The sequence below is a fragment of the Tympanuchus pallidicinctus genome, unplaced genomic scaffold (assembly GCF_026119805.1).
Source record: "Tympanuchus pallidicinctus isolate F22 unplaced genomic scaffold, pur_lepc_1.0 scaffold3, whole genome shotgun sequence".
NCBI lineage: Eukaryota > Metazoa > Chordata > Aves > Galliformes > Phasianidae > Tympanuchus > Tympanuchus pallidicinctus.
In genome coordinates this window covers 31,727,718-31,799,806 of record NW_026294747.1, presented here as the reverse complement: position 1 = coordinate 31,799,806, position 72,089 = coordinate 31,727,718, and the positions used below count along the sequence as shown (strand labels likewise).

At 34.5% G+C, this 72,089-nt stretch overlaps 1 long non-coding RNA gene across 1 annotated transcript; it reads left to right on the top strand.

Annotated features, from left to right (window-relative positions):
• Positions 1-49,221: 49,221 nt before the first annotated feature.
• LOC128086022 (uncharacterized) lies at positions 49,222-63,925 on the top strand. The gene is made up of 3 exons (XR_008209213.1): positions 49,222-49,287; positions 61,821-61,904; positions 62,945-63,925. It is a non-coding gene; the product is annotated as an uncharacterized LOC128086022 (long non-coding RNA).
• The last annotated feature ends 8,164 nt before the right edge of the window (positions 63,926-72,089 follow it).

The following is a 72,089-nucleotide window of genomic DNA, read 5'->3' as shown; positions in this document are numbered from 1 at the left end:
TTTTTTTTAAATTGGTTTACTAATCAGAAGTACTCATTCAATTTTATAACCTGTATATTTACTCTAGTGTCACTAGAAATTCCCATTTACTCCTCAGGTTAAACAAAACCATTTTTTCTTTGTATCTTCCAGCCATGGTGACAGTCAAGCAGCCATCAACTAATCTGTATTTTTACAAAGCTGATTTTTACTTTAAACAAGCATCATATTTTGTTGACACGATTAAATGATTTCAGTGTAATGCTGTATATCTAGCATGGACTCTAGGGAGCAGGTAGAAACTGCTGCAGAAATGACACACGTGATTCTGCATCAAATTAAGTAGTTTCCCCTTAATCCTAGCACCAGCAGCTGTTGGGCACTGTGGCTTACTGCATATGGCCTACATAATGAGACAGATTCAGGCAGTTAAGAGTTCCTCCGCAGAATGCTGAATAAGGCCCTTCTCTCCAAGGACACTAAGACTTACTGCTGTTGGAACAGTGTTCCTCATGCAAATGAATACATTTTGTATTCAGGTTTTATGAAAAGGAAGAGAAGTACAGTGTCTTTTATTGTCACAGAGGGGAAAAATAATGAAGAGACATTGTACAGGAAATGCAGGAAGCCACAGAATTTGGTGCAGAAATCCTTGCTTTCTGTTAAAACTGGCTAAAAAGGAGGCAAATTAATCCTTTACAGTGATAGAGTTCTTAGTGAGCCTTAAATTGGAGATGGCTGTTCCTAGTTGTTAATACAATGACCTGGAAAATTTATTGATTAGGTGAAAGAACCAAACTATCTGCAGGAAGATGGTACAGCTAAATGGCTGTTGGAATTATGAGTGAAGTAACTTGCTCCCATTTCACTGCTTAGCAGACTGTGAGGTTAAGGGCATTCCCTTCACACAGCTTGACAATGTGAGGGCAATTTCCATATTTGAACAATGAAGTCTTTTTAAAATATAGCAGAAAACCCAATTAAAACATTTCAGTAAAAGTAATTTCAAAACACAGTTTATAACTGGGAATAGAAAAACAAACAAAAACAAAGCAGATCACTGATTGCAACAATGTGATGAATACTTCCTACTGTAATGCATGCTGTTGTTGGAATTAATTACAAGAATGCAAAATGAAGGACTCTTTTGACAGTTCTTGGGCTTTGCATATTAAAGCAGATGAGTCTAAATGGAAAACAAGAAAAATAGTACTGTTGATTTCTTAGCTGGGCTAAGATTAGCTATGAAAATGTAACTGAAATTGCCTGTGCCTGTAGGGACAAATCCTGTCCACCCCATGCAGCCAAAGTAGGCAAGTTGTTCAAAAAATTTCAAAGATTAATTGAAAATATTTCTACAGGCCATCAGTAACCTGCAAAGATAGACTAAATATAATTAGTGTTCAAGATCTGTGGAATTTCTTGCAACTACTGTGGCTTGTACTTTGCATTTAGGATCATTCCTTTCCATTGCTTTTACATACAAACAAGACTCCCACATGACTATTCTAAATCTATGAGGTCAGGTCACAGATCTTGCTCGTGAAGTGCCAATGTTTAGAGCTTCACTGTTTTCAAAGATCCACCGATCTATGTTTATTGAAGTTCATAGCATAACAGAATCTACCTATGACTGGTTACAGGAAATTTTAAAATATAGTATTTCTGATTACACGTTTCACACTGAAATGGCACTTTCTGTAGTATAAAAATTGACACACAAAGAATATCTCTTGGTCTACATAAAGTCTTAAGTATAACCAAAATTTTTCTTTAAAAAAAAATTAAACAGGCATATCTGAGCTAAATATTAGTACTATCAATTCAGTTCTGCAGTATGAATGAGCAAGCAGGAATTTACATTTATCTCTGCAGTTTATGGAACATATTGTGAGATGCATTTCTCAATATCACTATTCACACTGCTGTATGATGTAGAAAAGAATGAGAAGAGCTGCTTTGGATAAGATAAAATATGCATTTTTTGTTAACTTTTTTATTTCTAATTTGTGGTTCAAATCTCACCTGTTTTGGAGAATTGATAATGAATCCTAAACTCTACTATGATAAGCTTCTTCTCACATGTCAAGCATCTCTGATCTGATTTAAATGTCAGGATCTGCTGGTCCCAGTCTCATAAAAAGAAGTGGTTAGATGACACTGCCCTTTCTACAGGCTTCTTAATCAGTCTCAGGCATTTAAGAACTTCAGTATGGGACCAGTGTTTGACATACATGATAGTATGTCCAAATTTACAATTGCATCTTTTCTTAACACTTCCTTTGTTTATACTTAGAATGTGCTGAGACCTGTCAGTTTTGCAGGCAGCTCGGTATTTGCATAGGTATAGATAAGGAATACTTGTTGAACCGGATGCTTCAGTATGTCCATACCACACTGGTATTGCATGGTTCCTGTAGAGAATTTTCAATTTCTGGCAAAATTTCCAGGTTTGGGGATTTAGTTCTTAATTCCTTGTTTTCCTTGAAAGAGAAAGACACAGACTCAGCCTCCTTAATTACTTTCTCATCCTTGTTTTCTAATACTAGCAGATATTTTGGAGCAGTTATTTCATGTGTTTGCTTTTCTTTTTTGGATAATATTATGTACTATTCTGTATGCTGACTTTTGAGTACCAAATTTAACAGTGTCTAATTTAGTATACTGTTTGCCTTTTGTCATGGTGTGAGCTAATAAACCAGTAATCAGTAATCAATTTTTATTTTTTTCAGTATTTTCCTCTTTTACACGGAAACATTTGGCTCTAGTGAAATTATGTTTTTCTGGAGTACCGTTTTACTTAGGATACTGTGTTCTAGATAGCAAACTGGACCCTATTTCTGGGACCTGAAAGCAATATTATTACTGAGTTGGGTACCCAGAATTAGACCTTTGAGATGCATATGTTTGTGGAAGTTAAAGCGTCTCCTTCTCTCTGACTTTGGCAACAATTCTCCAAAGGCAGCATGAATGTTGCACAGTTTGGACTAATCTAATTTAAATGCTTTCAACTGTAAGCAATATTTGGAGTATTCTTAAAACTAACTGGACTTCTTATCCCATACAGTGCTCTGAGTAAAACTGAGAGATTCTGCAACCATGACATGTAATGTTGCTGTGATTAGAGCAAGAACGGGTTAATTCATCTGGTGTGTTTTCTGTACCCTCCTCTCAAGAGGAGAATATTTTATGTTCTTATTACAGTCTTTGTCATATAAGGCAGTAAAATGTTAATATCATATACTATCAATGAGAGAGACTATCATTTTCTATAGCTTTGACCTTTTCATTGTTCTGTAATTCAGTCTGATCTAGAAGGTGATAATAAGAATTCTAATTGCTGTGAGAGATTTGAAGTGTAATTACCAAATGTACTAGAAATTTTATCAGATATTTTGTTTTCTCTTTCATTTATTTGTTATTATTTTTTTGTTATTAATAGTAAATTAGTAAATAATGGCAAAAATAGACTTAATACAAAAATCTTACATATGAACATAGTATATTTGGATGTCTTCCTCCAAATTTAACATATCTTAAATTCATCATAGAAAACACTGTGTTTTCTAATTTCTCATAGAAAGCACTGTCTAGACTGCAGCCAAATAAACAAATAAAGAAAACCCACAGAAACTTGTGATATGTGAGTCATCATTTATAAGTAACCAAAAAAGGGGTAAAAAAAATTCAATAGTGTGCTCTTCTGCCAAACAGTTTTGCTTAAGAGTGAACATTCTATAAAACAAGGCTGAACTTCGGATTCAGATATGCTATGGATTCAGTTTGCTATGATTCCTGTTATATTGTAGGTGTCACAGGGAAAGAGATATATACTTGTTTTTTTTAAAGCAGCTTTGCTTTAGTGATTTTACATTTGGGAACTAAATTTCATATCAGTGAATTTTGTTTTCATTTCATAAGAAATAGTACTAGTTTTGGCTGAGATAAAGTAAATTTTCTTCATAGCAGCATATGTGATTCTATATTTTGAGTGTGACTAAAACAGTTTCAATAACACGAGTGTTTTAGCTGAGGCTGAATTGTACTTGCACAGTCTCAAGGCCTTTCACATTGCACCGTGAGTGTATGCTGAGGGTGTACAAGAATATAGGGAAGGGACACAGGATAACTGACCAAAAGTGACAAAAGGGGTATTCCTATGACATAGTGTTCAGCAACACATAAGCGCAGGGAGAGGAGAGAAGAAATAGGATGTCTGTCTTCCAAAGTAACAAACATATATAATGGAGCTCTGCTTTCCTGGAAATGGCTGAACATCTGCTTGCTGATGAGAAGCAGTGAATAAATTCCTTATTTTGGTTTGCTTTCGTGTACAGTTTTTGCTTTACCTGTAAAATTTTCTTCATCTCAGCCCACACATTTTTGCACTTATACCTTTCTGACTCTTTTTCCCATCCCCCTCAGTGGGAATGAACTATGTGGGACTTGGTTGCCTGCGGGGGTTAACAGATAGCAAGATTCCATGTACATACACACACCGGATGTAAATGTCAAATTTTACTTGATTTTATGTTTATAGATTAAATACTATTCCATTTCCTACTGCGGAGCAGATTCTTACAAGAATGGGACATAAAAGAAAACTGGAGTTCTACCAGTTTACCTATTTGAAGGAATGTCAGGTTTCAAGCATTGTTATGTAAAATATTCTTCTTGTGAAAATCTGTTATCAGACCTTTTTGAAGTAAGGCATTACCTTGCAGATGTCTCTCTTTCTTTAACTAAATATAAATAAATTGGATTGTTATTTGGCTGCTGTGTTTTAATACAGCTCCATAATGCAAAATTCATTTAATTTGGAAAATATATATTACTGTTGGAAAAGAAAATTTCACACTCATATGTCAATTTTAGGCTTTGTATTGTTTATATTTTGCATTATTTTTAATAATTCACTTCTCTATGGCTTATAGCCCAGTAATTATTTCCCTGGTTGTTATATTTGATAATAAAATCTTACCATCTGCATACTTGTGTAATGAATTGCATGTGTTGCATGTGTTTTATTCAGTGAGAACCAGTATATGCATCACTTTATTACCATGTTGAGTTTTTTCCCCTTGTAAGTCATCCAAATCATGTTTGCTCTGAGAGTAATACTTCCTTTTTTATTTCCATGGAAACTAAAACACATACAGAGAATGTGATAGCCCTATTTGATAGAGCAGATCCTAATCTTAAATCAATGCTGTTATAACATTATTAATTTCAACTCATAATGCAGATTTGAAAAATTGGATTGCTGAAAAAGTAATCCATCTATGAAACAGTTTGAATTACTGCTGCATTTTAGTTTTTTAGGTGTAAACTGTGGGCTGGTTTTGTTTTAACAATACTCAAACTATAACAAAAAATAGGAACAGCTGCAAAAATCAAATTTATAAGAACAAGGGCAACAGCAAGTGCTATGCTGATAAGAAAGAAAATGATACATTGGAGCAATAAATTCCTTTACTGTCTTCTTGTAGTGTCAAATGTCTATGTGATCTTGGATTCTCCCTTGCTACTGATTAGTAAAAATGTACTTAACACATAATTGCATCCTTGGGCTTAAGGATGTGCTCTATTTTTCTTGACAGTGCTCTGATAAAAAGTCATTGATGATGATATTGCACATGAGTATGAAGAGTGAACGCCTGTGACAATGCAGCTGTTATTGAAAAAAGTGCTGTCAAGAAATGAGATTAGCTGTATGCTGGCAAATCATAAGCTGCTCTATTCCTGTTTGTAATACAGCAAGGCTGACAAGGACCAAAATTAATTGCCAAATTAAGCTGTTTAGTAGTCAGTAGTCTGCATGTACTGAATTACTGCTTTAATTCCAATTCCTGGTGGACAGATTATCCATATCATAGTTCTTATGCCTGGTAGAGTAAGAACTGCATTTCTGCCAAAGCAGTGAAGATTCTTCCCAAACCATATTTAAAGTATGTAGCTTATACGTTAGATTAGGGAATATTGCAAAGATAATATACAAAACCATTTTGGCTTGGTATAAATGAAAATACTGTGGAGAGACCTGGTTTCTTTCTGTAGTGCTCAAGAATACATTGGATATGATTTTTTTTTTTGCACTTCAATTTCCCCCTTCCACCCATGAAATCAAAGCAGACTCTTTCCTTTCTGTAAACACTGGGTAAAAAATAAAATCTAAGGGTTCAGAATGGTATTGTTACGACCTATACATGTTGTTATTATACAGAGGAAAAAAAAAAAAAAAAAACCACTTCTTCTATTACTTTCATAGTGCTTGTTTAGCTTTCAGTTTTGCTTAAAGTTGTTACAGTAACTGGAATCATAGAATTGCTCGGGTTGGAAAAGACCTTAAAGATCATCAAGTCCAACTGCAGCATAACCATACTACCCTAACTTTATCATGTCCCTGGGCTCAACATCTGGCTGGTTTTAAAGCACATTCAGGGATGGTGACTCAAACGCCTCTCTGGGGAGCCTATTCCAGTGGTTAGCCACCCTTTCTGTAAAGATGTTTTTCCTGATATCCAACTTAAATCTCCCTGGTACAACTTGAGGCCGTTTCCCCTCATCCTGTCATCTGTCACAAGTGAGAAGAGATTGATCTTCCAGCTTTGATTTTGCTGTAAGCACCTTTCAGATACTGGAAGAGAGCAATAAGGTCTCCTCTCAGCCTCCTTTTTCCCAGACTGAACAGCCCCAGTTCCTTCTGGGACATATTCTCCTATCCTCCTCATAGGACATATTCTTCAAGCCCTTTACAAGCCTTGTTGCCTTCCTTTGGAATAAAATTGGAGAGAGAATAAAGTGAATATAAATATTAAATGGGATAGGGAAAGAGAGAGCCTCTTGCTAATGAATCACAGATAAAAAAAATTACTGCTTCTGTAACTACAAAACAAAATTATTTGGTGGAAAATCATTTTTGGTGGAAATAAAAGCTTATCCAGGCAATATTTCAATATGTGCCATTACCCTCAGGGTGGAGCCTGGCAAAAGGGTCAAATTGTTTTAAATATCACCTTTGAAACCATTTGTTTTTAATGCTTAGTTTATGCTTTACTGAGATATGTACCAAGCATACATAAAGCCATACTGTTAAGCCCTAAATGATGACTTTATTTCTATTTGGTAACATGTGGAAGCCCATATTACTAAAGAGAGAATTGCAGGAATGCTACTTAAACTTCCAAAAATGGAATAAAAATGATGTAAATTTGAAGTAATGGGTTCCATATCATTGTCTAAAAACTGTTTATCAACCTGTAAGATTCTCTACATATTAGAGTTCCTTGGAGTCTCAACCTCTCTACTGAAAGATAACATCAAATTCCATTAATCACTACAAATCAAAAGGATGTTGCTATCTCAGTGTTTTGAAATGTATGATCAGCTTTTTTTGCAATTTTTTTTTGTTTTGCGATTATTTTATGGTCTTCAGATACAAATTTAATAATGTGAAAGCATAGCATTTGTGAAATTATGGTTTTTTTTAAATATATCTGTATGCCAAACTTATGGACAGCATCAATGTGTTCAAAAAGGAAAAAAAAAAAAAAAAAAACACCTGAGTGTTTACTTAATCACATTTTGAATGAGAAGCACTGAGTCCTGTTTTGGCTAGAATTTATGGAACTGCTTGTTTCTGAAGACGGTGGTTTCTCCTGTTCAGGAATTGTTGATCTGACAAATCAAATAACGATTATATAACCCAGCACTGCAAAAGAGCTTGCGAAGCACTTCAGCACAGTCTCTATGCACATTTTAGTGTGAGTGAAAAAATCAGTCTCAGACTGCCAAAGTTTTGTGCTGAAATTCTTTGATTAAAACAAGTTGATTTTCCCACTCTACCATGATGTAATTGGTATCTCCTTTTCCAGCCACTCTGTAGGTGACATTAGATATTATCAAAAGCAAATAACTCTAAAGCCTGAGGGGAGCAGAATAGAAAATGTCTAAGGTGGCTCCTCAGTAAAGTTTCTCTTCATCAGTGATTGCAGTAAAATTTTTCTTTTTTCTAGCTCAAAAGTTCCATGTTATTGACCAAGCCTGAGCCTGAGCTTTGAAAGAAGGGGCTACTTGGTACAACAAAAATATATTCCTAATGAACCTTGTAATGAGCCCTCTTACTGATACTTTTCCTGTACCTGAAATGTGGCTCTAGCTCACTGCTTATTTTATAGGTAACATAAATCAATATAATCCCTGACTAGTATATCCCAAATGAAGTCTAGAGTAAATGGATTCTCAAAATGAGATTGCAAAGTTGATCTTAATCATATCTTGATGAAGTTATTATTGAGTTGTTGTCTTTTAAAAAAACATGCATGAATGTTGAATGCATGTGACTCTTCACCACAAGCAAAACCCTAAAGTTCTTATATTTGTCCTGATTTTATCCTTTAATCTTTTTTTAGTATTAAGTTTTAAATGAATTTATTTCATAAATTTGTATAATTTCAAATATCTAACAGTTCTGAGATTAGTAACAGGTTCTGGAATAACTTTCTAATGGTATGCTGAATTTAGGGTAATGGTAGCCGAAATTGAACTGAATGAAGAAAAGGATTAGACGATGTGTTTGCCTTTGATAAGAAGGGCCTAGACTTGATAATTCAATAGATGATTTCTAGTCCTGTCTACTGGAGAAAAGGAATGATACTGATCACTCAGATCAATAAAGCAACCTTATCTTAGCAAAAAACTAAGTTATACCATTCAAATTCATAGCAGATATGGTACATACAGAAAGACTGATAGAGAGAGGAGATTTAGGTTAGAGAGCTTTCTCATATTGAAATGATTCCATATTTCCCATATGTCTGAATGCTTTGCTGATCCATCGTTTTCCTGCCTAAAATGGGAAAGAAACAGCCACACAAGTCAAACAGATTTTTCTTAGAAAAATCTTAATTTATATCTGAACGTTAATTCTGAATTCATAAAGAAACTTATGATAGAACAGTCTTCTTATATTCAGATCTTTCAACTCAATGATACATACTCAAATTTCTTTGCCAGCAAACTGCTTGTATGTTGTAATGGACAGCTATTGCTGCAGTAGACTGGACTATACAGAGGTCTCACATAAAACCGTGGCTCAGCTTTTCTGCACAAAATCATTTCTGTTTCTATCAGGTATTTGAGATTTTTAGATTAGCGCCTTCCATGGTAAGACTAAAGACTGAAAAAATGTTAGGGTAATAAAATTATTCTACCTAGGAAAAATGTACATTGCTTTAGTGTGAGTGGCAAATTATTGATGAAAGTGACATCTTTCTTGTCTATCATCTGATGAAAAGTCAGAAGTCTTCAAAAATCAACGAAGTCTTATTTTAATAGGCCATCAGAATACTTGAAACATTTTGCTAAACACGTGCTGGCGATCAGTCTGTCAAAGTACTGTGCTGAGAGAACAAATGCAGAGTGAACAGCATATCAAGAAAACAAAGGGTATGGTATCTACAATGAGTATTTCTCAATCTGTTTTCAGCTTCTTGAGAAGTCTCAGACAGGCCTTTTAAATGTATCTGGTCTACGTGATGACTATAAATCAGAGACCCAGAAAGTCAAGCATCATAGAGCTAGTTCCTTCCAAGCTGGCAGTTTAAAGGTTTTTTGTAAGCTTTAAGAATTAGTTTTTGCAGACTTAACAGTGTATGTATTGCAATATAATTCCTTTGGAGTTGCTGTTTCTGTTTTGTACTAGGACTGTGTTATGTTTCTTTATCAGATCATCAGTGATCTTCAAGTGGGCCTTCTAGATATTTTTTTATGGAATAAGAGGGGAGAAAAAAAGCTCTACTTCATCAGATCAGTGATCCATATAGCTCAGCATTCAGGTTTTGCCTTTAGCAAAAGGAGAAAAGGAGTCTTATCAGGTTCTGTTAACCTCCGTCTTCCTGAAACCTCTGTATCCATATAGCTGTATAAGGAATATTGGAGGGTACATCTCTACCTAGATCTGTGGCTTGAATTTTAGTCCTCAATACCTAAGTTTGCCTCAATATCTTCTGAATCTGCACCTTCCACAATCCCCAGAAGCAAAAGTTTCAGAAGTCCATGTATAAATTTCCTGTTTTCCAAAGAAGTGCCTTCTTTTATCTATCTTGTCTCATACAGATTTAACTGACTGTAAATATACTTATTTATATAATAATTACATAATCATCAATATATAAATGTTTGTAAACAAAAAGCAAAAAAAGGTCTTGTTTTCATGTTATTGTGAACACATTCATTTTGCCTTTTTGTGTGTAACTCAGTAATATTTTCCAGTAAGCTTTTCCTCACCAAAGATCCAATTCTATTGATTTATTGACAAGACTCAGCAAATATCATCTGGTCCTTGTTACTTATTGACATCTAACTTGGTTATTTATTCTAAAACCTGCAATATACTTGCATCAGTTTTTTCTATCTCCGTTGATTTATCTGGTGTAGAACACCAACATTTCTCCAAATATCTTCAGCGGTGGAGTCTAACACAGAACAGTTCACTGGTCTTCTTTACTTTATCATTCCGATCGTCCTTTTCATGCTTTTGTCAGCAAATAGTCCCAATAATGGCCTAGCTGGCTTCCTACATTTTATTGGAAAGATTTCATGATCAGTTCCTTGTTAACGCTTTAAATTTTTTTCAGCCCTTCTAATTTCCTTTTTCTGTTCTCATCCACACAAGCTTTCCATTTCCTACAAGCCTCTTTTTCTCTGATGGTTTCTTTAAGATTTTTTTTTTCTCAATGTTTTGTGCTTGTTAAATTGCAGAGCATTTAGGTTTTCCCTCTTGATTTAAAGCATAAATGTTATACCTAGACTTTGGAGATTAAAAAAAATATTTTAAAAATTAATAGACTTGAATCCATTAGAAAATTTCATGGGTTTGGGACTGTTGTTTTCACTTTTCTTTCCTTCTATCTTTATATATTTCTCTCTCATGAATTTCAATAATTACTATTTGCCTTTTTAAATTATTGCAGTAGTGATTATTATAACTTTCCTGTCCCTTTTCCTCTCCTCAGAGGCATACTGAACACAAAAATGTCTATTTTGCAGTTGCATCACTTTAAACCAGGTGTTCTTCTATATAGTCTAGATTTCCCCCCCCATTTCCTCCCTTCCTATTGTTCAAAATATCAATCTATAACATACTTCATCCTCAGTGTCTGGCTACATTAAGTTTCTGGCCATGCTATCTGTGTGGACTCCTCTTTCAGAGAAATTTCTGTTTTTAGCATACTTATGTCACTCCAATCTGCACAGTTGTTTCATTTACACATTTAAGCTTCACATATCTACCTATTCCTCAGGTCTTGAACAGACAGCTCAAAGATTTTCAAAGAATATTACCACTGAACTTCTTCATCTTTATTCTCCTGCTTAGAAGTCAGAATCTATCTTCCAAAGGTAAGGGTAAAACAAGCACTTCATTTTTACATGGTTATTCATTTCTTGATCTTCCAGTTGTATCTACTAATGAGGAGAACAGTTGTCTGCATCAACAATTTACAATTTACTGCATTAGAGCAGTAAGTTTTGTGATGCTGATTATTTCACATAGGAACCTTGAAACAAAGAAAAGGTAACCACTAATGATCCATATACTAAGTTCCAGCTAACTCAAATCTCCACATTAACATAGTTTATTAGCTATAGTTTTGACTGAATTATATTTGTGCTAAGTATATGTCTTGCTGTTCAATTTTATATGACTTTTATTATATAGGATAGTAGACTGACAGATCATAAAGGTCACTTCTGACTTAAAGTGCTACAATTCTAGGAACTGTTGTAGGTGATAAGGACATATATTCATTGCTATTCACCATCACCTAGAACCAATAAATCTGAAGCTATGTGAAGTGATAATTCATTTCATAAGTAACACTTCATGGTATTTTTAGCTCACACATCATACATTGCTGCTGTTTTCTGCTAGCTATGAAAATAAAATAATGGAAATAAATAGTGACATGTCTTCCTATCCTTAAGTAAAACCTATCTGTACTATGAAACAACACTATACTGGGTTATACCAGCTCCACTCTTTCAGGGCAGTAGATAGTTGGTGCTTCCTCTTTTCTTCAGTGTAACAGATGTAATTATATATCTAATCCACGTGAATCACATGCCAACAAAGCTGCATTCTGAGGCCAAAATCAAGATTGAAGTGGCTTGTGCTATCACAAATTTTAAAGAAAATGACAGTTTAAATACTTGTTTTGATTTGAAAGGATGTTCTGATTTTTCTTTTTGCATCCTCTCTTCCTAGGTATAGATTCCCTGATGGCTTCTTAATGCCAATTCATGGTCTATCTTACGCATGAGCTGAAATTGTTTTCCATAAAGCTCCAGGCTACTATGAATTCCTTCAGCTTATATTTAAAAACAGTGGAATGAATTCTAAATATATTCACATCTGATCTAAATTGTCTGGGTTCTGTACCTTCAGTAGCAAATTTTTATCATTAAGTGGGGAAGATTTCATCTTACAAAAATTAGAGATGAATAAACTCACAAGAAAAATAATAAGCAGCAGTATTGATCTGGTAGGCTGGGAGCACATGAGCCAAAACTGCTTCAGTTTTACTTTGTATAGTATTATTCATTATTTATAAGTGTTTTCTGTGGCAGATGGAGAAATGTATCTGTGTCAAATTGGTTTTGTCAGAATTTGTTTTGGGAATGTGTTTCTATAACAGACTTCAGAGATTATGTATTCTATTACATTTGGCACTGAATATTGTATATTGATATACACCTGTGTCAGATGGCGGAGTTTGTTTGAAACGTGGTGACTACATCCCTTTTTTTGGCTGTGGATTTGATATTATCGGAAAGCAAGATAGCACACTATAATACAATATAATTAGAATTGAAGCTAATAAATCAAATATAATGAGAGAAAGAATGTCCAAAAGGTGGATAGGCCTCACCGCAATGCTGAGGTGAGATGCGCAGTGCAGTTGAGCAGCAGGGAGACGGGAGCAGCGCCCACAACAAAGAGCAGATGAAAAAGTGAGCATCAGGTGACCTTGCCAGGAGTTATATCTCCTCTCCATGACCACAAAGTCCCCTGGGGAATGTGGCTCTTCTTCTCTTCTGGGCAAGTACCCAGGACTTGAATATTAACAGTTAAACTCCAAGTGCCTCACATGATGTTATGATATGGAATACTGAAAACCAAAAATCGCTAAACCACGACAGTTAGGAAACTGTAAGACCTTCCATCTTGGAAGACTTGTATAATGCTAATATTTGTTTTCCAAACAGATTTCATGAGAATATCTTGCCAAGTCACTAAAGTATTATTCGGTGTTTTTATTGGGTGATGCCTTTATTGATAACCTGGATGAGGACACTGAGTGCACCCTCAGGAAGTTTACAGATGACACCAAGTTGGGAGGAGGTGTCAACTTGCCTGGGGGTAGGAAGACCCTACAGAGGGATGTGGACAGGCTGGATGTCTGGGCTGAGGCCAACAGGACCAAAGTTCAACAAGTCCAAGTGCCAGCTTCCATGCTTCGACCACAACAATAAGCAATGTTACGGTCCTGGGGCAGAGTGGCTGGAAGACTGTGTAAGGAAAGAGACTTGGTGATATTGGTCAAAGCAGTGTCCCCAGGTGTCCAAGAAGACCAATGGCATCTGGGCTTACATCAGAAACAGTGTTGCCAGAAGGAGCAGAGAAGTGATCATCCTGTCTATACTCAGCGCTCATGAGACCACACATTGAGTACTGTGTTCAGTTTTGAGCCCCGCTCTACAAGAAAGACATCAAGGTCATGGAGTGTGTTCAGAGAAGGGCAACAGAGCTGGTGAGGGGTCTGGTGCACAAGTCTTATGAGGAGTGGCTGAGGCAGCTGGTTTTCTTCAGTCTGGAGAAGAGGATACTCAGGGGTGAGATTATCGCTTGCTATGACTACCTGAAGGGAGGTTGTAGTGAGATGAGAGCCAGCTTCTTCTCGTGTGTTACTAGTGATAGGACTAGAGGGAATGACCTCAAGTTGCACCAGGGGAGATTTGGGTTGGATATTAGCAAATATGACTTCTCTGAGAGAGTGGCCAGGAGCTGGAACATGTTGCCCTGGGAATAGGTGAAGTCACTGTCCCTGGAGATGTTCAAGAAATGTTTAGCTGTTGTAGAGACGGACATGGTTCAGTGGGAAATATTGGTGATAGATGAACAGTTGAACTGGATGATCTTAGAGGTATTTTCCAGCCTTGATGATTCTATGACTCTATGAATATACATTTGAGAAAATAATGAAAAATAAAATAAATTTTGCAATATTAATTTATTGACGTATTATTTATTTATTTAATTAGATTGTTTAGCTATTCTGTCCTTTGAGATGCAGGGGTTATTTTTGGATAATACATTTCTTTCTCTCTTCAGCCATGTGTAACTATATGATTTTATGGTTTTTTTCTGAAAGATTTCCACTGCTGACTTATAAATATCTTCATTATAGTAGCACAACAGATAATTTCTCTTCAACATTTGTAAAACCCTCTTACTTTTGACAGGTTCACGCAGCCCTTAACACATAGAGACAATCATTATCACATATATGTAGTGAAAATACTGAACAATGCATTTAAAAATAAAATCGAGAAAAGTAAGCTCCTGAAACTAACATTCCCATGTCACGTGGACTGGCATGTTTTCTATTTCTCTTACAAGGGTATGCATAACTGTTACCTTTTGACCTATTAATTCATTACACGAGCCTCCACAAAGCTGAATCAATTTCCAGAGTGGAACTCAATTTACTCAACTCTCTAGAGAGTGACCATTCACAACATGTATCTGTAGAGACTTTTCTACTGTGGAGAGAGCTCAGTAACTCCAGAAGCCAATTCATCTCAATAAATGTAAATGTCTAGGGCAGATGGAACAATTCTTTCCCTGGCTGTGTTTTCTGTGCGCTTGAGTAATTATGATAATCAGTTTGACCTCTTTCCCAATTGTGAAATTTTGATCTGAAAGATTATTGTCCAAAGAGAGTAGACAAATGTCATAATGTCGCATTTATATTTATTTCTTTATCCACTGGTTGTACGTATTAGTATTTGATGAAATTTATTTATTTTCTGTATTACAAGACTTCAGAGACTTTCAGATATGCAAATAAGAGGTCCAGTCTATTTTATTAAGGGTATGAATGGCTTTAGTTTTTAATTTTTTATTTTATTTTTTAAGAGATCATTTTCTTGGTTAAATGTTTCTCTCGGTGCTGAACTGGCAAGCTGAAGTCTTGGGATTTGGTTTCTCTTGACAAAATCACAGATGTAGACGAAGAGTTCTGTGAAAGATACTTCTATTCACTTTAAGTAGTGTCCTAAGTATGTTTTGTGTTCAACGGAAAATTTAATGTGAGTAGTCTTATACACAAAGCAATAAGAGTCTTTCTGAATATAACCTCATTAAATTCTCATTATTTACTGATGAAGTTATTTGAATTAACCTTGTAATTTTTTCTAATTTTTCTTCCATTATTCTTATCAACAGCAACTTTGTTATCTTAAGTGCTTGTATTTATACTCAGTTTTAATTAACTAGGCAGCTTATAAAATAAATAAAAATGTGTTGATGAGGAAATGGGCTGTATTATTTGAATCATTTCCTGAAATTCAGCAGGAAAACAATTCAAATTAAATAACAATGGCAACACATCTAAATGGTACTTGAGAAATAAAATTCAAAATGTATTGCTTTTCACTCCAGTCATAACAGAATTAAGATCTGATACAAAGCCACTAAAATCATCAGGTACATATCCACTGAGCTGGGGCTGGATCAAGTAGCTGATGCAAAAGAGAAGAAATTGAGTAAAGCTCCTCTGTCTGTACTTATTACACTTGTTAAAAATACATAAATAGTAATTGTTATCCATGTTTACCATATGCAAAGAAACCGTAAGGTAATGTCCAATAAGGAAATTTCAAGCATTTATTGAAAATTTTTTTGTGAAGTAGTGAAAATGTAACTGTGAGAAATGCAATCAATTAGGAACCACCATAATGAATTTTTAAGAGATGTATTTACTTTAAATGTTAATGTTAAGTTACATTCATAAACATTTGGTGTTGGTTTGTTGACTTATTTGCAGGATGTAAACTCATTCCCTCAAAAATTCACTCTCCCAAGCTAATGGAGAAGTAATAGAAATAGCAGTAGTGTGATAGTAGGGAAAGAAATGAGAAATAAGAAGCACAGTCAAGTAAATCTGGTGTTGTTCAGACTGTGAGGAATTCTGATGTTACTATGCCTTTTTAGACCTGATTTTTGTTTTGAATTTATCAAATGGGGTGTTCAAGACTAAGGCTGAGATGACTGTGTACTAAACCAAAAATCTGATATCCAAAATTACCATATTTCAGTGGTAACTGTAGGAAAAGCACCACTTGCTTTTGAATATTTCTTAAACTCTTGGGCTTCAATAAGAGACTAATGGAGTTTCCAATACTTGTAAATAAGACTTAAATTATCATTAAAGTGTACAAGTATATGATTTTTTTAAAAATGGATTACTTTCCAATTCTTCAGAATTTAACTAAACTTTCCATAAAAAAGAAACCACTTTTTTTCAGAATGGATATTCTTTACATTCTTGTTTTTCACTCAAGTAGTGGCACTATATCAAAAAACTATTAGTTGTTACTCTTAAATAAAAATATCTTATTTTCTCTGGGCTAAGTATGAATATCATGCTTTTAGCCTTAGGTAAAGTTATTTGTCTTTAATAAGAATAATACTTCCACTAACTTAATAATAATTAATTAAATAAAATTATTATTATTAATTAAATAAATTATTAATTAATTAATGATAAATTATTAATTAAAGTGTAATAATTAAAGTGTATTCTAACAAGGCCTTATGAAATACTGAGTTGTGGAGTCAGAAATACTGTTTGGTTAAAAATTAAACATCTTACAAAATGTAGTCATTTACTGTTTTAAGATGTTACTGAAATGTGTTTTATTTAAGCAGCCATAACTGAATCCTGAAAGGTTTGACATAAATCAGTTTCTTTCCTTGTCACATGCAGTAACTTCTGTCAACACTTAAAGAATCATAGTAGCACTAGTCACCTGGAGAAGATTGCTAATTCCACTCAACCTGCTGATAGCATGATCAACTATAACAGCCATCCCAGGAGTGGCTTCATCTAAGTTTTTAATATCGCCAAGGATGGTGACCCTACAGTGCATCTGGTCATCCTGAACTTGACCCCCACACACTGGAAAGAAAGATTTTTCTTATATTTAAATACAATATCCTGGTTTCAGTTTATGCATGCTGCCTTTTCTCTTTTTCCTCGGTGACACAGCACAAGACTTAAATACACTGATAAGATTCCTGTCTAGCCCAAATAAGCAATGCCCTTCTCATATGACCAAAAAAAAAAAAAAAAAAAAAAAATTCTGAGTAACTAGATTTGGGGCAGATGGAGTAATATCAATAGCAAATCCAGCCAAACATATATTCAGGAGTGTTTCTGAGATAAATTAACTGATCTAAATCACAAAATAGATGATTAAATATATATATATCAAATACGTGCAGTTGTATTTGCAGAGCAAGGAGAAGCACTGGAACAGATTACCCAGTGTTATGGTTGATGACCTGTCCCTGAACACCTTCAAGGTGAGGCCTTCAAAGGTTCCTTTCAACTCTAAGTATTCTATTACAACTGTTTTGCTTTTACTATGTGTATATACAAATGATGTTTTATTTCTGACATCTTATTGACTGTACTAGCTGTTACTCTACAGGATCAAAAATGTTATTGTTGATGCATTTCTGTTTATTGTAACTGTTTATTTGTAACTGTGACTCCACACACTAACAGTTCTTGAGATCTCAGGAAATATGCCAAGATTAAAGATGCGCATTTTAAAATATTTGTATGCTGAAATAGCTGACATTTCAGATGAGAAACCTTTTTAAAGAGGATTCTAACAGGCAGATTTCAGTTCATCATTCATTCAGACAGACTTTATATAAAGCCAAATATTGGAGATGCATGAGGATATGGTGATATTGACTGCTGATAATACCTGCATATTCCCAGGTACATGGGAACTGCTGAATCATGGCCTGAAACTTTGATTGATCACCTGAGGTGAGCAATGAGTCAGTCACAGAAGCACGGGTGAAGCCAATTCACCTGTCCTGCCAGAAGGGGTGGAGCCTGGCTCTACCTCTCCTAGACCTCATTTAAGAGCTGACTACTAGTGGGGAAAGATCTCTTCTAGAGATCTACTCTGCTGGAGTATCATAAGCAAGACCAGGATATGGGTAAGTTTTCTATCTTTTCTGCTTTGGTGTAATGACTGTGCAGCTGAGTTCTCTGGTGCATCTCATAACTTTAACATCTGTAAATTCATTGATTGTACACCAGGACAGCCCTTACTATTTGTTCTGAATCCTACCTTGATTTGACCTTGCTGTTGAGCATCAGGATTGTCCGTAGGCTCATAAATAATCTGACTCAAGATATGAGGTGCTATCCAGTTCTGTGTTGGGAAGGTGGAACTGCTGCTGCAGAGGAAAGGTTGCTAAATGCTTAAATGTTGTGTTTAAGGAAAGCTAGTAGTGAATATGCATGTAACTACAAATTATTATCTCCCTTCTTGGCTTCAGTGGGAACTGTACGTTCCTGAATTCTTACTGGTTTTTTAGAGAAGCCCACAGACTGGAGGATTTAGAATCTACAGTGTGCCCAATGAAAACACTGCCAAAAAAGGAGCCATTTTTTTCAGAAAAGTTCGGGTTCAGACATGAGAAATGGAGAGATTTGGCAGTGTCATTTTTACATTCTTAGGGGACATTCTCCTTAATGATATCCAGGTTTAGCATTGGTTTTGATCTTTATTCGTAAAATGAAACAAAATATTTTCTTTGTTCTTTGGTATAATATGAAGAATAAATTTCAATTGCCATGTTCTTCTAAGACTAAATGCTGTGATAAGTTTCTATTCTATACTTCTAAGCATGTTACACGTTTGTCTGTGATGCTTTCAATAAAAAAAACCCACATGTGAGTCAGAGCTTATATCTGTAAATAAGGAGCCTAACTGTTGTAGGTATATAATCAAATTTCTGTGAAGCAGTGTCAAGTTGAGTGAATTTTTTATTTTTGAAGCTCTCTTTAAAGCGTATTTCTAAATAGCTGCTTTTAATGTCAGGTCAATAGAAAGTAAGAATTGTTCCTAATTAGGAACAGTAAATACTAATAGAGCTTTCAGTCTGTTGAAGAAATGACTGGGCAATGCATCTTGTGGTGTTGCAATTGCCCACACTCTGGTTTATTTATGTAAAGTTTTATTTAATGATTGATTTATTAATTTAGAAATTCATCTGAAATTTGAGTTCAGCTTGCTGAAAGTATCTTCTGAACTTGGATAAGTTGCTGTATAGTACCTCTATGAATACTGGTGATTCACTTCTCGTGGTCATTTATCTATTTCTTTAACAACTTTACTTAAGAGAGAATTTTCTTTTAAAAGCCAGATCAGAAAATCCAATTTGTATCTTCCAGCCATTTTTTGTCAATATACTGTAAAAAATTTTAATAAAATGTAGAAGCTTTACTGTGTTTTTATGTTGACTTTTGTTGTTATGCTGTATGGACAGAAATCATTCTTATTTTAAGCAAATGTTTTGTACTGCAATGTTTACCAAACAGTTCTGCTCAGAATCATGCATTTTTCTTAAGTTTTTGTGTTTGCTGACCTACAGTTTTCCTATAGAGATTTTAATGTGACACTGTGTCATTTTGAGAGCTATTTATCAATTTATTTTTTTTTTTAATATATGGTTTTGGATCCTGGTGCTATCTCCCTCTGTGTCTTTCTGAAATATTTCCTTAAAAACCTCTTTTGGAAGAAAGAGGCAATATGTTTTGTGAGTATCCGTGGAACTGTGGTAATGGTATTCAGTGGGTACTGGAATAAATATCTAATCCTGGTTTCTAGAACACAAACACAAAATTAACTGCCAATCAAACTACAAACTATATATGTTTTTAATGGTAAACAGCAATTTTATAGATTGTGGTTGAGAAAAGTTACAGTAATTAACTTAAGAAGGATTCGTTCTTTATATTGGCAGGAAAAGTAATCCAATTTTTTTTTTAAATGTTATCTTTGTAAACAAGTATGTAGATGGTAGTGTAACGTGATGAGTATAAAAATATATGTGAAAACCTTGATGAGTATCCTTTGTTTTTAGTCTTGGCAATTCACTGATTTTGTATGACTAAGTATTTGCACAGATTTTTTATTTATTTATTTATTTATTTATTTATTTATTTATTTTTGCTACTCCATAAACTTTTATGATCTGAAGCATACCACTTCCATGATCCTGAGCACGTGGTTGCAGGATGTTGCACTAGGCTCTGAAAATCGCCAGTTTAAGCAAGAAATGTTTCATTCACATATCTGTGCCAGATAACTGGGGTCCATTCCTGTGTTTTTTGTACTTACTGCTCTTTTTTGAATGATCTCAAGGTTTGATATTTCAGTCCAGGAATCAAACTGTTATTCACAAATAAGAAAGAAGATTTTGAATTTATTTTCTACTTCAAATAAGCCCATAGAGTCAATTTAACTTTATTCTGTCTTCCCACTTACACTTATAATTACTGTTAGTGGCTTTAGTATATCTTTGTTTCAGTTGTTATCTATTGTCACATAAAGCAAAATGATAAGTATCTTTACGGATTTTGACGTCTGAAATGAAAATGTAGTTGTACTGTCCAGTGACAACTAAGGTTTCTGACTTTAAATACTAAAAACCCAGATATATGACTGATCAAAAACACTTTCAATATGCACTACTTGTCCTGTATCCATATGACATTTTCTATTAAAAATTCCATTTTTATTTTAACTGGATAATGATATTTAGTCCAAATTCTCCAATAATAATGAATGTTCCTTCTTTGAATGGAAATTTGCTCATATCATACAGATGCATACTATTATTGTCTTGTGTTTAAATAATTCCTTAACATCAAGAATATTAAATGAATGTATAATTGATATAGGAAAGCTTTATTTTTTTTCCATGTTTTCAAAGTTACTTTGTAAGTTTTTTCAGAAGTGCTTCTAGCTGTGCTGGAAAAGAGTTTATAGCTTTGACCCACTATAGAAACACAATGAGAAAATGTTACAAAAGTTTCTCTCAATTGTATTTCATTTTGGAATACCACTAATTCATTAAAAAAATGAAAATTAGAGGGTCTGGACTGTTTGAGCACTCCCCAGATGCTAAAAGATGAAGGGTCTGGAGCATTTCTCCTTTGAGAAGAGGCTGAGAGGCCTGGAGAAAAGGAAGCTCAAATGTGATATTATCAATGTTTATAAATACCCAGTGCAAAGGTGTGAACAAGATAGAATTTTTTCAGTGGTGTCCAGTGCCAGGATAAGAGCCAATGGACATGTGATGGAACACAGGAAGTTCTGCCTAAACAGTAGGAAGCACTGAGGATGACTGCATTGCCCAGAGAGGTGGAGTCTCCCTTTCTGAAGATCTCGAAGCAAAATCATAGCTAACCATCAATTTGCAGGGCTTAGTAACAAAATACACAATAGAGAAACAAAAAATTTTCATTATGCATCCACTGCTAAACAAGAAGTATTTCTTGTCTCTGAATATGTCTAGATGGAAGATCATTATCTGCACTATTCCCTGACGAAATAAGAACTTGACAAAAGGGAAAATACTACAAATAAAACATTTGTCTTTGAGTCAATTTGAAGATTTCAGAATGACTGAACTGAGTTTGAGTATAAATCTAATGAGTATTTTTCATTTTTAAGGGGAAAATATTTTTCTTTTTTTTCTTTTAGGTAATCTTTGGTATGATAGTCAGCATATTAAATTAATCTTCAGCTTTTTGCGGGGTTGGGATGTGGGAGAAAATGATCACATTTAACTCTGAAAAAGGAAACTTTCCGTTGCGTTTTTTAAATCAATTCAAGGAATGAAATATAGAGAATGTTATGCTCTTTATTCTCCTAGCCTCAACTCATTTAATGTTATTAATAAAGGAAAATGTAACAATTGGTGTAGAACAGCTTTTACCAGGAGTTAGGAGAGAAATCAGATGGAGGAATCTTGAATGCTGAAAGAAATTTTGATTAATGCACCAAACAGAATCAAACACAACTTTTAAATTCAGGATCATCTTTGCTGATTACCAGCTCTTAATATCCGATTCGGTTTACTGGTCTGTATTAATCTAACTAATCTCCCATTTTCTCAGTGCCAAAGACAGTGAAGTGTTATTTTCTTCCCTCTCTTAAGAAACCAATCTAAAGTCATAGTTAGTTCTCAGTCCAACTGGAACTTTATTTGCAAAATATTCTTTCATTGCGATTTTATTTCCATAATTATTGGACCCTAATTTAATGTTATCCTTTTGGGAAAGGGTGTATGGCGAAAATAAATATATTTATTTTTCTTATACAAGATGATCTATGACCCTTAATCAGGATCTACTGGTAATTCATACATACTTGTAATGTTCATCAAACATCAGATACCTTTGAGCTTGAATACTGTGGATTTTTGTTTTCATTTGACTGCTAAGTTAACTTCTTTTGGATTGAAAAGCCATGAAGGGATGCTGAATATTTTATGAAAAATAGTAAAGAACAGTAAAAATAATGTAATTTTATGAATCTTAAAGATGATGATGATGATAAACTCTGGATGTCTGAGTGCCGCATCTGAAGTTGAGGTAAACAGGGTGCTACGGGCTAAAGTCATTAAAACTAAATTGATGTTGCTCAACTAATTGCTAAAGTAATAATTATTTTATATCCCTTTTCTGTATCATTTTTAGTTTTGACTGTACACGCAACAGTTCTGAATTTGAAATACATAGCATTGGATAATTCTTCAAAGCAAAAAGTGAAAGTTGTATTGATATTAATGCAAATGGCTTAGTCCCAAATCCAATGAAATAGCAAATTAAGCAGAGATTAACAAAAAATAGGGGTGATATACAGCACAATTGCTTTAATTTAAATTAAAGCATAGGCAAAATAAATAAAGATAGACAAAATAGATCTTCATTAATGCATTCTGCATTCTTAATCTATTAAACATAGAATATTTTTATTTTTTATTTTTTTGCACTTTTGGTAGGGAAAGAGCTTTTACGATTTTGCTAACAAAAGATGTCATCTAATTTTACCCAAAAGAAATAGACCATTTAATATTTTCATGTGGAAGACAGAGGAAATTTCTCTGCCATTAGAATCTATTTTAGTATTGTGGTCAATACAAATAAGCATCTTATTCCCTAAACTTGTTTTCTGCAGATTACAGATTATGGCATCAGAGGGTTTTTGATGCTGGTAGTGAACTGCATTAGGAAAAAAAAAAAAAAAAAAAAGGAAGAAACAACAGAGGAAAGCTCTGCAGACTTGCTCCGATAATTTTTACCATAAGGCTTGTTTTAATAAAGGGGAAATAACACAAAATATACTTCAGGGAATATGCCATATCAAATCACTGAGTAATTTGGCATATAGAACATGGAAAGTCGAACTTCCGATTTTTTTTTTTTTTTAATGACAATTGTGTTTCAGTACAATGTTGAATGTGGTCATGCTATATTTTTTCCAGAAGAACTTAACACCTAGTTGATTTTAAATTAACACAGGGTAGTTCCTAAGCTGAACACTTTGAGTAATAGAGATAGTATTAATCATTGCAACCAGGGAAACGAAGGGAACTCTCATGTAGCTTGTAGCCACTTATTTGTATTTCAAGTTACGTCTACATTCCTTACTGCAATGCAGCACAGAGCTAGATACCACTGTCACTGAAAATGTACTTTGTTGTTGTTGTAGAATCCACTGCAGTAAATTAACCCTTACGAAAGCAAAACTTATTGGAATTTTCATCCAACAGAAGCTATGCTGTTCTAGATAGTTAAGTGCAGTGTTTTAGCACCAATTCTGAAGTTTCTTCTCTGAATCTTTGTATTTAGAGAGGCACACTCTCAATCTAATTTGTCCAGATTTATACCAGTTCTACCCAAAGTTATTGAGACTTCTTAGGTCTGATCTTTGATGTTTCCCAACATACTCATTAATAATAAGGACGTGAGAAAAGGATATAATGGGAAAAGAAGGGACCTTGAAAGCAAAAAGATTTCACATTGGAGGGGGGGAAAAAAATCCTACAGTTTAATGCAAATTCTTAATTGACTTCTAAAATTTTCCTAGTCTGGATTTTTAATTGTTACATCCTACCATTAAAGACTTTCCTCCCTTCATGAAGTGCTGATACATAGTTAATCTACTATGTCTATCACATTTTAATATCAAACACATTTTTTGCCACATGGCAAGGTAAGTTATATTTTTTTCTCCTACCAAAACATTATTTGAAGTATCCTGATTACTACTTCTATCCTGCTTCCACACCAGAACATGTCAGTTTAAATCCTCAATAGATGAGATCCTGGATTCTATGCACTTCCTAAAAGGGTTTTCAATCTTAGGCAAGAAATAGTAGACTTTGTGATTAAATTTCACTAGATATACCATAATTGAATAAAAATAAATTTTAAAAATATCTGTTAACCTCATGATAAATATAGACACATCCTGTCTGCAATCCAGCTCAGCAGGCCTTGAATGTCTTAATAGAAGATGTATTTGCATTTAAACAGAATTTAGTATTTTGAGCTTTTGAATGCATTACGATTCCTTGTATCATCAAAGTCCTATTACTACTTCACTGACACTATCCTGGATATTATTTTGACCTGACAGATCTCTTATTGCATAGTAGCGATACAAACTACTGCATAAAAATTAGTGTACTTGAGTGTTCAGTCTTGTCTGTATTGCCATTTGTCTTCTCTATTCTGCTACTGCACATACACCCAAAGTCAAGACCATTTTCTCAAACTCGTATTTCACAGAGATGATCAGTTATTTAGGCAAGACCAAACAGGAGTAGAAAATGTAGGATCTTAAATTCCTTTCCCTATTCTTTCTTTTTCCCTTCATTAATTGAGAAAAGGTGAATTTTATTTTAGAAATTATTAAATCATTACAATGTTTTGTAGCATTCAAATGCTGGTTTTCTCCCTAGTTTATTTTATTGACTCATACTGCATATTAATTTCAGATCAACTCCCTAAAGATAGCCTATGCTGAATGCTGCATTATGTCCTAGCTGTTGGCACACAATTAAGTAATTCCCTTTTTCTTCACTTCAAACTCCAAGTTGAAGCAGGTAAAGTTACTAATTCATTCACAGAAATGAAAGTTATTGTTTTCAAAAAGATGTCAATCATATCTATGGTATTGTAAAATTGATGGTGGATTAAAAAAACAGCAAGTGAAAGAATAACAAAGAAATTTAGGGGCAAGAGACAGGATTTTACTTTTAGCAACAAACACATTAGTCCTTTCATTTGGTACATTTCCGGAAGATACTAAAGTACAATACTACTATATGTAAAAGAAGAATCAGAACAGAGTACATGTAGGAACTTGCATATATTGGCCTTTGAAGTTCTCTTCTGTAACCATTCTTCACGTTGGAATATGTCTTCTTTATGGAGAATTTCCTTCACTGATTGTGATTCCTGGATGGTAGATTCTGTTTACTCTGTATTTCTCAAGATTTCAAAGAGTGGTAGTGATCTAATATCAACATAAATGATTTGAAATAAGGTTAAAAGTTTCACTGTATAGATCAGCATTCTAAGCTAGATAACAAAACCTCAGAACAATTATAGAAAAGCACAGATCCCATTTTCAGTCTACTGACTCAAGTAACTGGAAAGACATCATAAAGAGTGTATCATCCCTCTTCTCCCCTCAGTTAGCTTAGACTCATTGAAGCATAAATTTATTCTGCATACACAGTGGAAATTTTAAGTGTTATCAATATTTCATTATATTCACATATTATTTAAAGTGAGAATGTGTTGGTCATCTTCAGTTACTTATTGGGCAATTTATATGTTTATTAAAAATACATTCTAAAATTTGCAGAAAGGCTTAATGAGTTTGAGACGTTATCTCAGGATAGTGGCAACCTGTTAGCATATCTAGGCAGAGAAGACAGACATTTATTGTAAGGACTGTGGTACACTGAGAAACGTTACTCCTAAGAAAGCAACCTACTGCTGAGATTTCATTTCTCTTGTATCAAATAATGCATGTAAATATAATAATTATTTTAATGGATCTTGGTTGAGTAGAAATTAATTGCTTAATGTAATAGCAATTTATTAAAATCAGTGTTGTCTTGGGTTATGGGAGCATTCTGCTTGTATCATTCAACCAATACAAGAATAACCTCACAAGTAAGAATGCATTATAGCTGATCAGAGAATCACTATTTTCAGTGCATAAAATGCAATTTCTTTTGAATAAAATATAAACATCGTTCCCATATCATTATACTTCTCACAGATTTTTGGCAGAATTACAGACACTTCTTGTGTGTAATTATCCCATGCATGTAAAATTCCAGATCACACAAGAAGTCATGTTTAACTAGTTATAAAAATTAATCTAAATTCATTGTCAGCTCTAAAGCTTTTTGAATATGTAGTGTAGTTCTTAGTTACGTTCTTTTTAATTGCAGCATATATATTATATAAATTTATATTAAAAGAATAAAAAAGAAAATATTGCATGTGTACTGGTTTTCGCAAGGAGGGAGTCAACTTTCTTCTTAGCAGCTGGCATGATGCTTGAATTGCATACTTTAGATCTCTGACAAAAACAGCATTGATAATGTAAATATATGCACAATTAATCAAAGAACCCTTGCCATATAAAAAAGACACTTGTAGATATGGTGTTTGTTTTCCCAATAAATCCTTAAATATTATAAAGCCCTACTTTTCTGGAAATGGCTGAACACTTCTGATGCAAAGAGATGATTTAATTCTTTATTTTACTTTGCTTGTGTGTACATATTTTTCTGTATTTATTAAGTTGTCCTTATCTAAACCCATGAATTTTCTTGCTTTTACTCTTCCAATTCTCTCCCCCATCTCATGGAGTGAGTGAGGAAGTGGCTGCATGGGGTTTGGCTTCCTGACAGCATTAAGCGAAAAGTACGTTTGGATTATGAAATCACACCAATCTGAGGCACTGAAATACTGCTTATTAGCTAGTTCATAGATACTTAAATTTTGCTTGACTTAAATTTTGGTAAGTGACTCTTCAGTGTCTGAGGAAATAATGTCTCCATTAAAAAATAATAAATCCTGACACATAGAGCAGGGAAATAAAGGGCATATGCTTCTCAAGGATAATAACTTCCTTGTCTATATTTTCTATGATTGAGAGTAAAGTGGAGTTTTTATATATTTGCACAAAGCATTATTCTTGTTTTTGAGAACACTTCAACTTGTGTAATTTTTTCTTTGCCAGCAAAATATTATTGATATAGGTAAAGTAAGCACAAGCCAAGATGAATCCTCTTTTTATGTTGGTTGATCTGAAAGTAATGTCTGCTATTTATTTCCATGAAAACTACAAAAGATACAAAGATATAACAGCACTATTTCATGAAGTAAATTCTCAGCTACAAAACCATTTTTTGACATGGTTGACAAACCATTAGTTAGGCATTTTAGCCAGCAATGAACAAGGTAAATCAGTGTTTCATAGCTATTGTGACAGCATCATTGCTAGAAAAATATTTCTTGTGCAGCCCATCTTTCATCATAAGTGGAAATCAGAAGGCACCAAATCTGAAATATATGGTGGGTGTGGTAGGATGTTCCAGCCAAGTTTAGCAAGGTGCTTAGCAGTCTCCAAAGTGGTACTGAGCCTGAAACTATTGTATTGCAAGAGAAAGTTTGTTGTCTTCTCTGCCTTGACTCAGGATTTTTGAGATTCAACTTAGCCTCGTGTTTAGAAGTCAAATTTTACTTCTTGTCCAGGTTACAAGAAATCCAAAAGGATTGCCCCTTTCCTATCTCAATTGACAGTGCATGTCACTTTACTCACTGAGGCCTGCATCTTGAACTTTCTCTTTGTTAGGGAATTAACTTGTTGCCACTCCATGGACTATCATTTTGATTCTGGTTTGTAGTGCTGAGACTACAGTTTTTCACCAGTAACAATGAGATCCAGGAAACTGTCACTTTCAGCCTTGTATTGGTTCCAGCTCACATAAAGTACTCTTTCTAGAAACCACGTGGGATAAACTTAATGGTATTACAATGCTACCACTATCCTTTCCAATGCATTGAGGCTGATATTTAGCTCTGCACACCCTGGTCATGATCTTCTAGTTCACATGGATGAGCCGATCAAGATGCTCTTCATTTCATGGCCCTCATACTACTGAAAATTGCTTATTAAGAAGTAGACCACAGGTTCTGATATAGATAAGAAAGATAAATGCTGAAAGGGAAAGAGACCTGAAATAATTTTAGCTGAAAATTTAACAGCGTTATGTTTATAGGTTTTTCAGTCTTGAATGTGTAAATGGTAGAGCCTAAGTAAAAACAAAAAATTATTTTTTTGATAGTGTCAGGGATGAATTGGATATAAAACTCATTATTTATATGAATATTAAATCACACACACACACACAAAATCACTAAACTTCAGCAAGAACTTTCGTTCTCAGATTGACTTTTCCATTCCAGCAAGGCTTTTGACTGTTACAAAAGCTGAATCAAACTCTGAAGGACACAACTGAACTTACAAAACAAACTTTTAATGCAATCTTTAAATCATTTTTGTGGAACTTTATGTATGTTTTTGCTTTTTTACTGTAGGCAATGGTCCTTAACAATGAATCGACCTGTTTCCTAGAGAATTTAACAATTGTTGACAAATGAAAAACCTAGTAATTCTAATATGTTTTTTTTCTAAGTCAGAAGTTGCTTTTCTGCATCAATGAAGCTGATCTCTGCCTCCTATACAATGTCAGACCTTCATTGAATGAAATGGATATAAGCAAAGGAACTCTGCTATCAGGACAAAAGACATGGCTTCATAGATGTGAAATCCAGCCAGTACTTCAACCTGAAGGATTGTGGAGAAACTAGGGAGGAGGGGTTTTTTTTGTTCTTTTGGTTTTGGTTTTCCATTTTATATTATCTTTATCTCATTATTCCATTTTTTCTTTGCAAATCTCTTCCTTCGTATTCTTCCCTAGTCTCACATCACTGCAGTTGCAAACCACGGCATTAGGCAATATCAGCACACAATCCATTCACCTTGTAACAAAAGAGTATGTGCTTCAATAATTGTACCATGTTCCCCCTATACCAGTAGATCTGCTCACCAGTTTTTGATGTACTTAAAGAGACCACGAGAGAAGTTGGGATGGAAAAAGGGCAGGATTTCTGCACAGCCTTTCTCAATTTTTAGAAAAGCCTGTGAAAAATAATTAAAAGCCACACAAAACACAGATACTCTCCATGCACAGAATTAGAAAGCATTGAAAGTAACTGTCAGTAATGGTAACATACAAATATCTTAGGTAATTAAGAGCAAGTATCATTTGAAGAGCAAGTATTTTTTAAAATGCAAAATAATTGAATGTTCTGTTAAAGAATGTGCACAGGTTCCTTATACTTTGTAAGAGATTATTGTTTTTTACATCATTTTCTTAAAGCTTGCTGGGGACACAAATGAACAAGTCCTGGGCAAGGATTGTGAAAGCCTTTGTCTGAGGGAGACAGATGGACAAGGCCAGGGGCAACGAGAGACAGATAAGCTGCAGCTTAATGGCTGTGAAGCGGTCTTTTGTGAGGGCTTATCTCAAGGAAAATGGCAATCTCAGGGAGTACTCACATGACGCTTGCTCAAGCTCCCAGGGATGTCACATAGACAGGAGAAAAAGTAGGATAAAAGAGGAATCGAAAACCATGATGCGTAGGTTTTCTGGTAACAGATTCCTCATGAAGAAGAAGAGGTTTCTGATATGAGAAGCCTCACAACCTGCTTCTCTCCCTCCTGGACTTGCTCTGCATTCTACTACAATGCTGAAGAAGAACAAAGGTATCTGCCATCAGATTCCTCACTACGGAATTCCTGTGTACTGATGGACTCTCCTGGGCCTGCTGCCTGAATCCTGCTGCTTCCTCCCGGACGGCCTCTGCGACTTCTTCCTACTACCTGCTTGCTATCCAAGGCTGGCCGCGCTGCTGCTACTCTCCCCTTGCTGCTTTTGCTTTGGAACTTTGCAACGGCGTGCAACGGGACCGCTGCTGGATCCTGGTGGTGACTATCCTCACTTCATGCAATTCTTGCTTCCTTCCTATCTTTTCTATTATCCTCCTTCCCTTCCTCATCTCCCTGATTAGGATTTATAATAAACTGGTTGGAACAACATTTGAACCGTTGTTTCTTAATCTCACGCCGGGTCAGAGAACCTCATCTCCCTCCTATTAATTGGAGCGAGACATTTTTTATTGTAGTTGCAGGATACCCACTGTGAGAGTGTTGTCCTTCCAGATGTAGTTTGAAACTTTTCTGCGTGTACCTCCTGCAGTTGCAAGGAGCGACATTTTTGAAAATTTAGACATGAGTCTTTCTCCAGGAAGACCATTCCGTATTCTGAAACTTTGCTGTTTATGTGTGTACCTCTCGGGGACGTATTTTGAATACTTGCATGTTGTTTGATATGTGTGTGCATCCTCGGGAAGACGTCTGTATTTATCTTGTAACTGAAGTGAGAAATTTGAACCGTTTTTGTGTGCACCTTTTGGAGAAGTGAGAAAGTGATATCTTTTGACTTAAACCTGTGTGCCTCTCCAAGAACTTTTATTTACTTTACTGAAACCTAAAAAGTGTTCTTTCAGTCTCTTTTCTTTGTGTGCTTCCCTCGACAAAATGGAGGCGTGATTGGAGCATTTGCATTTGTTTAGGTGTGGTGTACCTCCCTAGGAAGAGTGGTAAGGAGTAACTGAGCTTTGAATACGTGTATCTGCTCCTCCCTTAGTGTAGATCTTTCATAAACGTATTTTGCTCTGGAAACTGGGCTGGCAAAAGGGTGTTTCACGAGATCTGATGAATGGTTTACTCACAGTTTAGTTAAGTGGTGGCCAGAACAAAAGCTCAGGAATCTTGAGGAAAGCAAAACCCCAGATCCTAGGGCCACTCCGGAGAAACCTGAAAGGGTATCCATTAGATAAGCCATTAGAAAACTGGTGTCTTCGCCCCTCCCAAGTGAGCGGGGTGGGGGCGGAGAAGGGTGGATGCATCAAAAAGCTCACAACAAAGGGAAACAAGATCCTCGATTTAACACCTTCTGTCCCAAGATTTCACCACTCTAGCCAATTATCACTGAGTCACGATCCAGTGGCTGATAAGTCAGGGAAGCACTTGTCTCCTGGGCCAGCCTGTGTCGACTGAATCAGCTAACCTGCGGCCGGTTTCGCTAACCTTAGTGGAATCCCTTAACAAACATCTTTGGAAGGTCAAGGACACCCCGAAAAAAGAATATAAAATTAAAACTTGCTGGATTGTTCCCTCATTTTTTTAATCATATTAACAAAGCCCTAAGAAGGGCAAATCGGTGTCTCATTTTATTTTACAGAACACTGCTGTGGACCTTGACTGAACACAGAAAGGACTCTAATGTTTTGTGACAGAAATATTAAAAATTTGATCATGCTAGAATGCTGAATATACCTCTTGATTACATTTTGTATTTTGGTTGCAAAAGTACTATGCTTTGTGTTGTTGTGGGTGGTAATGCTGTACCTCTATTTGTTATATTTATTTGTCATTGGATATTGTCAAATGTATAATTGTCTCTTTTCTCTTTTTACCTTTTATTCATTATGTGATATTCATGTCACCACTCCTGAAGAGTCATGGGGTGGTGTCTGTGGTAAGTTGATATTATGTGCTGTTGCAACTCTTATGTTTGTTTCTTGTATGGTTCCATGTTTTATAAAATATATATACATACTTTTACAAGTAAGAAGAGAAAGTTCTGTTCTTCCTTCTCTCTCTGTTCTTTCTTTTCTGATTTCTCTTCTCTTTTCTCCTTTCCTTTCTTTCTAGGGACTTCTGAAGCAAGCGGGACTTTATGACTGCACCTGAGCTTTGCACAGTACAATAATACTGCAAATCAATTTCTGTGTTCTCTCCATCATAGATAGGCAGGGGGTTTCATTGCATTTATAACTTGCTGCAGTGTTTATTGTGGGAAAGAAAAGAAAGAAAGAAAAAGAAGGAAAATAATACATTTGTGACTAGAACGAGTGCAGCAACAGGTATCCCATCATTTATTTAATACATTTTGCAGTACCTTTCAAAATAAAATCTAATATATATATTTTTTCCCTAAGATCTCTCAGTGTTTCAGAGCTGTTGAAGAGCTAACAGTCATTCAGTTTTTGGAAAAGTTATGGAACAAAGTAAAGCCAGCAAAATAATTCCAGACAAATAATTCTGATGCCTGGGTGCGAAAAAGGTAGCAAATAGGATAGCGATGGAGTTCACTGCAGGATGTAACAGTAATAGAGATTTTGGCTTGAGCCAGTGTTGTTTTACTGTAATTGCTACTAGGTGATCTAACATATACTCTTCTACTATAATGTAGCCTTTGGTAAAGCTTGGCTATCACCTGGCTTGCTTTAACCCCCTGCATAACAAAAATGTGCAATTTTAGAAGTGACATTACTGATCTATCTACTGTGCAGAACACATCACCTGCCACTTGCTACATTGCTTGGGAGGGGGATCCATCAAAAAAGAATCTTCAGAACAGACATAAGGGGATTTTCTTCCTGCTCACTACCCTCTTTTCATCTTCTATTCTTATGTTTCAGTAAGTATTTTTCCCACTTCCAGGCTTCATGCTATAGCAGTGGTGCTGAATGCTGATGAGATTCTGCTTAATGCAGCTTCAGGCAATGCAGTACTTCTGATAGCAGTCTCAGCTTGCTATAGTCAGAGTGTTTACCGTGGCTTTTTAAAAAAAACTCCAATTAACAAGCACCTAAGCATAAAAGCTAAAGGAAGAAAATATTTAATAAGCACTTAAAATGAAAACTGATGAGGCAAAAATACTAACATGGTGTGATCACATATACGAGGCATATGAGCAGTCTGAAAACTACATCCAAAGTTTTATGTTTATTTTCTTTCATTTTAATGGCAAATTTTGCTTGGATATCTCTGTTCTTACTTTTTTTCCCCCTAAGTAATTTTGTTTAATCTATCTTGCATTTACTTGCAATCTGTACTGTAACTGTATATTTTAGATTAAAAAAATCAAAGTGCATTATTCATTAATCCAGCAATGCCATCGGGATCCACACAAAGCTGTGTGGTCCAGTGCTGCATAGCTCTAAAAACAATTAGGCAGACTTTGACAAGCACAAATGGTATTTAAATTATAAATGGTTCAAGCCTGCTTGAAAAGTCATGTTTTAAATATAGATCACGCTGTCAGGAACAAAATTTTGGAAGTTCATTCTTTCATAAACATCTATAAATACTGATTCTTGCAGATGGTACAATTTCAAAATACAGAACTGATTATTTACACTACATGGAAGCAAAATGAAAATCATTTCTGAAATCTTTCAAATTGAAGCCCTCCAAAGCATCCCGATATTTCTCATTGGAACACAAATACAGATCTGAATTTTGAAGCTCAAATTTGGGTTTCTTGAGAAGGAAATATCTCTCTTTGCAAGGAAAGGGATTTTAAGGAAGAATTATTATCAATCTAATAATGGAATGAATTTTAGCATATATAAGACATAATGAACACACATAAGAACATCACATGAGCTTTCTTATGCACATTTCTTTCTAAACTAAAAAAAAAAAAAAAAAAGACATAAAGACTAAAATTGAGGCAGTTCAAATAACATTTCCACATAGTAGTGTAGTTTGAGATATTACTATTTTCAAGCAGAATCAGAATTTTAGCTTTTGACCCATGATTGACCTGCATCTTACTGTAAACCTACATAAGGATTCCTCAGGTGATGCCATTGCAGCAGGTGAATCTTTTGATCGAATAAGTCAGTCATATACCTCTTACAGAGACAGCAATCAAATTTCAAACGCCATCTGTTTTAGTATAAAGAAATACAGACAAAGAATAACACTGTAGTCGGACAAATTTCTCTGACAATCAGAAGGGTGTTGGGATTCAAACAAATTGTTAAAACTTATCTGAATTTACAAAACTAATTTCAATTGGATAAAAAGAATACTTAGAAATTATATCTCAAGGGAAATTTATTTCTGCATCCCTGATTATATAAAGACTTTGCACATATGCTCATCTTCATTTGTGGAAAAATACCAGCTGCAGTCAAAGAATAATTCACAAATATGGCCTTTTAAACACATGTACCACAGTTGTCAGGACAGAAACATCTATAAAATTGCACTAAACACTTCACTTGTTACATGTTACTACTGCAGGGAAAATGACATCCTATCCAATTGAATAGATTATTTATGAAAATAGATTATTTATGAAAAACAAGGTGATGGATAACTGAGTGTTCTGCCTGAATCTATTCCATGAGATAAATCTCACCTGGCTTGTTAATGTAGTGAAGCTATGAATCTCATTATTTTGAGATCTGACTACCGGACACAAGTTTTACCATAACAACTGCCATGATATACATACATATATATATATATACATACATATATATATGTATGAGAGAGAGAGAGAGAGAGAGAGTACTAAAATCTGAAACTCCTACCTTGAGGCAAGCTTACAGCAGTCGTCTTTTCTTGACAGTTTTCTTCAACAGCTACTGTGGTTTTAGAGCACCTCTTTGTGGTAAGATGTTACTTACCTGAAAAAAGCACAGGAGAATGTGTTACTTACATAAATGCAAGCAGCAGCCTGAAGGATAAAATAAACTAGGAGACATAAATGGAAATTCATCACTAAGAAAATGCTAGGAAATATTAATGCAATTATTAAACAAGTAATGGGAGAGTAATAATAAGCAGAATAAAATGACAGCTTTCCTGTCATTCCTCTGCTTATTTTGCTGTAATACATAAAGGTCAATGTACCACAACGTGCCACAAAAATCTACTAGAAGCATTCTTATGTTAGAAATGATAATAATGCTGAAGGATAAGAATACGCATTACATGCATCTCAAAAGTTATAGGGAATAATATTCTCTGTGATAAGGGTGAAGCTGCCTAAATAAAATTGTGTAAGATTTCATAAATGTTACTAGTAAAACAGATAGGATATAATGAATGTTGCATTTAATGATGTTTGTTCTTATTACCCACTGAGTTCTTCACTGGTTAATTTGTCTGCAATTTTTTTTTCACTCATAGAGGAAGGCAAAAGAAAGCATGAATCAGGCTGGGAAGAAAGAGTGCACATCTTGCCTTCTCACAAGTATCAAAAATTTCCTAGATTTTGAAGCACATCAGTTTCAAGGCAGCATAATTCTGGGATTTAAAGGTGAGATGTTGAGGTAGCAATATCTGTGTGGCATTTCAAGGAATTATATTTAGTTGTGCTGTACAAAAGCAGCAGTTCTTTTTGAATCAATGATACTGTGCTCTGTTATGGAAATTAGCATGGAAGTAAGATGGAGTTCAAGTGAGCTTGTGTAACTGATTTCTAAGAGTGTTTTTCCAGAGGGGAATTTCCTATAGTGAATTGCTGTCAGATATTTCCTTTAAAACAAATTATCCATTATCTCGAGAAAGTATAAACCTATGTTAGTTCTAGTGTTTTATTGCAGAGACATAACAAATTCAGTTAATAGAAGTGAATAAGAAGTTAAAAAGAGTGTATAATAAGCTCCTGCATCTATAGCCAAATTGTACTAGTACCTAGTACTACAGTCATAGAATTGTCACAATTATTCCGCTGGCAAAAGAAAATTTGGAAAATTATGTCTGTTTACAGTTATTCACCCATCAAGTACTGATTTTGCTTTAAATATTCTAATATAAACTGTTAAAAAAAAAAAAAAAAAAAAATTGGATGTAAGAACTCTCTGTCCTTGCACTGGTAGTATCCAGGGGAGTTTTCTATTTCATGCATGCTAGTGAATAAACTAGTTAGAAGCAGGACTTTTATACATCGTGGAACTGATATTCAAGCACATTTCAATATAAATGAACATTTATCATTTCTTAATCTTAAAACCCCTTAATTGCCCTCTAACCAGCATTTATGAATAATGCCTTTGTCATTGTGTCAAGTCAGTCTTAAGACTTTCTTCCTATTATTGCAGAGGCCACTCTTGTGAGGATTATAGCATATGAAAAATATGGGAAGATAAGAGATTTTGGTATTTATTCTAAAGCTTAAGCCTTTAAGTCAGCTTTCCTGCTCTTTAAGACATCAGCTTCTATTTGAATTTTGTCCAAATTGCCAGATATTGCGTGAAAAATGTCTTACTACTTAAAGGCCTGTGAGATTTCCATGGAATTTAGAGGGTATCTTTTATCCATTGGGAATTTCTACAGAGAAAAGGAATCTTAATTCAGTTCCATGCAGTTGTCTGAAATAGATTTTCTGTAAGATGTGGAAGACATTTTATTTAGAAACAATTCTACTGTCATATTTATCTCAGTTAACAAAGTAAATCCGATGTGAAGTTCTCTGCTACAATGAGTGATAACACAGTGTGCTAGATCCTGAACCTTACATTGTATGGACCAGGTTATATCTTTAAGAAACAGAAAAGTTAAGTAATTGTATATCCTTCAGTCCACAGTTTTCTGTGCTGTATTAAGTTCTCCAGCATCATAGGAATTTAAATGCAGCTGTTAACATTTTTCAAATACTGGATGCAGATTTTAAGTGAGATGTATTTCAGTGTTATGTAACAACATTCAATATCAGATATCAATTGTGTTAGAAAGAGGAGAAAGTAATCATAACAAATCTGTTTGTTGATTTTATTTATTTATTTATTTATTTATTTATTTATTTTGGTTCTTTTCCCCTTCAGGAGTTACATATGCAATTGCAATTTTGATTTCAATTTTCTAGAATTTATCATTTGTGAAATAAGATCCATGAATTATTCTTGATCTGTATCTCATTCATGAATAGTTGGAAGAATTTTACCTTTACATTCCTTGGTTAGAGATGTGTCTGCTCTCTGTGGATGAGGACAACTGCTAAAATTCACGTGATGCAAAGAGGTTCCCAAATAGTCCCTAAACACCATTTCTAAAGTGACACGTGCATCAGACAGAAGACATACATTTGACTTTGATGTCTGTGTGTGAATGTGTGTTTTGGAAGTCTGTAAGCTTTTTGAAATTTCTATACACAAAATATTCTTTCATCATACTCTTGCTATCAAAATTATTTCTGAAAAAGGACAAAAAATGATGGAAATGCAGGCCGAAAAACTGTTGTGAAATATTTATTTATTTATTTATTTATTGTATTTTCCCAAACTGTCTTAATTTGAAATATCTGTATCTGCTGCCCACTAAGACTGAAGCTGATAACATTGAAGATTGTGCTTTCAACAGAGGTCTTTTCAGACAGGCTGAAAATGAATCAAGAAACCAAACATAGAGAACCAAGTAATATGATCTATAGTGTTATACTGGCAATCCTTACTGAAGAGTTGAGAGATATCGGAAAGGAGAAACAGTTACCTAGCATCCAAAGAGTTAGAGAAACAGTATCTTAGGCATTGACTTGGAAGTGGGAGTTATCATCTGAGCTAGACTGCTTGCACTCTTCCAGTAATCCATATAAATTCCTAAAGAGAAGTAAAACCACATAAATCTATAAAAGAGATAACTTTCAGTGATCTCTGTAACCCTGGGTCAGGAACCAGGAGACTGTATATACACCACTTGAGCTAAACAAATCTTCAAAATGTAGAGCAAAACAACCATTCTCAAAATTGCGGCTAGATTCCAAATGCCAGTGCACTTACATCAGTATTGGATATAGAGAAAAAGTGTTTCTGAGGAAGATAAGTTTTCAAGCTCTATTCAGCCTGTTTTCTACAATGCCTGAAACTTCCATAGAGCTGCAATCAATGTGAATAAATAGGCACAAAAAAATAATAATAATAAAAAAAATATATAAAAAGAAATGCTGTGAAATGCTAGGCAGATTCTGGTAGCTTCATTGCTTCATTAATACTGGGACAGCAAATAAGAAATATTGTTTGCACTGCTCCTTAATGATAAAACAAAAAATGCAGAAGGTATTTTGTATGCTTTCCATATGAATTAAATTTTCCTTATCTAGACATGACTTGGCATTCAGTGGATTCTCAAAATAATTACTCAAGATTTTCCCTGATAATTTTGGTTAGCTCTTGACTTCATGGTTATCATCTCATCATAAAGAAACAAAGTGGCTAAAGGAAAGAATAGTAACATGATAGCAAATCTCACTTGGTTTCTGAAACACTAATTGTCTCTGTATACAATGTCTCTCACGCAAAGAAGGGACATTATTATATGTTATTTTGCAGCTTGTTGCAAAAGCTTTTACATCTTGTCATTTAACTGACCAGTAGCAGCAAAATTTTAATAGAAATATGACCTCACATCTGTTCAAGAAGGAAAAGTATGACTGAATGTTTGCTTCTGAACAGCTTTCCATATGCAAAGCTGTCATTAATTTTTTCATTGTTATGAAGAACTGCTGGCTGTTTCTAGTAAGAGCCAGTTCTCCATTTGGGTTTTAAAGTTCTGATTCATAACATTGGACAACATAACAAAAATCATTATTTTGAAGTTCCATAGCTCCTATTGAGACCTTCTCAGTTGTGTGAATAACAATTGCTTTAAAGGGAAAAGTTTAAAACAATTGTTACCCATTTTTATAACAACAATGACAAAAAGTGGATTGACAATAGATTATATCAAATATGCAGCTATTTTATTTATTCATAGGATAAGGAAGAAGTTCCTCAAACAGCAATATATATACTTAAACACCTAAAAAAGAAACTGTCCTCATTTCTTCAATTTCTCTGTCAATAATGTTGAATTTAGTTTCTGTCTCAGCATGTGCATTCTTACTCATTTGAAATCAGTTTCAATGTGGTAAAACTAAATCTTCTGTTTTAGTAAAGCAATATTCAAGTATAACATTCCAATTGTTTGCAGAAATATGTTCTTCATTTATAACCTCAGAATGGTACTTCCCATCTAATAGAATGATTGACAATGACACTTTTTTTTTTTCTTTTTTTTTTTTTTTTTCATGATATAATTGCACTCAGAAAAGTGGCCATTGACTGAGAAGTTGAAGTTACGTAATTTACACTTTAGACAAATCTCTATTTATGGTGTCTGTGTTCCTGCCTGCCTGTGGAGGAAAATAACACATTCTTTAATGTCATTAAACTCCTTGGTATACCATAAGCTGCTTTGTTTACATACGATTTAAGTTTCAGTAGAAGAAGTAATGAGAAGAAAATTTTAAATATAATTATATAAAAACAAATGCTCAGTTTTAATTTTGCAACACAAGAAAAAAATCAATTAAAAATCAGTATTGTTCTTCAGTTTTGCAAGGAAGTGCAGCTTGTGAAAAGCACTGGAAATGTTTAAGAAGTAACTTTAAATAATAGTAAATTGCTAAGAGGTACTGTACAGATTTATGTATTTTAGGGAAGAAAAAATCTTTCTAAGTTAGATTTCAAATGAGTATTTATATGAAAATGCATGGTCATATTATTTGCAGTGCTCTGACAAATTTTTTTGCAGAAGAGAAAAAAAAGATTGCACCTCTACATATTATCATTAGAATTCAGAGGTTTTATCTTACATGTGTCATGATTAAATGTAATGAGTTTTGTTTACCTTAACAAGTAGTGTGCTCTGGGAGATCCTTATATATTTCTCATCTGCATGTCTTTTTCTTGCATTTGAGACCTTTGAGATTATTGGGAATACAATCATTTTCTGTATGTAAGTATAATTGATTGAGCAGTTTTTAATGATTTGGTTAATTTTAGTCTTATCAATGTGTGCATATTCATTCATTAAAATATTAATTGAAAAATGTCATTTGTATTATTGAGCTATCAACCAAATCACAGATCCTTCAGTGAGTGCCCAAACTCTTTTATCTTTTCTCTGTTTGTGACTTTGCATTTCCACTCAAAGTCATGGTACTCTCCACATCCATACTTAGCTGTATTTTTTCTGGTTCAGATGGCCACTCTACTGCATTTGTTCTGGTTCTTTGAGCAGCAAGGTAGCTGCAACTGTAATCATTGTATTTTCCCCTGGCTACAGCCTGTAGCCTTGTTTATCACTTCTTTTTCTCCCGTCATGTTTTCCCCATCTATCTCACATGCTTGTATTCATTTCTGGCATGACTTCGTCTTTACAGGTGGTAACTTTACATAAAATTGATTGCAAGGTTAAAATTGAGGCAGTACGGAAGCCCTCATACAAACAAGGAGCAAGGATTATTATTCCTTGAGCATCTGTGAAAACTGAACAGTCACACATTGCTTTCCTCTATAAGCGCTAGATGGCAGCATCTGCCAGTGCTATGTTGCATCAAGATTTTCATTATGAAATTAATCCTTTCCTTTAAAATTAAATGCAAAACTCTCAATATTTTTATAGAGAAGGTTTGATGTCTAGCACTGAATATCTCACTTTGCCTCCAAAGCAAAATGCATTCTACCTTAATATCAAACTCTGACAGCTCATGGAAGTTTGTTCCCGACCTTTGTATGTATAATGAAACTTAAATCTGCAAAATGCACTCAAATTCCTTCTGCTTGCTCAATGGATGAAAGTCTGACAGGTGATCCTGTTTGTAAGTAAAGTAATTCAAAAATTCAGTGTTGCAAAACCTACAATTTACACATGTACTATCTTGTTGTACTATCTTGTCTTCTCACAAATATTCATTTGGATGTCTCTATAATATCTGCATCAGAGATGTCCAGAGGTTAAATAAATGCAGACAAATATTTCAATAACTGAGATTTTAAGATCTTAAAAACTCTCAGATAAAGATTTTACTTTATTTTTGGTTTGGTTATTTTTTTAGATATCTCAATCTCTGAACAACAAATTTTTTTTTTTTAATTGTTAAGGAATATAATAGGTTTTGTTTTGTTTTCTTGTTTTTTTTTTTTTTTGTTGTTGTTTTTTTGTTTTTTGTTTTTGTTTTTGTTTTTCTTTACTCACTGTTTAGGGAAAAGAGAATTACAGGCAAGAGACCAGAAAGCAACAATTTTGGGTAAGCTGCAATGGCTGATAATAGCTCCTAAATACTGAATAATTGTAATGTGTAATCATATGGGTAGCTGTCAGAACACAATGAAAGCAAATATCATACAAACATACAAAGGTATACACAAATTATCCATGTGGAATATTTCTGAGTAGATCTGTAACATTGCTGTCATGTCAGATGACTTCAAACAATACTAATATGAAGGAGTGCTTGAAATAATTGCGTTACAGATGTAATGTAAAATAATACTTTCACTTATGCAACATTATGACTATTTCTTTTCTTTGTCTAGTATTCTCTGGAATTAATTTTTGATCCTTTCTTCAGAACAGTATCATGGATATTCCAATTCTTATTTTGGATTAAAAGAATAATGGTATAATGTTTTTCTTCCTTTTCTTCCTTTATTGATAATCACGTTTTGCTTTTTGTTATTTTGGGGTTTATTGTTGTTGTTTGTTTGTTTTCTTTTTTATTTTATTTTTTTCCATTAATGTTATGTGCAAAGTTTCTCTCTAAAAATATTAAGAGTGAGTCATAGCGATAGATGAGGCCTCAGTTTGGATTAATTACTATGAGGATTACTTCAAAAGTAATGCCTCCTATTTTATTATCACCTCTGCAAATGCAGATTTTTATGAGTGTAGCATGCAGGCTCTTGATCATCACTGGTAAATACGCATAGATAATAATGGTGACTATGTTGAAAATCATATTTTGTAGCTGATATCAAATAATGCTGATGTACTCTTCGTGTCTGTTGTAGTATCCACGGAAATAAGCAGGAGGCATTATTCTCTGAGTAACCTGTATTTGTATTTAAGTCAATTAAAGGTAGTAGTGTACTTAAGTGCTCTGAAAATTTGAGAGATAATAAAAATCTCTCTACAGTTACAACTGAATTTAATTTGCAGAAGAAAATGAAGTGAAAGAACACAAGTGAAAGTGGAAATTACATACACTTTTGAAAACTGCATTTTTAGAAGTTGTGATTATTTTATTTTCACTTAGTTTCACCGCTGAAAAAAAAATATAATCATTAGAGATGTGATAAAAGAACTGAGATTATCCGATTTCAATGCTCTGTATGACTGATGTTTCTAAATATTTAGACTTTGTGCAGAAATGCAATAAGAATGATAGAACTGATTTTCATCTCAGGTGTCAACGTATAGATCTTGGCTGATAAAAATTCAGTAAAAAAAAACCTGTTTTTACTGGAAAATACAGTACTAGAATGTCAGATAATTCCAGTTATTGACATCAGGAACCTCCTGTGTCACACAGTGCTGTTCAGTGTCTCTGATGGAGGCTGTGAATCCTTGGAGTCCATGACAATAGACTCTATATTAAATACATTTCTTAAGCTATGTCTTTCTTTGGATAGTTTCCTTTTTCCTTTTTCCTTTTTCCGTTTTCCTTTTTCCTTTTTCCTTTTTTTTTTTTCTTTTCAAGTTATTTTCACAATATTCATATTATTTGACACAAAAAATATGTGTTCTCTCACTTTTAGGAGAGAGAAAGGCATTTATCCACAAGAGGGGGCTAATACTCTAAGTAGTGAAGTTTTCCTCATTGTAATCATAAGAGGCATACTAGTTTTGTGGTCAGACTTTCTCATTTAGGAATATTTTCTAATTCTGTGGGTCCCCGTATGTTATAAAGAAAAACGCAATCACAGAAGCTACCAGCTTCTCCTCTGCTAAGAGCGGTGAGACTTTTGTGACTAAACAGGATGAAGCATGCAGCTTTTCCAACAGAGCCTAGCCACAGGACAGCCCATAGATCTTATAAAAGCCAGTACTCAATATCAAAAATCTGCTAAGATAAACCTTGCTTAAAGTTTCTGAGCTCACATGGCTGTTCAGCACACATTGAGCATTGAAAATTCAGTGGTAGAAGTAGTATTATTGCCTCAAAAAAAGTTGAAAATTAAGATCTTATTTATTTCAGAACTTTTAATCTTAATTAATAAAGCAATAAAATGTAAGAGAGAAAGAGAGAGAGAAAGAGAGGAAGGAAGGAAGGACGGACGGATGGACAGACGGACGGACTGGAGGTCTATGCCCTCTTTGCTGTGGCATACAGTTATAAACTCATGATAAATTTCTTCTTCTGTTATTACTTTAGTGCTTCTATTACAACTATTTGTGTTATTTTTTCATTACAGAGAATGTTTATGGTTTCTTACTCCTAGTCCTAGGTCATGACTACAATCGTGTGAAATGGCTTTGATGCTGCTAAGGTGGCATTTTGTACTAGCTTATACCTGCTTGCAGCTACTAGCTAGGCCCATGTCTGGCTAATCTAAGCATACATGGGTGACTGTTTTAACAAGAACATTTAGAAAACTGTGTTGATTTAGTAGTATTTGTTAGTGAACAATCCAAAAGTTTGTGAATAGCTCTGGAACTCTCACTTTACTATGTATTGTTTACTATGCATACATAGTATACACACTATACTACGTATTGTTTAGTTGTTTTTTTACTTTTCCCATGAAGTGCTGGACAGCTTGTCAACTGTAGCTCAGCAGTGAGTCAACACTTTGCCTCATGTATTTTATCATGTTAAAATACATAATATAAAATACATACTAATAATAATAATAATAATAATAACAATAAAAGTTTTCTTAGGGATTTAACACACAAAATATAAGCACACAATCCTTAGAGCTACAGTACTCCATGGTGCAGAGAGTACTAATTACAAAAGGAAATTCACTATGACTCCGACTTAAGGAAAAAATGTTCAGAAGGATGTAAATAAAGCCGGGAGTTCAGGAGAGGTGAACAAGACAAAGTAGAATGGAGTGACGCATTGTTGCAACACACAGGACTAGCACAAGTTGGTTCCTTGGAAGGGTAATATGAAATCTTGGAATAGAATCAACACTTGAAAGAAATATTTACAATCTTTGTAAGTACAGCCATGCTTTTAAGTCACACAATTGCCTAACAGCACTGGCAATGTACCAGCAAAATGGACACGCCTTGGTAAATATTTGCATTATAAATCATTGCAGAGCTGCTCATTCCCCATGTTAACTTCCACAGGCTCTACTTTCAAGTGAAGCCTTCACTGCACAGTGTGTTTCTGATTATAAATTGTGCTATTAAAATTGAATTTAAACATTTTACAAATAGTGGGAGTTTATTTTCAAAATTCCATTGCACTAGTTTTCATTGCTAGGTTATATATCAAGTGGGTTACTAGACAACTGGGACTCATTTTCTTCCAATACTTATATAAAGGCTAACTTTTGCCTTAAGCTTTATGTTTCACTACAAGTTTTAATCTTTAGTATAAAATTATCATTTAATTTAGAGATTTTTTAAAACAATGAAGCATTAGAAGGAAATTGGTTTGGGCTTGTTTGTCTGAAAATCTTAAATAATATTGTTTGAATATACAGTTTAAAGGCCCTCCAGTGTCAGCTGCTCAGGTAATGATTTTTAAACGTGGCTATATTTTAAGTTTTTCAGAATGTTTTTAGCATGAAGTGGCCTGTTGTGCAAATAGAACTGCTATGCATTTTTCTGCTTTGGCAGACATCAGATCTGATAGATTATTCTTTCAGAGACATTGCAGGAACCAAATCACTCATAATAAACATCTACTAAAATGATATTACATGGGCTTTTAAAATCAGTGATATCACCATTTTCACGTAGCTGAGAATACAGCACTAAAGTTCACACTTCTCAGAATCCTGTTTTCTGCACAATCTAATTGATGGTTCTCTCTGAAGTAACTCATCCATTTCCTCAAAGATTTGTAGATGACTAACATCTATCAATGCTTTTCAGTATTTTGAAGATCTAGGCTTGAATGTTTAGAGAAATTCTGCAAGTAATTAGAATGTGTTCTCTATTCAGTTGAGACAAATAAAAATCTACCATGATGAACACTTAGAATCATAGAATTGCTCAGGCTGGAAAAGACCTTCAAGATCATAAAGTTCAACTGCAACCTAACCATACTACCCTAACCTATCAAACCTCTGTTAAATCAAGCCCCTGAGCACCACATCCAAACTGTTTTTAAACATATTCAGGGATGGTGACTCATCCACCTCCCTGGGGAGCCTATTCCAGTGCTTAACAACCCTTTCTGTAAAGACTTTTTTTCTAATATCCAACCAAAACTTTCCCTGGTGCAACTTGAGGCCATTTCCACTTGTCCTGTTATCTGTCACCAGTAAGAAGAGATCAGACCTGCTCTCACTGCAATAACCTTTCAGGTATTGGAAGAGACCAATAAGGTCTCCAGTCAGCCTCCTTTTCCCCAGACTAAAACTAAACAGCCCCAGTTCTGTCAGTCGCTTCTCATAGGGCATATTCTCCAAGCCCTTCACAAGCCTTGTTGCCCTTCTTTGGACCTGCTCCAGCACCTCAATGTCCTTTCTGAATCGAAGTGCTCAAAGCTGAACACAGTACTCGAGGTGGGGTCTCACCAGTGCCAAGTACAGGGGCAGGATGACTTCCCTAATCCTGCTCACCACATCATTCCTGATACAAGCCAGGATGCCACTGGCCTTCTTGGCTGCCTGTGCACACTGCTGGCTCATATTCAGCTATCTGACTATCCTTCAAGTCTTGAAAGTCTCCAGGGACAGGCATCAAACACATCACTGGGCAACCTGTACCAGTGCTTCATCACCCACACCATAAAGGATTTTCTTGCGTACAACAAGGGAAATGGGAAAAAATACTTAGACCATCTGCAAACTTACTGAGGGTGCTCTCAATCCCCTTATCGTGATCATCAATAAAGATATTGAGTAGTAGTGGCCCAAGTACTGAGTGTCTGGCCACAACTCTGCCCATTGAGACCACAGGCAGTCAGCTTCTTCATGAGTATGCTGTGGGGGACAGTGTCAAAGGTTTTACTGAAAGCCAGGTAGACCACATCAACAGCCTTACTTTCATCCACTAAGCAGGTCACCTTGTCATAGAACAGTCAGGTTTGTCAAGCAGGATCTACTACTCATGAACCCATGCTGAGTAGGTTTATACAAGATTTATTTCCCCTTTGTACTTCATTGATTGCTTTCGTGGATTGATGTGCACATTAAATCACTTAATAACAACAACAAAAACTGCTAAAAATTCAAAATGTAGCAGCTACCAGTCAACAAATTTAAGCAAACTCTTTCAGATAAGACATTCTTAACCAACACAGAGGTGTGATAAAGCACTTCCATCAAAACTGAAATGGCCTGTCTGGTGAAAATTACGACGACTGCTCTAAAAATAATGCCTCCTATTTTATTAAGTAGACCGACAATTTCAGAGGTGGATGTTGGTGACATGGCAGTAGAAGTGGAACCTTTCCAACAACATTCCATCACATTTTGTTGCAGTGTGACAGATGGTAGAAGAGGGGCAGTCTGACAAATTGGAGTCTGGCAGTTATAATGTGAAATTAGCAAAGAAGAGAAGCTGATGAAAGAAGCTGAACAGTCCAATGCACTGCTCATTTACAAAGCCAGTAAGAAGCTTTTTAATCACTCTCATCAGAGATAGGTAGTAGATTAATCAGATTTATCACACAGAAATGTGATTATCATTTATAGAACTCTAATTTTCAGCATACAGAGAAAGGAGGTAGAAAAACACAAAAGCATTTATACATCAAAAAAGAAAGAACATAAAGAACTAGTAATATACTTTCTTAAGGAGAAGTAGTAATAGGAATTTGAATATTTCAAGTTCTTTCTCTTGTACTGTTTTTCCTATTTTTAAAAGCACTGCGAAGTACTTTTTATTTTTTAATTTATTCTTTATTGTGAAAAAATGACCTACCACACTATAGAAAATTCTAGAAACTGGTTTTCCTGCGCTGTGATAGCAGCTGTGGACTAGAAGAGGTATTACATACTGAAAATGGAAAGATCTGTGTGTAATGTATATAAATACCATTCTTAATGCTACAGAAACACAATGATTTGATACATACCTGAATTTTGCATTCAGTGTGTGAATACTTGAAGTTAACAAAACAATGCACTGAAAAAAAATAAAATCCAAAACTTCAATTTTTATGATGTCATATAGTTTATAATGAGAAGTATTTTCAGTAATATATCTCAGAAGGTCTGTAGTACTTTTTAAAATACAGCACTATTTTTTTTAGTGACACCAAATGAACTGATGTTTTCTGCACACCCAGGAGGCAGGTGCCTGAATCAGAAGGAGTCTGATTATGGAGGGCAGGGGCATGCAGAAAATGGCCACAATTATTCAGAAAATTTATGTAAACACAACTGCCTCTCCTTTTTAAAGGATGCATGAACATTTTTTGAAAATGCCTGCTATGAAAAAAAAAAAAGAAAAATCAGAGCCTTTTTCTTAGGTATTGAAAAAAAGAAGACCAGAGAAAGAAAGCAGTTTTACTGTTTCTGTTGAAGATTTGCACTTTTCTAGCTTCTGCAGCTGCCAGGATAAGCTAGAAAACAAGAAAACAGTAAATCTGAGAGGCTCCCAGACAGGAAGGCAATTAAAACTCCATGCACTTCTTCCATCTGTTTGCTTCATTGTTTTTATGTGACAATTTTATACCTTCTAACGATTTTTACATCTTCTGATGTAATGGCTCCTGACTGTATGTGGGAATACAAGAAAAACTCTTCAGAGCAGCAGCTGTGGAGGAAGATAAACAGCATGAGAACAAAAGACAAGAAGAAGAAGGAATGGTTCATGGCTCTGATTGGATAAGTGCCTGCATACATGGCTGAGTGTTTATTACATGTCAAACTCTGTTGACATGTAAAGGTGGATGGAAAAGTTATAAGGGCCAATGGGAAAGCTAAAAAAAAAAAAAAGAAAAGAAAACAAGAAAACTTGTGAATGTATATAAGTGATGTGAGAACATGTAATAAACAATTTGGATCATTTACTTCTGAGTCCACACATCAGATGCTGTAACTGTACAAGATGAGTTTTATCAGAGCAGTTCTTTTTCTAGTCGTACATCACTTCTCTGCACCACTGCCCAGCACCTGCTGAGGACCTTCTCATCTTCCAAAATAATCTTCGTGATTGTAGTAAGGCATGAAGTACATCCATTCCCACTCTGGCTTCTGCAATATGAATTTGGGATAGGATGAGCAATGATCTTGTGCTCTTTTCTTATATGCACTCTGACTGAAATTTTATACCAGCATTTATAGAGGACCTGCCAGGACACAGACAAATGTACCACTTCTGTAATACTGGATCATAGACCTTCAATTTAATGAATTTGAAAGTTTTCTGGTTTGAAGCACATGCTTTTAGTTCCTGGTAAGGTTAGCAGTCAGACTGACAGGAATAGATTTTCTCACATAGATTTTCTCTGTGAAAATTCTTACCATTTGTTTTCCTAATAATCTGTATTTGTAAGTTCTGATACAAGAACATCTTAAGAAGCTGCCTAAAACATATTTGGTATTGGCTGGGTTGCTTCTCCATATTCCAATTGCAGTCTTAATTGTTTGATGATTCTGTGCAGTTATAACCCATTCATACATCCTATCACTCGTGTTGTTGATTGCAAGAGAGTGCATTTCCGGAACACAAATGATTTCTGTGTTGTTTTAATAGTAGTTTGATAGATGGAAAAGATAACTTTCATGCTGTAGTGCAATATTACCAGCTGAAATTTCTCAGGGAAATTTTACATTGTCTGCAATTATAAACTGAGTGGGATACTGAATTTTTGAAATGCTTTGTTAATTTGACATAAGTGATACTTTCTCCAGATTATGATTTGCATTAAGTCATACGATGAAAGCAAATCATCTAACAATCAGAGATCTGCAAGAGAACACAAATGTGTAATGTCGGTAATGGAAATCAGATACTTAGAAACAGTCAATCTTTTGGAAAGTTAAACAAAACTACTTTGTTGAGTGTAGCAGAAATGCTAGGTCATAGCCTGAAACAGTGACTGAGCACCTGGTGGAAAGGAAGGGCTAACCTTGGGGAGCTCAGGTGCAAGCAATGCACCTGACTTACTGGAAGGGGTGGACCCAGGATTCATTCCTTCTCAGACTTCATTTAAGGGCTGGCAGTGGAAGCGACAGGAGGTGCTGGGGTTCACTGCCTACTGGAGTCCTTCTAAAGGTAAGTGGTTTTTTTTGTTTGTTTGTTTGTTTGTTTCATTTGTTTTTGCATCTATGGCTCCTGTATTTGGGCTTGTTCTCATCTGCTGCTGCCTTGGACTTTTCTACCCCACTATTATTTCTGTGTTTTCCATTATGTAGCATTACAGTTGGATTTAAGCCAGTTCAAATGTGGCTCTTATTTGCAAGAGAAGATAGTTCAAATATTTTCACAAATTAGTTTTGGAGCAGATATCTGGTTAGTTTAGGTAATTTGATCATCATTTCCACTGTTTAAGTTTTGAATAGACAACAGTAACAAATCATAGCATCTAATACTTCTTTTCTGGGTACAAATAATTTTTTAAAAGTATACACTAAAAGATTAGTTGGTAACTGCATGTTCAGTGGTGCTCTTTGTACATAAAAGCCTAGTAACTTCATTGAAATTTACATTCCAAGTGAAGGGAGTTAGGCAGGAGAGGCATTTTACAGGACTAAAGGCATTCATTTATAGATAATTCTTATTGACACAGATTTCTTATCTTTCCTGAACATCTAAATACCACCAGAATTTTCTTTTTTGTTTCAATTACTGTAATAAACTCTTTATTTCAAACAGACTCAAACAAATTTGCCTAGAGAGACTGGGAATTTTCTGTCTTTGGAGATAACTGAAACACATCTTGTGCTGGTCCTGGGCAACTTGTTCTAGCTGACTTCCTATAGTAGGGGAGTTGGGCTCTGTAATCCCCAGGCACGCCTTTCAGTCTCAACTATTCTGCGACTATCTAAAAACTGCTAGGACTAAATCACGTATCTGACACTTGCTTGGAAGAGTACAAGGCCAGGTTGGATCAAGTTTTGAGCAATGTAGTGTACTGGGAGGTGTCCTTGCCTACAGCAGGATGTTGGAACTAGACAGTCTTCATGGTCAGTTCCGATCCAATCTAGTCTGTGATTCTGACTTCTCGATGTGTTATGTGAAATCAAAGAAGCACATTCTAGTAGTGAGAGACTGGTATCTTGGTTCTGTACTCTGTTTTGTCACTAAGTTGACAGCAGCAGCAGATGTTTGAAGCAGCCTGTCACTTTTATCTGACTGGCACCAATCAAGCCGTCTGAGTCCACAGTGTTGTCAAAATACTTGATATTCCCCCACAAGAGTGCACAAGAGTTTCAAAAGTGGTTACTGGGAGTCCAAGTGCTTTAAAAGTGCTGCAAATTAAATTTGCTGCTTCTAGGGGGAAATTCAGGTTTGATTAAAGTCACCAAGTAATGAAGAAAGCAACTGTGCTAGTGATCCACTATTCTCCCTTGTTTACTATTACTTACAACTCTGAAAAGAAATTTATGCACTGCTTTTTCAGAGATCTCGGTGGCCCAAAATGATACACATTCTTCCAGGGCTAGTAAGTAGCTTCTCCTAGCCTTTACTGTTTCACTTAATATAATATGGAACATACGTCCCTTTGGTGAATCAGATTCAATTGCTCTGGCTATGTACATTTCTAGCTTCATGTACATCCCCCAGCCTAAATGTTGGAGGCCGTAGAGAGAAACATAAGACCCTGACACTTTCTGAGACCTGTTTGGCAGCAGCTAAAGCACAGGTGTATTATCACCATGGTTTTGGACACAAATTTGAAATGTAGCATGGTACAAGCTACTGTAAAGAAAAATAACTCTATCCAAACCAAAACTGTTATAAATATCTCATTCCTCCAAGTAGAATTCCACTTTTATATTTAACATAGTATGGACCCCCAGAAGGTGCTGTGGTTTTAGCACATCTTGGTGGTCTTCATGCCTTTTTACTACTTGGACAGTCCTAGGAAAAGTCTGGACAAGGTGCCTCTTCCTCTGAGTCCTCAGTTTGCATTCTCTGTCTGCTTTTGTGCCTCCCTGCTCAACCTGGCTTATTGAGATGAGCCTGTAATAGACTGGTGGTTCATGTAGTGAATCAGGGCAGGATATTACTTTGTCTATTTATCTATCTATCATTTTTTTTATATATGCTTCTTTGTATATGTACAGACAGCTGTTATCATGTAACCTCATTGAAAGAAAGCAAGTGCACGAATATAAAGAAAATAATACTTAAAAAAAATACTTTAAAAAGTACTTAAAATACTTTACCCAGGAAAATGTCGTTTCTCTGTTTATACACACTTGCAAATATACTACTATGAATTCACAGGATCACAAATGCTAAATCCTTTAAGCTCCATTATCTTATTGTTCTAGCATAAAAATAGCTTTTAAAAAATCCTAACATAATTTCTTTATAATGTATAGTAAAAACTGAAGTGAGAATAATCAAATTTAAATTTTTATAACACATACTAGCCCTGTGAACTAGCTTCAGTCTCTGAATCCTCTAAATTATATAGAAAAATCAGCCCATTTCCATTGCTGTTGTGAGTGTCTAACATGCTGTTGAGTTACAGTGGTTTTATGATTTTATTATTAGTAAACTCTTTCCCAAAGTATTGTTTTGTATGCGCAGGGAGATTGCCAGATTTGCTGAAACACTGATGGCAAGTATCACTAGTAAATCTATCTGGATTAAAAATCTTTGTCAGCAGAGATCTCTGAACTCAAATACATTTTATGTATTTAACAATTAATAATGGCTGGTGTATAAAAGATTGACATCTGCATAGGGTAGCCCAAATAGGAAAAAAGTAGTGATCACTGAGGAACTATTGTAGGGTCAGTCCAGGCTGTTAATTGGAATATAAAATCAAACATCATGCACTCATTGTCCTGATTAAGTTTTCAGACTCTTGTTTCAAAAGAGGTTACTTTGGAAAAAATTGATAAATGTATAGAAAATGTATGCCAACAATATGTATTGTAGAATAAGTATATTTACAAGTCAAAATGTATTCAGTGTACATATAAAGTTCACAGAACATGAGCAGACAAAACAATAAGTAGAGGAGGAGGACATTGGCTTAGGACTCTTCTAACACTGGGAAGAGCTAGTTATATCTGTGGCAGGACAGTAAAGGCTCTCTTTGTCCACAGAATTGTGCTCTGTTTGCTCAGAATGTCTAAGGAGCTGATTCAGATTTTTCCCCCTTCCTATCTGTACAACTCTGCTAATTCCTTCCTACTTCTGTCTCATTAGAGCTACTCACCAAACTTCTTAATTAAAGATTTAAGTTTAGATAAGACCTATTTCTTTTATTAAAGCTGAATTTATTCTTTAAAGTTTTATTTCTCTGGAGTTTTAAACTTATGAAAAAAATGAATTAAGTTTCTCATTTATTCTTTACCAGTAATCTCTGCAATCAGTACCAGCATTTTTTGAACAATCTGATTGGCATTTCTAACTGATAAAATCCCAGGTTTTCAACCAATGTAATTAATGAAAGCAGTATGATTTTTCCCAGAAATATCTATTTAGCTTTCTTTTCAGTACAGTCTAATTCATTCAACTGTCTTCCCTGCCCTACTTTTTTTCCATATATTCGTGCTTTAATAAACCCAGACATCAGTTTAGTCCATTCTCTAACTCTGTTGAATTGCTTATAATTTCCCTAAACAGTTCCTGAATTCCCACTCTGACACTGAGCTTTAATTTTAGATGTGCTTTTATACTTGTCCTTTTTTTTTTTTTTTTTTTTTTTTTTCCAATTTATAAGGCTATCAAAACTTGTGCTATTCTTAAAAAGTAATAAAAAGCCCTGCAATGTGTAACTCAACAAGATAGTTTCCATTCAGGCTTTATTCTTATGCTCGCAAATATAAAAGCAATAGTTTCTTTGCTCAATGTCCCTCTCTTCCCTTTCCTTTCTTTTTAATTGACTCTACTCAAAACTCTTGTTTGGTGTCCCTAAGGTAATCAAGCAGACAGAATTACAATATCCTCCCATCTTCATGTGCATGTGTTCTTGTGGATACAAGAGTTGTTTTTTTTTTCTCCATTTCTAAAGAGAGCCTAAGAGCACGACTCATTAAAATTAAATACACAACTCCTGCACTTAAAAACTAATTAAGCAGCCCAGAATACTTAATTTTATTGGGTATCCTTGCTTTCCTTAGGTGTATCTGAGCATACATCTTCCTTAGAGCAGTTTCTGGAAGGAGGAAAGGAAGTTAATGAGCTCTGCTCTCAAAGGATTTTCTCCTGTTTGTCTCTTAATACTGCTTGGGCCATTACGATTCATAGGAAAACACACAAATCTATGTATGACGTCACTCATTTATTTCAGTATACTAAATAATCATACAGCCAAGATAACTATGGAATGAAAAATTCAAAATGAGCATAACCAAAGCTATCCTGACTGTAGAATTTTCTAGTAGAAGCAAGAATCAGTCATCCTATGCATTACAGTTTCAGTCTATGCTGGCTCAAGTAATTGATTACTGGGGGAGTGGGGAGAGGTGGAAGAAAGGAAAAAAGAAAAAATGACAGTAGAATGCCCATGGCTAATATGTTAAATTACCACAAAATATTTGAACTCAATTTTGATACCATCATGGGGGGAAAAAAAAAAAATAAGAAAACATTTTTTGAACCTGGCCCTATAAAACAAAACATTTGTATTTTTTAATTGGCTGAATCCATAGCCTTGTAGAATACAGATAGTAGTGGTTGTTATGACATAGATAACAGCCTGAAATGATATCTGCATTATTTTGCGTTATTTTGTTTGTTTGTTACACAATAAAAGACATCAAAGTATTGAATAGAGGAGTAACTTCATTACTGATAGGATCTGCAAGGCATGTTGTGACAAAATAATCTGAGGTCTGTCTGCTGCTACAGGACTGGAGGATACCCAACATCTATCATTTATTCTCTAGCTAGATTCCTCTTTTTAAATATACTTTATTGAAATGGTGATTTTGTTAAGCAATTTGTTTTCAGATCACTTCTATGCCCCACACCATCTCTCTGTCTTTCTCATCTCAGAGTAGAATACTGACTTAAGGAAGATACCGAGGTTCATTTGTCTGCACTATTCTGATTAATTTAAAATGAATTGTCAGCTTTCTGGTTTAATGCTACTGCAATGAAACATGCTAATAACTGAACAGACTGTTGTCATGAGGAAGAACAGAAGATAAAATAAATGGTAAATCCAAGATATACTAGAAAGCACTTATTAAAAATTAATTACATTTATTTACATTACTTGCCTTTGAAGCTCATGAAAGGGAGTATTTAGTGTGTGATCACAGAAACAGTTGCATATAACGCTGTAAAGATCTTCAGAATGATGCTGGAACAACTATAAAATAATAGGTACATAGGCAATGTATGTAGTGCCATTTATAGAGATAACATAGAAAGCACACCATGTGAACCAGTATTCTGTAAGACAGAAATGTCAGAGGAAGACTAAGTCAGTGAAGCTGGCTTTGTGCATTCGTACAAGGCCACAGGTCACAAAATGAAAGTAACAGACAAACTGCTGCAGCCATGGAACCAAAGTCAATAAAACTGTGTAAGCAGAATTTACCTTTATCTTCTCAGTGAATATATATGACCACAGTATGTTATGCAGAGCAAGATGCGGATGTTCTGTTATCAATTTTATCTTACTGTATGTGTGCCTGGTTTTATCCTCTGAAAAAGAAAATAAAAGAATCTACTCCCTGTGCATCATTATACTTTAAAGATAGTTAATAGATAGATTGCATTTGTGATAATTGTTTGTTCTAAAATGGTTTTGTTCTAAATTTGCATCCAACATTATACTTCTGAAAAAAAAAATTCATCTGTTCTATAGTTTCATTTTTTTTTTATTTAAATAACTACGAAAACAGAATATTTAAGTTATTTGTTATTATATGATCTATCATAGGACATGAGAGATGACATTTGAATTGCCACTACTAGGAAGTCATGAAGTAAATTTTTAAAAAAAAATTATTTTAATATAAAATAGCAGCGATCAATTCAAAGAATATGATTTTTCCAGTAATTTTTTTTTTTTCCTGCAGCAAAATTTTCATATATTTGTTTCTAGGAATGTATAAATATTTTTTAAATATATCGCCAAAATTTATATTTCAGTGAAAATCCTACAAACTTTTCTAATTACTGAATTAACATAATAGTGGTTACTATTCAATAGACAAAACCACTGGCAGACTGTACACAGCAAGAATACAACTAGAAGATATTGCACTGCAGTGAGTGAGACAGAGATAAATCCGTCAAATGCAATAAAGCAAACACAGTGCAAAGCTACATAGAATCCCATTTCAGCAGAAAAGTGATTCCTTTCTGAATCACTATAACATCATCAGAAGAAAGAGTAGAGGGCTCTAGTTTCAGTCAAAAATTATTGTATGTCAAAGTTAAAGAAGGCAAATGGATGCTGAAGAATCTAAACAGAAAAAAAATGCCCTCAGCTGATGAGCAGCGATATTCCCTCAGTTTTGCTAGTTTGATGTTACGTATCTACTTAATTGAGATTAAAAAAGAAAAACTGTAGTAATATTAAGGAAAAAAAAAAAAAAACTGTTCAGTAGGAAATCAAAAAAGATGGCAGGAATCTTCTGGAATGTTTGTGGAAAAACTGGAGATCAACTTTGAAATGCTTCACTACCCACACTTATTATATGCTCTTTGAAGTTAATGAAAGCCACCGGATGTAACAAAATCAACCCTGTTAAGTCACTATAAAAATAATTAATAATTTAAGAGTGCCAGGATGTTGCTGACATTTAGACTCCTCAGGAATCAAAATACATTTCGAACACACAATCAGTGTGATTTTTCTTCTGACTTTATCTGAATTAACATGTTCCCTTGGAATGTTTTGTTTAATAAATCATCAATTTCTAATTGAACCCTTTCCACTGTAATGTTTTCAAGCAGCTCTACCAACATTGTGCAGGGTTTCTGTATTTTCATGATATTATATTTCTATAATCTTCACTATATATCCACTGTTAAGTAAGGTTTTTGTTGTTGATGCTGTTTTATTGAAAAGGGTTGGTTGGTTGCATTTCTTTTATTGTTCTCTTTTGTTTTGTAAACAGAAGAAAAGTGAGCAAATCATAGACCATAACCTGTTAGTTTACTGTTATACAAACCCTAACTGAAATTAGTACCCCTAGTTATTTCATGGATTCATTTACAGAGGTATTTCGTGAATTTTCTGCAAAAACACATTTTGTAATGTTTAAACTGAACCTGGTAAAGATGCAGTGGTTTGGATTTCCCCATTGCAGAAGAGACCCTCTGGCTCCTTCTGAGTACTGGGAGCAACTCCCTTGGAAGTGTGCTCACTGTCACATGCCTTGAAAGACTGATTTTCCTGATCTGCCAAGTAGCCCTAATTTGAAAGTGGGAGTGACTACAAAATATTTTTTTGTTGTTTCTTGTGTAGACTCAAGTTTTGAGCTGTCTAACATTTCTCCTAGCTTGACATTGGGGGGAAATTGCATGTAATCTAGTTTTTCAAGTCTTGTTCTTTCAACAAAGGCTGTTGAAGAATGTGAAAAATATTTACCGTAGGCTTACTTAATATTTGAAACAACTTGCATTGATTCTGACTAAAGCAGCACACCTGGAGTCAGACAGCAAATGGTGTCTCTGGCAATAAATAACCAATAATTACTTTTTCTTGAAACCACATTAGTGTTCTAAATAATGCAGCCGCTTTAGTTTTCTTTTAGTGTGATAAAACCACCAGGTTCAGTTCAGCAGAAGTGTGTGTCTAGCTTCAAATATGGGACAGATGTACCAGTTAGTCTTCCCACTGCTCATTTTCTGCATTTATTTCTCCTCAACAGAGCCAAGTCAATTGACGGTTCATTCCAATCACTGAAATCTCAAATGCATTTTGCTGTATGTACATTTATGAACTTTGTTGACTGGGAGATAGGACACAGGAGATAGGAACAAGTGAAAGTAAGGATTTTAAATTCAATTGCTAAATTTTTAAGACTGATTTTAAACAGTGTGCATATTGGTAGGGCAGGGGAGGGAGATATGTATAAATAGGTACATATGTATCCAGAGAAATAATGTCCACAAAGAACTACCAACACAAAAGTTAAACTGCATGTATACTCTATGTATTTTTATACAATATCAAATACAATATATATGCTGTATAGTTTTAGTAAACATGTGCAAGCATATACAATTCTTTATGTGCCCTAAATTTTTTAAATATTACCTTTTCTTGCAATCCACAAATGAGATTATCCTACAGGTGTTCTTTTACTACTCTTATTTATACTTGTTTAAACAATCTTGTATTACCTATGGTTTTGAAGATTTTAACAAAATATCAGTGAAACAATGTAACTACTACTCAATTCTTTTACAAATACATACCATGAGGAGCATAGAGGTGTCACTGACTCGGCAAGTGCCAAAGTACTTAATCTTGCAGAACCTTCCTGCCTTTTCCAGTTACTACTTTTTCAGAGTAGCTTTTGTTAGTCTGAGAGTACTGGCTATTTTATGCAGACAAAATAGCTTTCCTGTTTCAGACTTTGAGCCTTTCTAATTCAGAGGCTTTTCAAATGAATCAGTGAGCTATGATATAGAACAGATCTTGAGAACTGCCAGGAGAGAGGTGTATTTCCAATGGTCGCTGACACACTCCCCTGCTTGTTACCAACAGCTTTTCACTGATTTCTCTTTTCCTTGCTCCTTATACTGTTTTGTGCAGAATTGAACACTTACCCATAGCATTCATTTATTAAAGCTTTTTTCCATCACACTGGCTCTTAGCCTTCCACTCTATTTTTTTCCATCTCCTCAGAGAATTTTCCTTTATATAAAATCACCATGACATAAAAGATCCTTTTCAAGATATTCTAGTGTGAAATTTTAACAAAAAATCTGAAGGTAAAATAAAGGCCATTGAATGCAAAATTAGATTTAGGAATATTTTTAAAAGGAATGTGAAATAGCATGTGCTATGTCTATAATGTGCCATGTGTATGCAATTTTTTTTCTAGTTAAATGCTTAATGTGAAGTACCCAACATGTATTATTTATATGTCTATATTAATTATGTTTATAAAATGATACTGTTATAAGGTAGTTTATATAGCTGGGGATAAATGTTTAAAATGTTCTTTGGCCCAGGTGAGTCAATGTTTTGCCAAAACTGCATAGTTCAGTTGTTCTGCTATATATGGAGCTTTCTGGATCAGAAAGCAAAATGTTGGCTAAATTACCAGTGTTCAGAGTAAATTTTGGCAACTGGATGTCTATAAATTCCGTATCCATATACTCCTTATGTATAAATTTCAAACAAAGAAAGCTGTAAGGAGTAGAGGTGTTTTATTACACCTTATTTTCCCATGTATAAAGCAGAATGGTGTAAAAATAATTCAATTTGATAGTACAGAGTCTGTCAAAAAAAAAAAAAAAAAAAAAAAAAAAAAAAAAAAAACAATGAAAGCTATTTGTCAGGTTTAAAAATCTCAGTTCTTCAAAACATTTCTATGGCCACTGGAAGACTTTATAAGAACAGAGGATGATTTAAATTACAAGAGTAGTAATCTTTTACAGATTATTCATAATTTAGGAGTGCAACATTTGATTTTTTTTTTTTTTTTTTTTTGTAGTCTTCTGGGTAGAACTGCATAATTAATGTATGTTACCATTTTAGTGTAGGAAAGTAGCTTCCTCAGGACAGTCTCAACATATTCCTTTTCCACTGAGTTGAAAATAGTGCCACTCTGCAGTTTCTTGTCTGTAGCCCATGATGGGAAGAACAAATCACAGTTCATACACAGTATATAACATAGCTTATCATTGAAGTAGAACACTAAAAATTCATTGCATTAGCCTGTTAGACTTTCTGATATCAAGGATTTTTCATTCTGAGTAATCCTACTGAAGTCCATTAAGGAAATTAGTCAATTAGGAGATAGGAAATTAAAATCCAGATTAATTTTTTGCACAAATAATTCATAGTATCTAATTCTTTTATGCAGTTCTCTTCCTGAAGTTTAACCCTCTGCAAATTCCAGGGGAAAAATAATAATAAAAAAGACAATTCATAAAGGTTGAAATGAGAGCAGCCTAAGTGAAACCTAAGGTGCATAGCTTTCGTCCAGGCACATATTTAGGAATATTTCAGATTCTATTTAAAATGCAAGGAAAAGAGAATAGACAAAGCAAAGAAAACGAAACAACAAAATGCACCAAGCTTCTGACTGAGATATATAAAAGTATTCACTAATCTACCCATTTACACAATAATTCTAAAAGTGAAAATTCACACTTGTATCAAAGAAATCCAGAATTATACATGTTTTTGCCTACTGTAAAACTATGGCACTATTCTTCCTGTGCCACAAATATTTTTACTAGGAATCATGTAGAATTGTCCACATTGAGATGACAGTGAAAAAGGTAATGTCAAAAGCTTTGGATCATTAACAACCCTGAGGTTTTCTGTGATTCATTCCGTGAGTAAAAAATAGAACTGGATCACTAGATCATAATGTCTTATCCTCTCACTGTATGATGTCATCCAGCTTGCAAAAGCCCAGTAAATAATTTTTGACTCAACCGTTTTCCCTTTTCTGATCTGAAGACTGCAGGAGACAGGGATTCCATTTTTGAGCATTTTTTGCTTGATGCAAAATATGGTACAAATATTTTCTTCAGAAGTATGTCTGTAAACTAAACTTAGCCTTTTTCTTACATGTATTCTTACCATCCATGGGTACTTCTTGTTTTTTATTAACAAACTTGTGAACAAGTTGTGGGTGCCCTATCGCTGGAGGCATTCAAGGCTAGGTTGGATGGGACCCTAAGCAGTCTGATCTAGTAGGTGGTAATCACCCTAATTTGTATCTTTTAGTTAGTATCTAACTGGTGTCACCCTTAAAACTTTGATTGTGATTTGTTTTTCTCCATCAGATTATTATTTTTCATTTTGTGGTGGGTTCAACAAGATCAGTTAAACTTTTGATTTACTTCGCGGATAAATACGAATCCTTTAACTACTAATCAAACACACTTTTCCAGTTCTTGATTCATAATATTATATTGTAACTTTCTGCCTTCTTATCACACAATGCCTTGTGTTGGAAAGAACCTTAAAGATTGCCATGGGCAGGGTTGTCACCTACTAGCCCTGGGGCTACACAGGGCTCCATCCAAACTGTCCTTGAGCACCTCTAAGGATGGAGTAATTTATCCACAAGTTTATTAATCACACAATAAGTTCCTGTGGATGGTAAGATTATATTTAGGGCAAAGTTATGTGTAAAAATGTATTTATGAACAAAAACATATCTTATGGAAGCTTCTGTATTATGAATTACTTCAAATATTATATGAGCTAAAAAAAGCTATAAAAATTTGCTTAAATGTTTTTATAAATTGAAAGCATACGTTTAAAAATAACAAAATAAGAGCAAAAATATAGGTTTTCAATGTATCTGACATTATTGGTTGTAGCAGTACTGAGTCTTCAGAATAGAACAACTCTGTACTCTAGAAAATGCTTGCAAATAGACACCATGTTAGAAAAGAATTCAAGTTTGTTTTCTCTGACTTTATCTCTTGAAAAGCAGATTGTGTAAGACTGAAATCTTTTTGCTGTCATTTGGCACTTTTTTAAATTTAAACTTGAAATACTAGCAAACTATCTACTTTGCTATGCTACTTTATATGCTGTTGTTTTTACAGTACAAAATCCCTAGTTATAAGCTACTTGTCAATTAAGACATGATTTAGAATTTATATTTTTCTTTGTGTTCTACAAAAGCTAACGAGGAGGCAGAATACATCTCTGAGGAAAATACTACTGCTGTCTTTTAGAGCTTTACTAAAATGCGCCCAGGAAAACCTTTTCTTCATTCAGTAGGAGATCAGGGCTTATTAAGCACCAAAGGGTAGAGTTCTGTTGCTGTTAAATCACTTGAGTGAAACAAGCAACTTGGACCAAAGATGTCAGAGTTTAACTGAGGTTAGCAACAGAATTCATGCTTGCAATTGATATAGCCTATATTCTTATGAACAAAGCCATGTATCTTAAACTTCAGCCGCTGACTTGTCAGTTAAGCCTTAACTGTATCATTTTTTCTAACTGCTCATCTTATTGTGATCCTACTAGTTCATTTCAAGTAGTTCATCTTTGCCAGACGCATCCAACCACCTTGCTAATAGAGTCTCATGTTTTCTTCCAATTTTTAAATGCCTCCTTTCCTCTAAATTATTTGAATGCTTTTAACTTTATTACATTCAAAATCACACCTCTGCACTATCTTTATTATCTATATTTTCTGGGAAAATCCACAGCATACATTTCTCTAGCACTTGTTCTGGGGACTCTGTAGAATTGCAGTTGCATCGACACGTTTTAAACTTGCTGGAAGTCTAGGGTAACAGCTGGATGTGTTCATTTTCTCCAATATTCCTCCAACTGTGCAGTAAATATAAACATAAATTTGATTTCATTATGAAGTGAAATTTTTTAGGTTGTAATGCTTTTAAACTAAGATTCAAATATCCCATAGGCAGGAAGTGATACTGAGATAAGATACTGCATAAAAGTTACACTGGAGGTATCAATAATGTTTTTGTATGTTATTACACAGAATTCAAGTGCATTAATTTTTCTCATTGACCATTTGCAAACTGACAACATTTGCTTCAGAAGGAAACATTTACCGGTAGAAAATGTAAGTAATTACTTGATCAGATTTCTAAAAATATGTGTATTCAGAGTCTTTTCTGCGTAAGTATCTTAATTCTCATAAATAATCAAATGGTAGCAAATAAACTATTTGCCCCACTTTTTCTGTATTTGCTTAGGTAATGCAAGCTACTTGCAATTAAATTTTCTCACGACAAGGTTTTCTTTTTGACAATAATTTGTTTATAGATTACTGCTCTTTGGAAAAGGACTTAATATAGACTTTGCAGGTCTGTTGCATTTATGAGAAGCAGATCTTCCACCATTAACTTGTCTAGATAGTTCATTCAGTTCACAGAAATACGAATTCTCTGTTAGCTTATCTCGCAGTTATTCTACACACTGGCATGCATGTGTCAATGCTGAGGCCACATACATGGTCCTTAACAGTATTACAGAATTACTGCATTTGAGCTCAGGGTCTTAAGTGTTGTGGAGCACATAAACACAAAATTTGTGTTAAATTGTGTCTGTATTAAATTCTGACTCATTTTCAAAATGCAGATAAGCCATCTTTATTTCTATATTCTTTCATTTCTAAATGATTCAGAGCTGATAGTAAATGACATATTTTGTCATATCCTACTCAACAAAATCTTAATCACATTTCCCAACAGCCATGTTTGTTAAAAGCTAGACAATCAGATCTAAATCAAAATGAAATCATTCTGTATTAAGCATGCCACAGTAAACAGCATTGGTCAATTACTTTTCCAACTTCGGAGACTTTCTATAGACACCCAAGCCAGACTGCTGTGTAAGAGATTTCTTCAAAATATGAGGAAAATTCAGGACAGTGAATTGCTGTGGGTGGTTGTTTCTTCCCAGCTCCTAGGCAGCTGTCTGCCTATCATCCAGCTCCTAATCTCAGTGGCTGGTAATATATCTGGATAAAAAGAGGATGCATCTCTATAGGAATAGGAAGAAAAATCAGTAATATCTCTGGCTTGGTGGAAGAAGCTCCTGTGCCTGTAGTTCTGACCTCTGTTATTTCTGTGGTTTGATTTTATTTTTTCATTTTTCCAGGCAAGAAGATGAGTGTTTGGGTTTTTTTTTTTTCTATTATACTGTACTGCACAAATTTTCATTATCCCATGGAGAGATGAAATGGATAACTGCAATGAAAAAAGAGAAGATTACAAAAAGATGAGTTACTGAAGAAACTTAAGGATGAGTTAAAGATGAATGCTTAAAAGGACAAGGGAAGAAAAAAAAAAAAAGATGCCTTTCTAAATGTGAAGGAGAAAAAATAAAAAAGGAAACAGAAAAACAGTAATGAACCATAGATAACTCAGAAGAAAAATGAAAAAGTGTGAAGTAAAAGATTTAAAAGATAAAATTTCTAAATCAGTGAATTTTGTTCATCAAAAATAATCAATATAAAAATTCTAGCAACAATATTTTCTCAACTCCTTAAGAAAATTTCTGATTTCTGTTCTATATTTGTTATGGACAAAAATAGTCAACATTTTTTTTCAGGAATTAGTTTTTTGTTTTTTGCTTTTTTGTTTGTTTGTTCTTCTAAGTGAATGAATTCCTTAGTAATTTTTCTGCTCCATAAATTCTTCCTTTTTTGAAACAAGCAGAGATTCTCAAGTTTGTTGAACAGGGATTAGTATATTTATCTAGTCCTTATTGTTAGCACCAAAAAATGTTGACACCGTGGTTTTGTGGGTCCCTCCCTGTCAATCTCTGCCTAGTTTTAGCCATCACTGAAAGACACAGTTATCACTTCATTTCAAGTTACAAGTCATTTCAAGTATGACTGAAACAGTCCATACCTTGAAATGAGTGTAAGACTAATTTGGTTCTAGAGATTCCCAAAACAGGGTGTGATATTCCAAACAAATGAAAGGAAGACATTTTTTGCAGAATGTGTCAAAATGTGCATATATGGATACTAAAAGATCTGTTTCTTCCGTGGAAGAAATAATCACTTAAGGACTACTCAATGTAAACTGTCCAACTCTTCAGAGTCCCTGGAATTTAAAGTAAAAATCTTGAGAATATGCAGGATAATGTTATGGTGAGTTACTATCTGCAATCAATATACATTTATACTTTCTCCATGCTCTCCAAGCAATGTAATAAGCTACTAAGCAAAAAAAAAAACCTCTGTCATCACTTCTGACAACTAAATAACCTAAAGGTGACAGAAATAGCAGAACATCCATTATAGTACTGTTGAAAATCAACAACAAAACTGGAAGACAATTAAAACATGTTTTGACCAGTAAGAAAATGCAACAAACTCTCCAGTGAATTAGTCTGTGTGATTTTTCACAAGCTGTATAATGCAGCTGGTTGAAATATTTCGAATAAACATTTCTGATTTTCAATTGTAAAATTGAATTAACAATTTAACTGATTTAACAATATCTAAATCTTTCCTGGAATCATAGAACAACTCAGATTGGAGGGGACTTTAAAGATTGTCTATTTCCAACCCCAAGTGAAAATGAATGATTTTGTCATGACAATTTTTATTACATTTAACAAAACTGTTCCATTTATTAATTTTAAAATTTATCTCAACCCTGTAGTTTGAAGTCTATTTTTACAACAGTAAATGAAAATAGTTGGTCTTCATAAGAAAAAAAAATTAATGTGACACAAAGAAGCTATAATATGAACAACATTAATAAGTCGTTACCTTCACTCTTGGTCATATTGTCATATGATCTTTTACTGTACTCACTAGTAGTCAGACCATATGTAAAATCATTATATTACCATTACAAACTTATTCTTGTTTCATCTCTGGATTTTTTTATTATTTCTTTTTTAATAAGCTGCTGCTTCTTTCCTCTGAGCACCCTCGGAAGCAGCTGGCTTATTGTCAAGCCCAAGTTCCTATTCTTCCATAATTACTTTGGACAGTAGAAAATGTAAAGTTCAGTGCAAGCTCAAGCCTAAATTGACAACTAAGGACAAATTTACACAGTATATGAATATGCAAGATGAAAAAAATTAGCCTGTATTTTTATGCTTTTTTCTCCAGTAATGCTGAGTAGGACTAAACCACACATTCAGAAGCTATCCTCTGAAAGGAGTACCTCTTGTTGTCTCATGTGTAATTGTCTTATCTTGAAAACATTGCTCTGAAAAAATAACACTGTACCAAAACATGTTTACCTGAAATGCATTATGTTCTGCATAAAATACACATAAGACATTTTCATAGTACTCTGAAAACAATCTCATTGGAAAAAGAAATGGAAAATCAAATCCCAAAAGCTCATATAACTGAGATTCCTGTTTTTAAACAGGAGGGAGTTTTAGAGGGCCAGTGTCAACCCTGCTTCAATCACTGGGTCTCATCATTGTTTTCAAATCATCCTAATAATTTAAAATACCCCAAAATTACATTTGGGTAACAAAGTTTGCTCAAGTAAGACTAGATTGAATTTGAAATATCTGAGCGACAGGAGAGAATAGAACACCTTAAAGCACTATATCTGCATCCCTGGTTGGCTATCAGATACCTGGGAGAACATAATAAAGATTACTTGTTATAGGCAAGGTTGTAGCTGACATCAAGCAGTTATAAGGCATTTAGCAAGTGGTAATGTAGCACCTATAAGATGCAAGATATCTAGCATATGAAGGAGATCTTAAGACATTTCTCAGTGCTTTGTGAAGCACATTTAAAAACTAGTTATCTTACAAGCAGTGTGGAAGAGGAATTACTTGGTGTTGTCACTGGTCCCAGTTACACAGCACTGAATGTTCTAGATACCTAAATGAAGCTGCCCCCATTCTGGTCATATTTTCAGCCCTAAGTACAAGAGGTAGATGGTAACAATGAAGATGGCAATGACAATCTTTGTGTCAGCATGACAGGCATTATATCAAGCTGCCTAATAGTTGTAAAGTTTGTAAAAAACGTGTTCACAGGCTACCGATCTATGTGCTACATTGAATGCTACACACATGAGAATATCAGTAAAAGCAAGAGAACCCTTGAAAATGAAGAAAATGAGAATGGTAGGTCCTAGAATCTGATGATAACACTGTTCTTACACTGATTCTTTCAAGCACTGGGTACTAGCAGTTGCAGAGGATAATGTACTTAACAACTCTTCAGTTTGAGTTCTTCAAACCAGGAGGTCAGAATTTCAAAGAAGACAGTAGAAATATTTATTTAAGGTACTTTATACAGCTCCTGCCAGAAATCTGGCTTTGCTATAAAAGCTCATTATATTGTATTAAACTTTCTTTTTTTTTTTTCCACATAAAATATCACAGATTTTTTCAGAATCTTTTTTAGTTGTCTTCCTGTTTACTAGTGTTTGATCATTTTTATTGTCTTTTCCTGGGGTGTAGAAATACATCTGATATTTCATTTTATTCATGTTTTTAAGCTTAAATTCTTTCAGATTACTTTTGACCTATTGCATCAGCAGTAAAATTTCGGATTATTTCACTGAACTTCTCAGCATGAAAAGATGTAGACTGTGGAAACTGAGCCATCAGCCTAACTTGAGAAACAGCAACAGCAGCAGAAAAATAACAAGGGCCAGCTAACCCTTTTGTCAAAAGAGATAAATACAGCAGCAGCAAATGCAGACCCTGCTGTGAGAGAAGACTTCCTGTGTCTTGTTTTCTTGACTCTTTTTTCTGGAACTGATTTGTTAGGCAGTGGAGTTACTCCATATTAGATTTACAAAAAAAAAAATAAGTTAATAGAACTGAGCCAGCAGTTTAAAGATCAACCAGTAGGTTTTGTTTCATTCTTTTTTTGTTTGTTCCTTTTAATAATAATATAACGTAATATTATTTATTTAACTAATTTTCCATACCCTCCTTCCTCAGAGGAAATAGTAAGAGAAAGAGAAAGGACGAGGAAGAGAAACAGCCTTTTAATTTTGAATAGGGAAGTTACCAGTTTTTCTACTCTTACAAGTACCGATGAATTCTATTGGTCATATTTGCTTTTAATTCTTCTTCCAGGACAAATAAAAATTTTGCATGGCAACTGAATGCCTGAAGTTGTATCATCATTCATATTATTCCCCTGCCTACACAATTCCATTTGTTTACAATCATCCTACTTTCAGATATTTTCTGAACAAAGAACTTATCATCACTTTTTACGTGTTCAGACCTATATTCAAAACTGTATGAAAATTTAAGACTGTTTTAGAACAAAATAATGACTATATTTTCTATATACATAGAGAATGAGACATTGTCCTCATTTATACATTGACAATTTTTTTGAATATGTAAATCTTTTGGAAAAAAATATTTCAGATGTCAGATTTACAGACATTTTCCATGAAAGGATCCTTATGTGTTTGCATAAGGGAAGATATTCAAGCATTTCTTCATAGCCAATAGGAAATGTAGGAAAGCCAGTTTGACTTCACAGTTTTTTTAATCCCCATTACTATTTGTTAATTCTTTAAAATCCTTATAGTAGAAATGCTAAGTCATGGCCTGAAACAGTGATTGAGCAGCTGGTGGGAAGGCAGGGGCAATCCAAGGGATCTCAATGCACCTGAGTGACCCGAGCTGGAGCCAGGATCTGCCCCTTCCCAGACTTCATTTAAGAGTTGGCAGTGGGGTGAAGCTTCTTTCACTGGAGATCCTTGCCTACCTATCTGAAGTCTTAAAAAGTTAAGTAGCTTATTTTCCTTCATTTCTACATGTGTGGTTGCTGTGTTTGGGCTTGTCCTCATTTGCTATAGCTAAACAGTTTGCCACCTTATTATTAACACTATAGTTTCCATCACAGTATAGTGTTATAGTCCTCTAAATGCGTGTTATGTTTTTACTAAAATTTCTAAGCAGAGAAAACTGTTTTTGAGTTTATTGATGCTGCTTGTCAGCTACATTATTATGTGAAGTAATTTGTTTGGGTGGTCTAAGTTTTTTTTTGTTGTTCTTTCTTTTTTTACTATTTTTTTTTTTTTTAAACACATACCATTGTGAAAGAAATTATTGCAACTGGAAAGCAGTGCATTGGTCATATTCTGGACCAACATTATGCTGAAAGACAAATAGGTTCAAATAGCATGTCATGAGAAATGAGAATATAGGCTTATTGCTGGTGTACATTTTCATCATAAAGAACTTCTCCAGCATTTCTTTTATTTTAATACGTGAACACATGGACTGCCATTGTAGCAGAGCCAAATCCACCTCTGCAAGGTGGACTCCATCCATATTGGCACTCCCTTGATCTTTTCTGGTGATTCAGAGCTAAATGATATGCTATTAATTTAATGCGTTGAAAGTAATACATACTAAAGAGATATTATGTAACAAATTCATTTTCTTTATTTAAAACTGTCTCTTAAATTACTGATAGTGTTCTAATCTAATCTGGGAAGTGGTTAAGTACCACAGTCAAGTGCTCACTCTTCCCTTTTCCCAGTGGGATGGAGGGGAGAATTAAGAGAACAAAAAAAACCTCATGGGTTCAGATAAAACTATTTAAGCCAGGAAAAACAAAAATAAAATTTATGACTACATATATATATATATATGAACGTATATATCAAGTAATTCTCGCTATCCCTCAGCTGATGTACAGCTAGCCCTCTGGGCAGTGCAAAAGTCAGATGACCTCCTGCTACCTTCTAAACTCCCTCCTGCTTGATACCATACAGTATGAAATATCTCTTTGGCCAGTTTAAGTTACCTGTCCTAATTCTATTCCTTCCCAGCTCTTCTGGCTCTTCACTAAGTACGGCCTTGGTTCTGTATAATACTGCCTAGCAGCAGCTAGAAGCATCAGTGCGTTATCAACAATGTTTTCCTCCTAGAAACAAAACACAATAGCATACAAAGCATTCTGGAGGAAACAACTCCAACCCAGCTGAAATTCAGACAGTGCTGTAACACTATATGATGTGTATATATATATATGATGATCTATATGCCTGTGTCATCCTAAACTTATGGATGTGGACATGTTTTGTTTCCACTCACAGGCTGAGCATGACAAGAAGACTTCAGGAGACTGTTACTTTGTAGCAGTTTTTCTCCTGTTTTCTAGCAAGTAACTAGTAATGCTCTTGCTTTGTATTGTCAATTTGAGTAACTTTATTCTGTATGGTATTTTGATGGGGAGGAGGGGGAAGAGGGGGCTTAGAGGAGAGGGGGAAGAGAGTAAAATCTCTCTAAAGTCACGAGGAGGCAGTTGTCTTCCCACTTTCATTATGAACTGTTACACAAAAAATACACCAGTGTAATTGGACTAAACATCAAATCTCAGCCTTTCTGTGCTGCATCCAACAACCATGTAAAAAAAACATCTAGCATTCATCCACTGCACTATACTAGTGTCATACTTTCCTTACTGATTCTCAAAGAGAAGTCAGTGCAAAATGAAATTACTCTTCCTTTGATGATTCACTTCCATCATCAAGTTTTGATCTGAAAACCACTGTCAAGGAACTCCTATACAGTACTGCTATTTATTCCTGGCATTATTGGGACCACCTAGATGCAAAGACACTCCTCACAACAAAACCAGCCTAGTTATTCACGTAATATTAAATTGACAGTGCACTGAGTCTGTGGTGGCAAGGGTAAAGCTGTTTGAAAGCTGCTTTGTACCTGATAGGTCTCATCTGGTATGGTGTTCTACTGTGATATTTTTGCTCTCATTTGGAGAAAAATAGATAAGCTATTTAAAGGTACAGAAGTGAACCGTTAGGCAGTGCTCTGAAAATGAGGGTAATTAACTTGTGGCAATTGTTTTTCAGGGAATCTAGCCCACTGATTTCTACATCTATGCATGTAGAGCCCCCTCCCCCCCCCAAAAAAAAAAAAGACAGTTTATTGAACTTTTACTCTAAGTCTACTAACAAATTAACATCAACTGCCTTCTACAAAGAAGCGCCATTCTCCAAAGCCTTGCAGAAATTATAACAGTACCTCATATTTTCCTTGAAGAGCCCTCTAAAAATATTCTCTTCCAATTATTATTGAAGCAAAGGGAAATGTAAAAAATTTCACAAGTAACAACAACAGCAACAACAAAATAGTGGCCACAGAAGTGGCCAAATTCTTTAGTGTTGAGTTATAATCTTCATAAGCTTCTCTGGTAGCCTGTGCTTTATGTTTCTCAGCAGAAAAATATAAGTACTGTTGACAATTTTATTTTCATTAATGTCACTATTCTGTATTAACCAATTTCATGCTCTGTTCACTTTCTGGGCTGTGATACTGCCATGCACTCTTCACAAGATGTTGAGCACACGTTTTTTTATAAACTTCTATTTAAAACTTTTTGTATATTTATCTCCATGTGAGATGTGATATTGATCTATGGGTGTGTTTTAGAGCATCTATCATAAAAATTTCATTGATTTGTGAGATGATCCATTTTTAAATTCTTAATTTCCTGTCGACTGCAGTTGTTAACACAAAACACACAACCAGGTTAAAATTATAGCACATATTTTAATCCATGCAAGGAGAGAATTCCTGCTGATGTCTAAAAGCTTTCCTTCCAGTCTTAGCCTTACCTGAGCTGCACAATTGCTCATCATAAGAACATAAAAATAAGTAGACCGTACTGTTTAGAATTCAGATGTTACGATTAAGACAGTCTCCCTCAGACAGATCTGAACACATTAGGATCTATCTATTCATACCAGATGTTAATTTGTATCTTACATGCTCTTTATTAAATGTTCTCAGCAGGCTGCCTAGTAGAAACATTGCTGTTGATTTCCAATGACTTAAGGTAAGATAAATAAGGCAGATCTTTTGCTCTGGTTAGAGGACAGGAGGAAGATGGAAGGACAAAGGATGACTACAAACAGTTAAGTGACAGAATCCAGAAGATAAGGGGGATATTCTGTTAATGTGAACAGGAACACAGAGGTCAAACACATACAACTTTAAGCTCAACAGCCAGTCTATGAAGAATGTGTGAATGCAGAATGCACAATGCAAATATAAGGACAGAAGTAGCACTTGGACTAACTGCAGCAGAAAAAGACTGTGTAAGAATTGTGATTCCACAGTAGACTTACCCATCTGTCTGGTAAAATGGCATTGTATAAGTGAGTGTAAAATTCTTCAATTTGCTTAGCTCTGCAGGAAACTTTACATGACATAGGTGACAGAGATGGGATTGAAAACTCATGGGCTGACAGAATGGTGAGTCATGAAAAACTCAAGTTTAAAAATAGAACGTTTGGGAAAGCCTTTCTTGCATATACTTCCACAACATCTCTGCAATTTTCTCTTATATTGTCTATGCAGAATAGCCATTGAAATTAAGAAATTGTTCTTAGACTGAGTAGTAGTGTAGCTGATGTACCAATTAGTTTTGTGAAGTAGCTCAGTGAAAAACTGATTATAGTTTTGCTGTGGGCTATGGAAATTACATTTATGATATTTTACAGTTTTCTACTACTTTCTTTCCTTATGCTTTGGACACTTCAGCATCAATGGTATCTTAACTAGGTACTTGCTGGGAAAGCAATACTGAACTTTTGCATAAGATGAGGTTTAATCATGATATAACTCATAACTGACACTGTCACTTTGTATGTACAAGTACTTTATTTCTTCTGAAATATTTCATTTCTCTAAATGATTAACAAATTATTATGTAATGAAGCAGTTTCTAAACTTTCTTTTTCATAAAGACAGTCTTGCACAGGCTCTATGTCTCACATCTAATATATGTCTTTCCATGTGTAAAATACAGACCACTGTTCAAGTTACTATTCTAAATCAAGAATAAAATTTTTCTACTTCAGAACAGTAGGTAATTTGCTTACCTAATCCCTATTTATCAGGAATAATTTAAATCAGGAAAGAGAAGACCCAGATCAATTTTTAGGAAAAGAGGCCTAAAGGATTCAAATTACTATGTTAATATTAAATATTAGTTAGTATTAGTCACTTCCATTGAAGCTGAAGAAGATGCTCTGCAACTTACTTAAAAGGGGGAAAATTTCAGGCTTCAAAAGAGAACAATGTATAAAAAAATCAGCCCTGTACATTATCATAATATTATGTATATCATAATATTGCTATGTTCATGAAAATTACATTCATTTATTTATTTCAGAAAAGCAGTATATTCAGAATGAATTCAAAGGGGAAGTAGAGCAGAAATCTGAACAATGATTTCTTTGAATACAGCACTCTTAAATCTTGATAGAAACCTTTGATTCTAACTAGATAAGGATGCAAT